Here is a 72,089-nt window from a genome sequence, read left to right as displayed (position 1 = left end):
CCCCAGACAAGATGAAGTAAGAAGGAGGCTCACTTCAGTATTATTCTTCCCCCAGAAAACATAGATTTAGTCTAATCTTGAGAAAACATCATGCAAATTCCTATTGAGGGACATTCTACAAAATACTTAAGCAGACTTCTCAAATGTGTGAGAGTCATGGAAAGCCCACAGACTGACACCATTGGCATAGAGGAAGGAGACAGGGTCATTAAATGCACTGCAGCATCATGGATGAGGTTCTAAACAGGAAAAACTTAGTGGAGAAACTGACAAAATCCAAATAAAATCTCTAGTTAAATTAGTATCAGGGCTTTTTTCAGAAAAAGGGAAATCTTTGACATCCTTGCTTTCAGATCTGTGTGTAAAATTAGCTTGAACTTCATTCCTTGGGTTACAAACCCTCGAGTTCAAATTTAGAAATAAAAAATAAGTCCTCCTAAGAAAGGAAAAAGTAGATCTAACACCACATCTCTTAATGAGATTCACATCTTAGATTCTAGAGTTAAAACCGCATAGCACAGGGAGATCATCTCAGTGCTTTGTGACCACCTAGAGGGGTGGGATAGGGAGGGTGGGAGGGAGGAAATGCAAGAGGGAGGAGATATGGGAATGTATGTATATGTATAGCTGATTCACTTTGTTATGCAGCAGAAACTAACACACCATTGTAAAGCAATTACACTCCAATAAAGGTATTTAAAAACAAAAAGTGATCACAACGTTGGCTCACAGACACTGAGAAATGCATCAGTGCCTGTTCCCCAAAGCAGGAGGCCCAGGGCAGGTTCTGTCCCCTGAACACCATCCCCGGGGCTGCCACAGACCACTATTATATCTAAATAGCATCTGAGCAACTTTGCTGTACAGCGGAAATTAAACACAGAATTATAAATCAACTATACTTAAACATAATTTTAAATATATATATATATGTTTACTATGGTTCATTGAAACCTAGACACCTGGAGGGAAAAATGAGTCTTAATATCTTGTTTCCAATGTTTTTCTCATTGGAGTCTCAGTTTCTTCATGTGTCAAACGAATGTTTTGGATTAGGTAAAATTTCAGCATTCTTAAAGGTCTGACATTCTTGATCCTCAGTAATTGATATTAGGGAATTTCAAGTGATTGCTTCATTAAAAATTTATTTTGGTAATAATTTCATGTCATGTGAAATTTCTTTCTACTGTCTTTATTGGAGTATAATTGCTTTACATTGTTTTGTTAGTTTCTGCTGTATAAAAAAGTGAATCAGCTATATGTATACATATATCCCCATATCCCCTCCCTCTTGCATCTCCCTCTCACCTTCCCTATCCTATCCCTCTAGGTGGTCACAAAGCACGGAGCTGATCTCCCTGTGCTATGCAGCTGCTTCCCACTAGCTATCTATTTTACATTTGGTAGTGTATATATGTCCATGTCACTCTATCACTTCGTCTCAGCTTACCCTTCCCCCACCCCATGTCCTCAAGTCCATTCTTTACATCTGAGTCTTTATTCCTACTCTGCCCCTAGGTTCTTCAGAACCATATTTTTATACATTCCATATATATTTGCTAGCATACGGTATTTGTTTTTCTTTTTCTGACTTACTTCACTCTGTATGACAGACTCTATGTCCATCTACCTGACTACAAATAACTCAGTTCTGTTTCTTTTTATGGCTGAGTAATATTCCATTGTATATATGTGTCACATCTTCTTTATCCATTCATCTGTCAATGGACACTTAGGTTTCTTCCATGTCATAACTATTGTAAATAGTACTGCAATGAACATTATAGTACATGACTCTCTTTGAATTGTGGTGTTCTTAGGGTATATGCCCAGTATATTGGGATTGCTAGATCATATGATAGGTCTATTTTTATTTTTTAAGGAACCTCCATACTGTCTTCCATAGTGGCTGTATCAATTTACATTCCCACTAACAATATAGAAGGGTTCCCATTTCTCCACACCCTCTCCAGCATTTATTTTTTATAAATTTTTTGATGATGGCCATTCTGACTGGTGTGAGATGATACATCACTGTAGTTTTGATTTACATTTCTCTAATGATTAGTGATGTTGAGCATCCTTTCATGTGTTTTTTGGCAATCTTCTTTGGAGAAATGTCTATTTAGTTCTTCTGCCCATATTTGGATTGGGTTGTTTTATTGATATTGAGCTCCATGACCTGCTTGTATATTTTGGCGATTAATGCTTTGTCAGTTGCTTCATTTGCAAATATATTCTCACATATTGAGGGTTGTCTTTTTGTCTATTTTAGGGTTTTTTTGCTATGCAAAAGCTTTTAAGTTTCATTAGGTCCCATTCATTTATTTTTGTTTTTATTTCCATTTCTCTAGGAGGTACATCAAAAAGGATCTTCATGTCATTAATGTCATAGAGTGTTCTGCCTCTGTTTTCCCCTAAGAGTTTTGTAGTGTCTGGCCTTACATTTAGGTCTCTAATCCAGTTTGAGTTTATTTTTGTGTATGGTGTTAGGGAGTGTTCTAATTTCATTCTTTTACATGTAGCTGTCCAGTTGTCCCAGCACCACTTATTGAAGAGGCTGTCTTTTCTCCATTGTATACTCATGTCTCCTTTATCAAAGATAAGGTGACCATATGAGCATGGGTTTATCTCTAGGCTTTCTATCCTGTTCCATTGATCTATATTTCTGTTTCTGTGCAAGTACCATACTGTCTTGATTACTGTAGCTTTGTAGTATAGTCTGAAGTCAGGGAGCCTTATTCCTCCAGGCAGTTTTACTTTCTCAGTGTTGCTTTGGTTATTCGGGGTCTTTGGTGTTTCCACACAAATTTTGAAATTTTTTTTTCTAGTTCTGTGAAAAATGCCACTGGTAGTTTGATAGGGATTGCATTCAATTTGTAGATTGTTTTGGGTAGTATAGTCATTTTCACAATGTTGATTCTTCCAATCCAAGAACATGGTATAGCTCTCCATCTGTTTGTATCATCTTTAATTTCTTTCATCAGTATCTTGTAGTTTTCTGCATACAGGTCTTTTGTTTCCTTAGGTAAATTTATTCCTATGTTTATTATTCTTTTTGTTGCAATGGTAAATGGGAGTGTTTCCTTAATTTCTCTTTCAGATTTTTGATCAGTAGTGCATAAGAATGCAAGACATTTCTGTGCATTAATATTGTATCCTGAAACTTTACCAAATTCATTGATTAGCTCTACTAGTTTTCTGGTAGAATCTTTAGGATTCTCTATGTATAGTATCATGCCATCTGCAAACAGTGACAGTTTTGCTTCTTTTCCGATTTGGATTCCTTTTATTTCTTTTCCTTCTCTGATTACAGCAGCTAAAACTTCCAAAACTATGTTGAATAATAGTGGTGAGAGTGGGTAACATTGTTTGCTCCTGATCTTAGTGAAAATGATTTCAGTTTTTCACCATAGAGAATGATGGTGGCTGTGGGTTTGTCAAATATGGCCTTTATTATGTTGAGGTAGGTTCCCTCTATGCCTACTTTCTGGAGAGTTTTTATCATAAGTGGGTGTTGAATTTTATCAAAAGCTTTTTCTGCCTCTATTGAGGTGATCATATGGTTTTTCTCCTTCAGTTTGTTAATATGGTGTATCACATTGATTGATTTGTGTATATTGAAGAATCCTTGCATTCCTGGGATAAACCCCACTTAATCATGGTGGATGATCCTTATAATGTGCTGCTGGATTCTGTTTGCTAGTATTTTGTCGAGGATTTTTGCATCTATGTTCATCAGTGATACTGGCCTATAGTTTCCTTTTTTTGGTGACATATTTATCTGATTTTGGTATCAGGGTGATGGTTGCCTCACAGAATGAGTTTGGGAGTGTTCCTCCCTCTGATTTATTTTGGAAGAGTTTGAGAAAGATAAGTCTTAGCTCTTCTCTAAATGTTTGATAGAATTCGCTGTTGAATCCATCTGGTCCTGGGCTTTTGTTTGTTGGAAGGTTTTTAATCACAGATTCAATTTCAGTGCTTGTGATTGGTCTGTTATATTTTCTATTTCTTCCTGGCTCAGCATCTGAAGGTTGTGCTTTTCTAAGAATTTGTCCATTTCTTCCAGGTTGTCCATTTTACTGGCATATAGTTGCTTGTAGTAATCTTTCATGATCCTTTGTATTTCTTCAGTGCCAGTTGTTACTTCTCCTTTTTCAGTTCTAATTCTGTTGACTTGAGTCTTCTCCCTGTTTTCTTGATTAGTCTGTCTAATGGTTTATCAATTTTGTTTATCTTCTCAAATAACCAGCTTTTAGTTTTATTGATCTTTAATATAATTTCCTTCATTTCTTTTCATTTATTTCTCATCTGATCTTTATGATTAATTTCCTTCTGCTAACTGTGGGGTGTTTTTGTTTTTCTTTCTCTAATTGTTTTAGGTATAAGGTTAGGTTGTTTATTTAAGATGTTTCTTGAGGTAGGATTGTATTGCTATAAACTTCCCTCTTAAAACCACTTTTGCTGCATCCCATAGTTTTTGGGTCATCATGTTTTCATTGTCATTTGTTTCTAGGTATTTTTTTATTTCCTCTTTGATTTCTTCAGTGATCTCTTGATTATTTAGTAGTGTATTGTTTAGCTTCCATGTGTTTGTAATTTTTAGAGATTTTTTTCCTGTAATTGGTATCTAGTCTCATAGTTTTGTGGTCAGAAAAGATACTTGATACAATTTCAATTTTCTTAAATTTACAAAAGCTTCATTTGTGACCCAACTTATGATCTATGCTAGAGATTGTTCCATGAGTACTTGAGAAGAAAGTGTATTCTGTTGTTTTTGGATGAAATGTCCTATGAATAACAATTAAATCATCTTGTTTAATGTGTCATTTAAAGCTTGTGTTTCCTTATTTGTTTTCATTTTGGATGATCTGTCCATTGGTGAAAGTCGGGTGTTAAACTCCCCTACTATGATTATGTTACTGTTGATTTCCCCTTTTATGGCTGTTAGCATTTGACTTATGTATTGATGTGTTCCTATGTTGGGTGCATAAATATTTACAATTGTTATATATTCTTCTTGGATTGATCCCTTGATCATTATGTAGTGTCCTTCCTTTTCTCTTGCAACATTCTTTATTTTAGTCTATTTTGTCTGATATGAGAATTGTTACTCCAGTTTTCTTTTGATATCCATTTGCATGGAATATCTTTTTCCATCCCCTCTCTTTCAGGCTCTATGTGTCCCTAGGTCTGAAGTGAGTCTCTTGTAGATAGCATATATATGGGTCTTGTTTTTGTATCCATTCAACTAGTCTGTGTCTTTTGGTTAGAGCATTTAATCCATTTACATTTAAGGTAATTATCAATATGTATGTTCCTATTACCATTTTCTTAATGGTTTGTGTTTGTTATTGTAGGTCTTTTCCTTCTCTTGTGTTTCCTGCCTAGAGAAGTTCCATCAGCATTTGTTGGAAAGTTGATTTTGTGATGTTGAATTCTCTTAGCTTTCGCTTGTCTGTGATGGTTTTAATTTCTCCTTCAAATCTGAATGAGATCCTTTCTGTGTAGAGTAATCTTCTTTGTGTTTTTTTCCCTTTCATCATTTTAAATACGCCCTGCCACTCCCTTCTGGCTTGCAGATATTTTGCTGAAAGATCAACTGTTAACCTTTGGAGATTCCCTTGTATTTTATTTGTTCTTTTGTTTTCTGCTTTTAATATATATTTTGGATTTAATTTTTGATATCTTGATTAATATGTGTCTTGGCATGTTTCTCCTTGGATTTATCCTGTATGGAACTCTCTGCTCTTCCTGGATTTGATTGACTATTTCCTTTCCCATATTAGGGAAGTTTTCAACTATAAGCTCTTCAAATATTTTCTTGGTCCCTTTCTTTTTCTCTTCTTCTTCTGGGACCCCTACAGTTCAAATGTTTGTGTGTTTAATGTTGTCCCAGAGGTCTCTGAGACTGCCCTCAATTCTTTTCATTCTTTTTTCTTTATTCTGCTCTGTGGTAGTTATTTCCACTATTTTATCTTCCAGGTCACTTATCCGTTCTTCTGTCTCAGTTATTCTGCTATTGTTTCCTTTTAGAGAATTTTTAATTGCATTTACTGTGTTGTTAATCATTGTTTGTTTGCTCTTTAGTTCTAGGTCCTTGTTAAACGTTTCTTTTATTTTCTCCATTCTATTTCCAATATTTTGGATCATCTTTACTATCGTTACTCTGAATTATTTTTCAGATAGACTGCCTATTTCCTCTTCATTTGTTTGGTCTGGTGGGTTTTTACCTGCTCCTTCACCTGCTGCATTTTTCTCTGTCCTCTCATTTTGGTTAACTTACTGTATCTGGGGTCTCCTTTGTGCAGGCTTCAGGTTTGCAGTTCCCATTGTTTTTGTTGTCTGCCCCCAGTGGGTAAGGTTGTTTCTGTGGGTTTTGTAGGCTTCCTATGCAGGGTACTAGTGCCTTTTTTTCTGGTGGACGAGGCTGGATCTTTTCTTTCTGGTGGGCAGGACTGCATCTGGTGGTGTGTTTCGGGGTGTCTGTGAACTTATTATGATTTTTGGCAGCCTCTCTGCTAATGGGTGGGGCTGTGTTCCTGTCTTGCTAGTTGTTTGGAATGGGGTGTCTAGCACTGGAACTTGCTGGTCATTGAGTGGAGCTGGGTCTTAGCTTTGAGATGGAGTTCTCAGGTAGAGCTCTTACTGATTGATATTACATGGAGCCAGGAGGTCTCTGGTGGTCCAATCTCCTGAACTCAGCTCTCCCACCTCAGAGGTCCAGGCCTGACACCCAGCCAGAGCACCAAGACCCTGTCAGCCACACGGCTGCAGCATCAGTCTGCCAATATTGTTGCTTTGTTTCTCTCTCAACAACCGAGCACAATAACATACACCCTCTTTCTCCTGAACTGGGGAAAGCTGAAGGAGAGCTGGTGGGAGCAGGAGGGCCACAGTCATAGTTGAGGCTTGACTCCAATTGTCATGTGAAATTTTATTTAAAACAATTATTTGGAATTTATATGATACATACAAGCAAGCATTTTTGATACCCTGTTCATACTAGAATAAGCATTCGAAGTAAAACGTTTTCTTCAGCTTTCAAAAAATTAATTAATTAATAAAATAGCATCTAAAGGGTTGCAGGTGAGCCCTCTTCCTCTCCCCCTTAACCCTGAACAAAACTAGTCTGGGGATACTTACCTGACTATGCTGTAATAGGTTAAAGGTAAACCCTAAGGATGATGTACAGTGGATGTAGAGCTCAGTGGCGTTGCATTTTTAAAGGCATAAAATGTTGTTTTACCCATCGATGTCCAAAAACCTCTAGGCAAGATCCTGCCTCAGTCCTGCCTACCATGTGAAGCCAGGCTGCACATCCATGGTTCAAGATCAGACTGCAGCTTTCTGTGCCTGAGGACCACTGCCTTGTGGCTGAGGGACCCTCATCCCCACACACCTGCCACTCACATTTGGACAAAGCAGCTATAAACTGCAGGACCTGCTGAAGCCAAAAGCACATGAGCCCTAAAGTTTCAAAGTCCTGATGAGCTGCAGTGACTTAAATCCACAGTGAAAGGGTAAAAGCGAGTCAGGGGCCCCCACACAGACCACTGTGCACAGCCAAGAGCAAATGTCCTTGGGGTCTCACCCAGCCGAAAGTAGCAATCAGCAACTGCTTCCCTTAAATTCTACTCAGGTTTTGTATTGGTCTAACAATGCAAACTGGGTAAAACAAGTTTAATAGAAAGAATTGCTAAATGCTGAATAATAACACAAAAGTGATGATAGGATATAAGGGAACCATGTGCCTCTAGGGCTGAAGGAGAGTAGACAGGTTGGACAAATCTAGGGGAGATGACACCCACCAAACCTTATTGGGGAAGGTGGGTTGAGCCCCTGGGAGCAGGAAGTGTACAGATTCACCCAGGCTGGATCTCATCTGCGAGTCACTGAGCAGTGGAAATGCAGCCCTCAGAGTGCAGCACCTGCTCTCAGGTCACCAGCAAGTGCTGATGTGGGCCTAGAGATGCAGGCTGAACAGGAAGCTGCAGCTGGGATGCAGCAATGCAGCCGGAGGCCTTCAGGACCCCAGTTTCCTTGTAGCGAGGCTGCAGGAAGGTTATCACCAGGCTAGGTCGAGGTTGTAAGGTTGCTGAGGGGCCGCACATTCTGGGCCTGCTGGCCTCTCCCCAACCCCCTACCTTGAACAGCAGGGTGCCCTTTGCTCCCACAAGTAACATTGTGCTCATCGTAAAGGAGAGATGCTTAAAGAGTTCTGTCTATGGTGGCAGGGTATATGTTAAAACATTAAATTTATAATGGTCAGATTCTTCTTCTAAAATTCATCCCCATGCCCCAGACCTTAAAACCACCCTGGCTTGTTAAGAAATAGAAATTGACAAACCTTGAAAACAAAACTGCCTTTCTTCCTCCAAAGCAGAAGAGGCAGAGGGGAAGAGGTAAATTCCTACTCCTAGAGTGAACTTTGGTGTGGCGGGGTGGAGAAGGGGGAGAAAGTAAAGGGCTGTCACTCTAATGAATGTTCCACCTGAAAAACCAGGAGTCAGGGAAAGGAGGTCCCAGTCCCAAACATTAGGAGGTAGGTGAGAGGCACTGAAATGTTTCCTTTAGTGGAAGGATTGCCTACAGGTATGTTTTCCTTAGAGTTTACAGGGACCCTAGTGTTGGGGACCACTAAACATTGAAAAGGGAAATGGGCATTTTAGTTGGTGTTTCCTCCATCATTTTCCCAATACCCCTTCTCTCAGAGGTAGCCCTTGACCTTACCTTCCCATCTCACCCCACTTTCATTCTTTGAGATTTCTGCTGTCCATAGTCTCTGTGTCTGTATGTTCTGTGTGGGCATCTTCAGGCCTCAAGGCATTACTTTTAGACAAGCTCGGATTATCACAGATAATTAGCCTTATTAGTAGTGAAAGCATTATGACTTGCTTCATGAATTTAACGTGGAAATTTGATTGCATTTATTTTATGTCTTCACTTAATTGCTTTAGCCTTCGTATAGGATGTATTAGCAGGAAGCCCAATACTTTAGTCTTGACACAGGTCCTATGGATTACCCAATGATCCTAAGAATTTATTCATTCTGAAGGTAGATGAAGGTCATCAAAACCCAGAAGGTAGGACTGTGTTTTGATGATTCCAAAACTATTGCTGCATGTAGATGCTTCTTAAAGATCGTTCCTTTGTGACTTATAATTTAGTACCACTGGGTACTTTTTCTTGTCCTGGCACCTGCCCAAGCATCACTGCTGCCCAACATTGGACCCCATGGCCTCTGCCATTCCCTCATCTCTCTACACAGATGTTCTTTGACAGTCTCCGTTCTCCTAAACTCTTCTCCAATATAAGTATCTCTCCATCACTGTTGGATCTGGAGGAGCTTCAGCATCTATATAAATCTAGACCAGCCCCCACCCCCATATGTTGAACACAAGTCTGCTAGCCTTGCTGTCTTGGTAAACACCTGTTTGAAGAAGTCCTAAGTTCACAAATCTCTGGGTTCCTAGTGCTCAGCTCTCCACACTCTGCTTTCCAAGGGCAGAAGCAGCTTTGCTAATCCTGCTGTATAAAATAGAGTCTTACTATACTTTAGACTGGGATAATAGAACTATCTTTGTCTTAATTTTTGCTGGAGAAAGGGCAGCTCTTCAAGGAATTCTTTTATGAAAGAGAATCTTCTCCATATTGTCCCTTTGTCTGAACTAGAAAATTATTTATATCAAAATAATAAAAAATAAACACACCACAGAAAACTAACAAAGACAACAGCAAGAAACCACTAAGAGAGGACTAGAACCCTGCTCAGAATACAACATCCATCCAGCTGAGGAGGTACACCTTGCTTTTGTTGTCGATTTCTTTCTTCTTTCTAGTGTGCATTATCCTCGTGACTGCACTCTTTACCCTTAAGGACTTTATTTATCTGTTCTTTCTACTTCTTTTACTCCCTCCTGTCCTCACTGAAGATGGAATTTATTTTTGTTCTTGGTATATTCATGGTTATATCCATTTCATGCAATTTTGGAGTGGCATGTTGATCTCTAAACCATCTTTCAGCTGTCTTCTGGGTCTCTATAAGTCTCACATTTAAACTCAATTAAAACTTATTTGACCCAGAGGTTGAGCATACCAACTGACCAGGGTTCTCACGTCAGACTCATGTCTCAATTCATGGGTACTGACCAGCCCATGGATGCTTGTGCTTGTGCTAGTTCAAGAGTTGCCCCATGGTCTGTTTAATTCTGACTGTAGTTGTGGGTTGCACTGCAGGCACTTTGTTCAGAAACACCCGTGAGCACATGGACATGGGTGTCCAGAATATCCTCCCCCTCCCTAGTTCATTCTCTACTCCCATTCTTTCTTCTTAATTCACAAAGTTACCCATGATATGTGTTTACTATGTCATTTAGACTATTCACTTCAACTATAAAGAACAAGTAAATCAAATGGGATGGATAAGACCCACTAAATATGGAACCTGTTGAGAGTAAGTGAGCAACTAGCTTGTGAAACATGTTAAAGGCAAATTGAGGAGTGCATGTGTGTGCTAAAAATACACAGGAAGGTGGATGAGGGGACCAATTAAGAAACACATATTCCTGAGGCACCAACTACTTATGGTAATCATTGCCTCCATAAATTGGCCACCCACAGTGATGCTCAGAATGGTCCCCAGTGCTCTCTCTACACAAAAACTTGCATGTGAAAGCCACAACTGCTCACCAGGTTTTGGTGAGTGACAGCTATGGTAACACTTTCTTGCTTCTGTACCCCTTTAACAGAGCAAGGATATATTGGGTCTGTTTGTTGGAACCCACTGTCCATGGGGAAGGCTGATACAGCAGAGATGAAAACAAGATATACACCATCGATGATTATACACACACAAAATGTTATCAGGTTACAGAAGGCATCTCTAAAATTATAGTTACTCTCTTGTTTATGTTTTATCCTGATTCAGTAAACCTGTGTTTAGAGACCTTTAATTTGGTCCTGGAACTTTTCTGCTGCAAATCTCCTGAAATGGTTTGTCTGGTGTTCACCTGGAGGTACCACAGCACCTTGCCCACTTCCACTGGAGCCTGTCCAGATCACTCAGAACTTTCCATCTTTGTTCTGTCTTCCTTATTAGCTAAAATCTGTTTCCTTCCCTTCAACCTTAAACCCATGCATCTTCCCCTGAATGACAGCCCACATTTCTTTCTCTCATGATATTTAGTAATGCTCTTTAGATGCTACAGACCTTTTACAACAGTTCATTCTGTAAACTGTACATCAGTATTTTACACACACACTCACACACACACACACTCCAGATTAATGGTATTGGTATAAGTCTGGAAACAATAAGAGTTGGGAATGTTTAAGCAACTGAAACATAATTTCACCAGGGCTTAACCACCTTTTTGCTTTTCCTTAGTGGTAAATGAGATTTTAGTAATTTAAACTTATTCAAGGGTAGATGCTTTAAAATGACTGCAATAATGACCATCTTGCAAACATAAATGCTTTGAATATAGCTTCAGTGTTTCAGCAATTGTAAACTCTATGTTCTGACACCTTCTGTCTTTTGCTCAATCATCACTACAAGACTGCAAACATCCCAGGGGTGTATCTACACAAAGTAAGTGTGTCTCTATTTCAATTTCCAATGTTTATCTGCTGCAAATAGGCAATTTAAGGAGAACTGCTTTGAGCCACTGAGATTCTGGATGAACACTTACAAAGACTGATCTGCAAGTCAGTTGCATGTCAATAACTTTAAATTGCCCTAAGCCATAGTTGCTAACAATTGCTTTATTATATCCTTCTGAGATACAACTTTATAATCCATATTCAGAAAAATAGAAAAGGCATTTTAGTTATTTTCAGTGAGAAACAGAAAACTTAATATTATATACACATATAAAATGACAAGAGTAAATCAATGAATTAAATAGAGAAATATTAAATCAAGAGACAAACTGAGCTTGGGACTTACCTGACGGTAAAGTGGTTAAGATTCCATGCTTCCAATGCAGGGGGCAGGTTCCATCCTTGGTCAGGGAACTAAGATCCTGCATGTTGAGCAGCACGACCAAAAAAAAAAAAAAAAAAAAAAGAGGGAGAGAGAGAGAGATGAACTGAGCTTATATTTTAATTTTATCATTTTCATTTTACCATGAGGACTGCAGTAATTATACATATTGGCAGTGAAGCTGCTACAGTTTGTGCTAGATTTGCTGAAAAAACGTGAGTCAAACATCTCTTATCTTCTGGAAACTACAACCAAAATTACTCTACCTGGCAAGGATCTCATTCAGATTTGGCAGAGAAATAAAAATCTTTACAGGCAAGCAAAAGCTAAGAGAATTCAGCTCCACAAAACCAGCTCTAAAACAAATGCTAAAGGAATTTCTCTAAGTGGGAAACACAAGAGAAGAAAAGGACCAACAAAAACAAACGCCTATGAGGACATATGTATATGTATAACTGATTCACTTTGCTATAAAGCAGAAACTGACACACCATTGTAAAGCAATTATATGATAATAAAGATGTTAAGAAAAAAACCCATAACAAGAAAATAGTAATAGAAACAATCATATTGATAATTACCTTAAATGTAAATGGATAAAATGCTCCAACCAAAAGACACAGGCTCACTGAATGGATACAAAAACAAGACCCATATATATGTTGTCTACAAGAGACCCACTTCAGACCTAGGAACACATACAGACTGAAAGTGAGGGGCTGGAAAAAGATATTCCATGCAAATGGAAATCAAAAGAAAGCTGGAGTAACAATACTCATATCAGATAAAATGGACTTTAAAATAAATAATGTTACAAGAGACAAGGAAGGACACTACATAATGATCAAGGGATCAACCCAAGAAGAAGGTATAACAATTATAAATATGTATGCACCCAACATAGAAGCATGTCAATACCTAGGACAACTGCTAACAGCTATAAAAGAGGAAATCAACAGTAACACATCAATAGTGGGGGACTTTAACACCTCATTTACACCAATGGACAGATCATCTAAACAGAAAGTTAATAAGAAAGCACAAGCTTTAAATGGGTCAATAAACCAGGTAGATTTAAATGATATTTATAAGACATTCCATCCAAAAACAGCAGATTACACTTTCTTCTCAAGTGCACATGGACTATTCTACAGGATAGATCACATCTTGGGTCACAAATAAAACCTCAGTAAGTTTAAGAAAATTGAAATCATATCAAGCATCTTTTCTGACCACAACACTGTGAGATTAGAAATCAATTACAGGGGAAAAGAAAACACAAACACATGGAGCCTAAACAATACGTTACTAAATAACCAAGATATCACTGAAGAAATCAAAGAAGAAGTCAAAAAGTACCTAGAGACAAATTACAATGAAAACAAAATGATCCAAAACCTATGGGATGCAGCAAAAGCAGTTTTAAGAAGGAAGTTTATAGCTATACAAGCCTACCTCAAGAAACAAGAAAAATCTCAAATAAACAACCTAATCTTACACCTAAGGGAACTAGAGATAAAAGAACAAACAAAACCCAAAGTTAGTAGAAGGAAAGAAGTCATAAAGGTCAGAAAAGAAATAGATGAAATAGAAACAAATAAAATAATAACAAAGAACAGAAAAACTAAAGCCTGGTTCTTTGAGAAGATAAACAAAACTGATAAACCATTAGCCAGACTCATCAAGAAAAAGAGGGAGAGGACCCAAATCAATAAAATTCGAAATGAAAAAGGAGAAGTTACAACAGACACCTCAGAAATACAAAGCATCCTAAGAGACTACTACAAGCAACTCTATGCCAATAAAATGGACAACCTGGAAGAAATGGACAAATTCTTAGAGAGGTATAACCTTCCAAGACTTAACCAGGAAGAAATAGAAAATATGAACAGACCAATCACAAGTAATGAAATTGAAACTGGGATTAAAAGTCTTCCAAAAAACAAAAGGCCAGGACCAAATGTCTTCACAGGTGAATCCTATCAAACATTTAGAGAAGAGCAAACACCCTTCCTTCTCAAACTTTTCCAAAATTTGCAGAGGAAGGAGCACTCCCAAACTCATTCTGTGAGGCCACCATCACCCTGATATCAAAACCAGAAAAAGACACTACAAAAAAAGAAAATTACAGACCATTATTACTGATGAATATGGATGCAAAAATCCTCAATAAAATGCTAGCAAACAGAATCCAACAACACATTAAAAGGATCATACACCATGATCAAGTGGGATTTATCTCAGGGATGCAAGGATTCTTCAATATATGCGAATCAATCAATGTGATACACCATATTGACAAATTGAAGAAAAAAAAACATATGATCATCTCATTAGATTCATAAAAAGCTTTTGACAAAATTCAACACCCATTTATGATAAAAGCTCTTCAGAAAGTGGGCATAGAGGGAAACTACCTCAACATAATAAAGGCCATATATGACAAACCCATAGCAAACATCATTCTTAATCATGAAAAACTGAAAGCATTTCCCCTAAGATGAGGAACAAGACAAGGATGTCCACTCTCACCACTATTATTCAACATAGTTTTGGAAGTCCTAGCCACGGCAATCAGAGAAGAAAAAGAAATAAAAGGAATACAAATTGGAACAGAGAAGTAAAACTGTCACTGTTTGCAGATGACATGATACTATGCATAGAGAATCCTAGAGATGCCACCAGAAAACTACAAGAGCTAATCAATGAATCTGGTAAAGATGAAGGATACAAAATTAATGCACAGACATCTCTCGCACTCTTATACATTAATGATGAAAAATCTGAAAGACAAATTAAGGAAACACTCCCATTTACCACTGCAACAAAAATAATAAAATACCTAGGAATAAACCTACCTAGGGAGACAAAAGACCTGTGTGCAGAAAACATAACACACTGTTGAAAGAAATTAAAGATGATACAAACAGATGGAGAGGTATACCATGTTCTTGGATTGGAAGAATCAATATTGTGAAAATGACTATACTATCCAAAGGAATCTACAGATTCAATGAAATCCCTATCAAATTACCAATGGCATTTTTCACAGAACTAGAACAAAAAATCTTAAAATTTGTAGGGAGACACAAAAGACTCCGAATAGCCAAAGCAATCTTGAGGTAACAAAACGGATCTGGAGGAATCAGACTCCCTGACTTCAGACTATACTACAAAGCTACATTAATCAAGACAATACAGTATTGGAACAAAATGAGAAATATAGATCAATGGAACAGGATAGAAAGCCCAGAGATAAATCCAAGTACCTATGGTCAACTAATCTATGACAAAGGAGGCAAGGTTTACAATGGAGAAAAGACAGTCTCCTCAATAAGTGGTGCTGGGAAAACTGGACAGCTACATGTAAAAGAATGAAATTAGAACACTCCCTAACACCATACACAAAAATAAACTCAAAATGGATTAGATACCTAAATGTAAGACTGGGCACTATAAAACTCATAAAGGAAAACATAGGAAGAACACTCTTTGACATAAATCACAGCAAGATATTTTTTGATACACCTCCTAGAGTAATGGAAATAAAAACAAAATAAACATATAGGACCTAATGAAACTTAAAAGCTTTTGCACAGCAAAGGAAACCATAAATAAGATGAAAAGACAACCCTCAGAATGGGAGAAAATATTTGCAGATGAATCATTGGACAAAGGATTAATCTCCAAAATATATAAACAGCCCATGCAGTTCAATATTAAAAATACAAACAACCCAATCCAAAAATGGGCAGAAGACCTAAATAGACCTTTCTCCAAAGAAGACATACAGATGGCCAAGAAGCACATGAAAAGCTGTTCAACATCACTAATTATTAGAGAAATGCAAATCAAAACTATAATGAGGTATTACCTCACACCAGTTAGAATGGGCATCTTCAGAAAATCTACAAACAACAAACGCTGGAGAGGGTGTAGAGAAAAGGGAACCCTCTTGCACTGTTGGTGGGAATGTAAATTGATACAGCCACTATGAAGTACAATATGGAGAGTCCTTAAAGAACTAAAAATAGAATTACCATATGACCCAGCAATCCCACTCCTGGGCATATACCCAGAGAAAACCATAATTCACAAAGACACATGCACCCCAATGTTCATTGCAGCACTACTTACAATAGCCAGGTCATGGAAGCAACCTAAATGCCCATTGACAGACGAATGGATAAGGAAGAGTGGTACATATATACAGTGGAATATTACTCAGCCATAAAAAGGAACAAAATTAGGTCATTTGTAGAGACGTGGATGGACATAGAGACCGTCATACAGAATGAAGTAAGTCAGAAAGAGAAAAACAAATATTGTATATTAATGCATATTTGTGGAACCTAGAAAAATGGTACAGATGAATCAGTTTGCAGGGCAGAAATAGAGGCACAGATGTAGAGAACAAACATATGGATACCAAAGGGAGAAATGGCGGGGGTAGGGTGCGGTTGTGATGAATTGGGTGATTGGGATTGACATATATATACTAATATATATTAGATGGATAACTAGTAAGAACATGCTGTATAGAAAGTAAATAAAATTCTAAAATTAAAAAAAAAGGAAAAAACATCTCTTATCTTCTGGCTGAAATAATATATTGCAGGACATACAGGAAAGACATAATGAGTCTAGTTCATTTATTCCAGCTGCACCTCTCTGAGAGACACTCCCTTCCTAAGAGAAGGAGAAATAATCCTTATAACCATGGAGCCTGCAGTCTGGCAGGCAATTTCTACAAAAAAACAAATCTTCGTCATATTTTTATTTTCCTAATAGTAAGAGTAAATGCATGTTCATTGTAAAAAGTCAAAATGTGCACTACAATATAGAGGAAAAAAGTAAGAATCTCCACAAACTGATCCTCCGAAGAAAACATTCATGTGATTGGTAAATAAATCATCAGATAAATACTGCTCTTGCTCATCAACCAAATATTAATTTTGTCCTTACTATGCATGTGCCAGACCCTGTGCTCTGGTTTTAATGATAAAATGATGGACAATGGCAGGTATGAGATCTTCCCCTCAAAATGTTTATAATCCAGTGAAGCTGCCAGATGCTATCACGTAATCACACACCGTTTTTTGTTTGTTTGGTTGGCTGTTTTTTTGTTTGGTTTGTTTTGTTTTGTTTCAGTTTTCTTTGAATTGAAGTATAGTTGATTTACAATGTCATGTTAGTTTCACATGTACAGCACAGTGATTCATATATATATATATGTGTGTTATTTTTCAGATTCTTTTCCCTTACAGGTTATTACAAAATATTGTGACAAGAGCTATAGCATGAAACTAGTCCTCTATGAAAATGATAAGGTGGAGCTGTGATGTAATCTGAGGAATAAGGCATTTCTTTATTTACTTACTCACATGTTGAAGATGGAAACTTGCCTGTACCCTGAAGGGTGAATGGGTAGATTCTGGACCTAGCGTTGGGAGCATAGTGGGGGAGACATGGCAGGTAGAACAGAGGGATTGGGTTGTGGAAGTGCAGACAGAAAGAGGAGCTCTATTTTGAGATGAATCTAGAAGGCTGGGTGGGAGCCAGATCACACAGGGAAGGGCAGATTATGACAAGTATTATCTTCATTATCTGAAAAAGGAGAAGGCATTGCAGCATTGTAATTGGGTACATGACAAGATCAGATATTTTTACACTTTGAGCATCTCCTGGTAAGAGTGGGGATGAAAGACATGGTGACAAGTTTCATTATTATGTATCATCTATTTGCAAATCACTATCATAGCAAAATACCATGTACCGAAAATTGCTTTTGTACTTAATAAAATATTGTAGATACTTTTCCTTATGAGAGCATATTGTTCTACACTCTTCAAGGCATCACATTATTCATTGTATCAATGTAGCATGCTTTTAATAAATCCATATTTTTACCTTTTTCAAAGTTTCAAATACTGTTAAGAGCAATATCCTTTAAGTTATATCTTTGAAATGTATGAAAATATTTACTTCTAAGAAGTGAATTTAAGGCTAAGTCCATTTTAGAAATTCACAAATAATGTCAAACTACCCATTAAAACACTGACAATTTACTCTCACCCCCAACAGTGAGAGAGAGCATCCTGTATTCTCATCGCCTTTACCAATGACATGTCATTTTCTTAGACCTACTAAGCTTCAGAATGTTGTTATCACTGGGACTACCTCTGCTTGACATTCTAAATGCCAACATTCCCTCTTCTGACTGACTCCAATTATTTTCTAATATCCAATTAAATATCTAATATTTTCTAATATCTAATTACTTTCTAATATTCACTTACTTTAATTACTATAATTATGTCCATTTTACAGGCAAGGAAACTGATTCACAAAGCAATTAAGAAACTTATCCAAAGTTTTACAACTAGTAAATATGCAGGTGGTTTTAACCACTATGCTTTATTAGTTTAAAAAAAAAAAGCTGTTTGATAAAATTCAAAATTGATTCATGATCAAGAAATTAAAACCTCTTCATATGCTACAGTAAACAATGGCTTATTAGTATAATAAATATTATATAACTCCTAACAATAATTAAAATCACACTTTATTGAGGGATTCCACAGTTGTTCCACTAAAATAAAAAACCAGAAATGTTTTGATAAGACTATTATATAATATTCTTAATGTTTTAGCCATTAAAATAAGGAGCCAAAAAAAATGACTATCATACAGAAGAAAATAAAGCAGTGATTTGTTAATTTGTTTAACAATAGTTAAGCCACTACTAAATGTGAGTTCTGGGCTCAGCAGTGGAGATTCAGTAAAGAAAAACAGATATGTGATTTACCCCTTCCTTGCTCTTAGAATCTCTTGGCAAATGTCAATAGTTAAACAGGACTAATATTAAAGCTTCCTTTGTACCATGTAAGGGAAAGTTCAAGGTTCAGTGTAAGAGTTAATACAGAGACAGAATCTATTCCTAGAGAGATAGGGAAGACCCTCCATGACAACTGAGGCTAGCAGGTGGAAAGCCAGACCAGCCATAAGCCAGACAGGACACAGGAATGGTCTTCCCAAGAGAGGCAATGGTATGTTGAGCTCCCACAACTGAAAGAACTTCAGGGTAGAACAGAACATTAGGTGGGGATAGTACATTGCCAGGTTATATTAAGTGAGTAGAGGATTCCTCCATAAGAAACTTGCAGTGAGTATGACTTTTTTTTTTTAACCTGAAGATAAGCAGAGAGAAACTGAAAGTTTTGAGGAAAGGGGTTACAATGTTAAGAGGGGCTGCATTCAAAAGAATCACTTTGACTACCTTATAGCTTATCTATGGTAAGGAGAAAGACCAGAGTTAACACTCTGGTGATGAAGGTTCTGCAATAGATAAGAGGAAGATTTTGGTAGCCCAGACTTGAGTTGTAGATAGAGATATAAAGAGAGAAAAAAAATCAGGTTTGAGAAATACTGAATTGGTATAATGGCAGAACTTGGTGATTGTTGATCTGTGGAAGAGGAGAGAAGGAGACAAAGAGTGGGGCGTCCATCGTAAAGGAAGTACTGAAGGCAAGGAGGGATGAGTAGGTTAATGGACTTACTGAATTTGAAACATGAATTATAACCGAGCATGACCCTATGGGGCCTCCCCCATATCCTCTGCTTTAGCTCCTCTCTGAAGCACCTAGATAATAGTATCTGATGCACATTTCTTGAGTTGTTTTGCAGATGCATAAACCCCCACCAAATGGAAGAAATTAACTAACTGATGACCATGAGCACTTAGACCCCAGGCCTATTGGAGCCTGAAGGTTGATAATGTGACACTGCCCTGTTGCCTCACCATCAACCAATCAGAGACATGTGCACAAGCTTATCACAACCTTCATCCCCCTCCCTCACCTGGCCTTTAGCAATGCTTCCCTGAAACCCGCTAGGGAATTCAGACCTTTTGAGCACTGGCTGCCCTGGACTCCTTGCTGGGCACCTGCAATAAATGCTGCACTTTTCCTTCACCACAACGTGGTGTCAGTAGATTGGTTTACTGCCTGTAGGTGAGAGGACCTAAGTTTGGTTCAGAATGAGGTATCTCAGGAGAGATGCCCAGGACGCAATTGGACTATAGGTCTAATCTCAGGGGATTTTGTCTTGGATATAAATTCATTATTCATCAGCATATTCATGAATGAATGCTCATACACAGAAATGAATGAGACACAAAGTGGGTTTTGACAAATTGAGAAAAGGACCAAGGAGAGAACCTGAGAAATATTCACCTTTAAGTTGAATGAATAGGAGCCTGAAACGCAGGCTGGAAAAAAAAAAAGAATCCAGAGAGATGGGGAAGACAAGGAGAGAGTAGAGTCACAAAAGACATGAAAAGGGTGCTTTCCAAGGAGGGTGCAGTCAGGAGCCTCACCTGTTGGTAAGACATCAGTGAAGAAGGGGCTGAAAATTATGCCTTGAAATTAAATACAAGTAAGTTGTTGTTGACCCTGGAGAGAACTATTTTAGTAGTTCAGAGGGAACAAGATAAAAACTTAATTTTGATGAATTATAAAAGTATGTGAGGAGCATGAAATTTTGCATGTAGAATAGAATTACCAAAACTCAGATTGCCAAGGAGTAGACAGATGTGGAATCATTGGAAGAAGATTTAGAGGAAATTTTGTTTAGGATGGGGAAAAACTGAGAATATTTATTGGTAATATTAAGGATCCAATAGAGATGGGCTATTGAAAATGCAGTGGAGAGTAGTGCTCTAGGAAGAAGACAGAGAACATAAGGGATGCAGCAAAGCATGCTAGAGCATTATCCAGGCTTCTCCCATAAGCAGCTAAGTAGAAACTGGAAGAAATATTGCATGTGGTGATGCTAATTGTGACTTTTATTCTGGAAATACTGGATTCAAGTTGCTGGTGAGACTTTCAGAGGAAGACATTTGGGAACATTTTAAGTCCAGAGCTCAAAATGGAAATGCGCATTCGGAAATTTTCAGAATGTTTATAGTAATTAAATCATAAGATTGGAGGAGGCTGCCTAATATCAAAGATACACACAACTACAAATTGGTTCAGAGCTGCCCGAAAAACTTATTTATTTTAACAGTTTTGCTGAGATATAATTGACTGTACATATTTAAAGTGTTCAATCATATATGTTTTAACATACATAACGCCCATGAAATGGTCATCACAATCAAGATGTGAACCTACCCAGCAACTACAGACCTGCTTTTTCTCACAATAGATTAGTTGACATTTTTAGTCTTATATCAATGGAATCATATAGTAGATAACTTTTCATCTTCTTCCAATGAGCACAATTATTTTGAGATTCATTCATGTTGTTGCATATATCAATAGTCCCTTTTTATTGCTGAGTAGTATTCCATTGTATGGTTATTTTTTAAATTGTTTATCCATTCACCTGTGGTATTTTTTTCTATTTTTTTCCTGACATCACTGAGATATAATTGATATATAACATTGAGTAAGTTTAAAATGTCTGATATGATGGTTTGATATATTGTATATATTTCAAAATGACCCCTTCACCTGCTGATGGACATTTGGGTTTTATTAGTTTGGGGACTATTACAAATAAAACTGCTATGAATATTCATGTACAAGTCATTTTAGGCACATATACTTTCTTTTTTCTCTTGGGTGAATACCCTGGAGTAGAGTGGCCAAATTACATGGGAATAGGAATTTAAAATAACACAACCCCTTTGGAAAACAGTTAGGCAGTACTATATAAAGTTAAACATATCTACCACATGATCTAGCGAAGCACTTTTAATACAGTCTTCCTAAAAGTGTACCAGAAAACAGAGACTGTGAGTTTAACAGTTGTGCCAGGTACCAGAGACTCTGCTGAGCTCTAATATGTGGGGCAGAGAGGGTTCGGTTCAAGCTGGAGAGTTAAAGTAAAATCTACTACTCAGTGAGAACTTCCTGTGTACCAGGATCTCATTCTTCTGCTGATTTACATCTTTATTCCATTCCATCCTCACAGAAAAGTGATTCTTATTATATTAAATGCAATTCTTATTATGATTTTCCATATTAGGAAATTGGTCAAGGTCACATGGCTAAGAATGTGATGAAGCCAGGGTTCAAACCCAGGCAGTCTGACCGGGGAGTCTAAGATCCTCAGCACCAGGCAATATGGGAAAGGAGGAAGAGAAATAATGGTTGAGTCTCCTGGGAGCCCACGTAGACTAGAGTGATGCCATATGTACAACTTATGGACGGTCACCCTACACAGTCAAGTTTTAAGACTTGCTACAATTATATAAAACATATTTCACAACTTAGACATTCTTTCAAAGAAATCCGGGTTTCATTTTAGAAAGAGAGAGAGACAGTCTTAAGTCTGACAAGCCCAGACTCCTTATCTCCTTGTACACAGCATCAGGGAACACAACAGAGAAAACAGTCCCTGACAACAAAGAGCCAGCCTAGTCATTTTTAATTTTATTTTATCTTCTGCTCAGTCAGTAAATGAATTCATTGTTTAGCTTCCTAGTTTGAAAACACTCCATTTTTTTACCCTTTCTTATTTATACAGAATATGATTTATATCCCAGTCTTATACAATGTTTGAACACTGTGGTGGTTTACCCTATGTGGACTGAACTGGAACTGCCCGAAACTCCTTCCCCTCCTGTTTCTAAGGTTCAAGTTTACAGAGCACCAGGCCCACTGTGCTCAGGCAGATTGTTTCAGATCTGCTGGTGAAACTGAGAAGGATCCTGCAGAGCCCTCCTGGGTACAAATCCTTTCCATGTCCCCTGTTTCTTGTTTGTAGGAAAAAGGCTTCAGTCTCCTAGACCTTCCCTGAGTTCCAAAGAGCAGACTTAAGCAGTTACTAATTAGGGAAGGGAGGGGATGCAGAAACAAAAGAAGAGCAGTCAAGAAACAATAATGCAGCTTTGGGGCAGGATCCTGGTCCCTCCTCAAGGGATATGCATAACAATATCTTTGAGCTCTTCTACAGGAACTAAGGCCCCCACCCAGGAGGAGGATGGTAACTTCAGGCTGAGCACAAGATTCCTGAAGCTCCACCTTGTTACCTCACCACTAACCAAGCAGAAGAAAGCCACACACCCTGCAGCCCTCACCCCAAATTTTGCTATAAAATCTTTTCCCCCCAAACTGTTGGGGAGTTCAGGGTTTTCGAGCATGAGCTGCCCTTTCTCCTTGCTTGGCCCTGCAATAAACCTTTCTCTACTCCAAAGTCCGACGTTTTGGTTTGTTTGGCCTCACTGTGCGTCGGGCACAAGAACTTGGATTTGACAACATTGGTTCTCTTTGCAGACCCACAGCATGGCCTGTGTCCCCTGTTTTGGCTTTTCTGTGACCCTGAACAGCTACTCCTGCAGGCCGTGCACATGGCTGAGACTGGCATTGATGGTGGCTGGTATGAGTCTGGTTTGTCCTCAAGTTTCCAGGCTGTGCTCACACTCCATCTCTGCACCTACCTTTTCTTCCTGACTGCTGGCCCCTGTGATTCCAGGCCTGTCACCACAGACAGAAACAGCAGCTTTTCACAGCCTTCTTTGCCTGCTCCCTACTGCATAATTGTAATGGTTAAACCCTGTAACAAAACTTTCGTGACATGTCACTCGTGGTGGTAGCTTCCCTGAGTGTCCCCTGACTGCTGCAGGGGCCACCAGATACAGTTCGGAGTTCCCTGTTAATTACTTAACTTTTTAAAGGGAGATGCATGTGTTTATTCGAAGTTTCCCCTTCTCTAAAAGAAGGTGTTTTAATATTATGTTTCTTCTGTGGGGAGGAAGTGTAGTAAATGCTGAGCTCCACAGACAGCACCTCAAGATCAGGGACAGGAGGGAGGGCTCAGCAAGGAAAGAGGACTAGTAAACCCAAGATTGGGAGGGAAATCAGGAGACGCAGTATCACAGAAGACAAGGAAGAAGCATTTCAAGTAGGAAAAACATATGGCTGCTTCTTTTCAAAGACAGTGTACCTACTGGTTTTCACTTTGATTTTACAGTTAAAGCTATAGCATAACATTTCTCCAAAAATGCAAAATATCTTCCTTGAACATAGTTTTAAATGGAATCAGCTGGGTTATATCAGAATTTCTTTAAATAATAGATTATTATTTCTTACAGATTATTTCCAATACCTTTAATTAAGAAAACTTCAATAAATAAACTTACATTCAAACTTACATTCTACATACTATTGTAATATTTTTTCTCAAAATACAATTTTAGAAGTGAATTTTTGTATTTTTGATATACATTGTAAAGTTTATCTCATAAAAATACATACAGCCCTTGTAAGTCACCAGTAACAGGGCTAGAAGAGACTTTTGGAATGGGGACCACTAGCTCCGTACACCATCCCCAGGCACTTTTGTCTAAATCAGGTGCCCAGAGTTCCAGCTTCAGGAGCCTGTGAAGGTGAGTGGGTCTGCTTCCCATGACTCCTTGGGGGCAATCAGCAGAATATAAGGTCATGGGGCCCATGGCCTGACTGTTTCCAGAGGGAGTTTTCCAGTCATGCTAAGCATAATCCTGAGCAGCCAAGGTCAAGGTTGATCCTGCCTGAGTTGGCCCATTCTCCCTTCAGAAAGAAAGTAAATGTGTCGAAAAACTTTCCCTACCTATTATGCTGGGAGAGGACAAGTTTATGGGGCCATAGATGTGATTTTTATCTTTCACTGACTTGGGGATTCACACCATTAAGGATATTCCAACTCGTCAGTTGTGATCTCAGGGAAGCCAGATAATGGTAAAAATTATAATAGCAAAAATGATAATTTGAGTCTCTTCAGAAGCCAGAATGAAGAGAATTCATGTCAACAATCAGAACACAAACCTAGTTTGTCTCCTACTCTGGAGACACATGGACACCTGAATTAATAATGATGATGGTGGTGATGACAACACAGTAGATGCAAATGCAACAAGCAAAATAAGACTTTCTGAGGCTTAACTTGTTCAAACTAAAAACAAAACAAAACGTTTTTAGATATATTTTAGGTAAATTAAAGGAGAGGACAATAATTTAAGCACTCAGCCCTTTTTCCCTTGGAAAATCAGTTGCTCAATTACATTTCCCAGGCCCCCTCACACTTAGAAGCTAGTAAGATGCAGTTCTATTGAGGAACAAGGAATTACAGCATCTAATGCATGGAGCTGTGGAAAGGGACCCCCTGAATGAAAGAGAGGGACGTGAGGCAGCAGCCCTGCCTTTGAATAAATCTGAGAGAATTTATTGGTCAGGGTGCATTAGCTAGTAGAATAAATAATTCCTAAATTACAATGTCAGAAAACAACAAAGTTTCCATTCTTTTTTATGTCACAGTGGGATGAACGTTGATGCCTACAAGAGTCTTCTTCACATAATGATCTACGGACCCGGAGTCCTTGTACCAGTGACGCGACCACCCTCTTGGCCTTAAATTACTTTGTTATTTTGAAGCCAGGTGGACAATGAGAGATGAGAAATTATGTGCAGAATCCTGGAGAATTTAGAGGCCAAGCCTGCAAATGGTAGCTGTTATCTCTGCTCCTATTCCATTGGCTTGAACTCAGTCTTATAGACCCACTTAACTCTTCCATTTTTGTGTTTCTCAGTATTTGTGAAAATATTGTCCTTTTTCAATTTTACCTTGGCTATTCTTGGGTTTTGCATTGCCACGTAGTTTTAATTAATTTTATATATGTTTTTATATGTTTAGATTGGGACAGTAGGGATTTACTATTTCCAACTGTAGGTGATTTTCCCTCACCAGTAAAGACTTATTTGGAGTGGTCTCCACATTGTAAGAGACAGTGTCTCTATCTAGTATTAATCAAACATTTCAACTCTATTATTCCCACCTTCAGTCTTAGGGTTAGCTTGGGGCTTACAGTACTTCTTAAAGCCAAAATCTAGGCTGTTGTTTCTACAAATATTCTGTCTTTCCTCTCCTCTTGAGACTCCAGCTCTACTTATGAGAGAATTTTTCACTGTGTTCCCTTTGTCTCTTGCATTTGTTTTCTTCCATTACTTTTCCACTTTGTGTTTCAGTTAGGATATATTTTTATGGATTCATTGAGGTATAGTTGAAAATTTTTAATTGTATATATTTAACGTGTACAAGCTGATGATTTGTTATATGTGTGCATTGTTAGATATTCACTATGATCAAGGTATTCAATGTATCCAACATGGCACATGGTTTCTTTTTTTCTTTCTTCTTTCTTTTGCTCTCTCTTTGTTTTTTCTTCTTTCTTTTTTTGTGGTGAGAACACTTAAGATCTATCTTCTCAGCAAATTTTAACTGCACAGAATAATATTAACTATAATCATACTGTTGTACATTAAATCTCCAGAACTTATTTATCTTACACAACTGAAATTTTGTACCCCTTGACCAATATCTACCCATTTCCTCTACACCTCAGGCCCTGGAAACCACTGTTGTAGTCTCTGCTTCTATGAGTTTGATTGTTTTTAGATCCCACATATATGTGAGATCATGCAGTATTTGTCTTCCTATATCTGACTTATTTCACTTATCACAATGGTCCTCTGAACATGACTCATCCATGTTGTTGCAAATGGTAGAATCTTCTTTTTCAAATTTGCAGTTTATATATGTATATAAAAGATAAAAAATACATATATAAAATGCAGATTTGAAAAAGAAGATTTATACATATTATTTATCCATTCATCCACTGATGTACATTTAGATTTTTGGCTATTTTGATAATACTGAAATGAACATGGGGTGCAGATATCTCTTTGATATCCTCAAAGGATATCCTTATATATCCTTCTGGATATATAACCAAAAGAAGAATTGCTGGATAATAAGGTAGTTCTATTTTTAATTTTTTGAGGACCCTCCTCACTGCTTTCCATATGGCTGTATCAATTTATATTCCCACCCACAATGTACAAGGGCTCCCTTTTCTCCACACCCTCATCAACACTTATCTCTTGTGTGTTTGATAGTAACCACCCTAACACGTGTGAATTATATCATTATAATGTCAATTTGCATTTCCCTGATGATGTGTGAAGTTGAGTACCTCTTCATGTACTTGTTGACCATTTGTATGTCTCATTGATTATCTTCTAATTTACTAACCTGATTGCATACTATGTCTGATTTACTTTTAGACCCACCTGATAAGTTTTCAGTATTAATTATGCATTTATTATTCTTGTATTTCAATTTGATTTTATAGATTCAAAATTATAACTGAAATTCCCTATTTCTAATTTTTCTCTCTCTTCTATTTTTTGAACATATTAGTCACAGTCATGTAAAAGTCTGTACCTGATAACACATCATCTAAGTTACCTTTAGATCTATTGCTCTTATTTGTTTTAGTTATTGAATTTTCTGTGGCTTGATGATACCTCTTGGTACACTTATTAATTCCCCACTGAGTTCTGAAAGTAACTTGCAGAAACACTGGATGTGCTTTCTCCAAGCAAAGAATGTTTACCTTTTTCCTTTGCTAGGGTAGATAGAACGGGGCCACATCACCTTAATCTAATGGGTAACTGTGCAGGCTTCATACTTGGAGCAATTTTGGTAAATCTCCATTCATCTCTAGTTTGTTCTTGCTCCTGAAATGTGATTTTCAATGGATTTCAATTGATAGCTTGTAGTTTTCACCGGGATCTTGGATTCTTCTTTATTTCATGCTAATTTTGACTAATTTTCCCCCAAAATAAGTTTATTGTCTGCCTGATATCACTTTTTTAAATCTGGTATCTTTAAAACCTAGCATTATTTTGTTTTAAATGTGTCTCTAAAGGTCCACAAGTTTGATATGTGTGAACCACTATTTTCTGGAAAATAATCTGAGAATCTTCTAGATTCCCATTCCTAATTAAATAGACTGTTTCCTGGCTCTAAGCATTGATATCACCTTGTGCTTTCTTTCTTTCTTTTCTCCTGGAATGTTTTCACTGTTCCTTAAATTCCATGTTTACTCCTTTCATAGGTTTATTTCTGCTTTTGCTGGAATAAATTCTTCATATTTTCAGAAAGTATATACAGGAATTTTAGTTTCTGTCTTTGTATGAAATGTATTGCTTGAAAATGTATTGGTTTCTTCACTTAATTTCAAATTTGATTGAATAAAGAAATCTATGTTCAGAATCATTTCTCTCAAGATGCAAAGTATATTGTTCCATTGTTTCATTACTGTGGTGTTGATGCTGATTAATCTGACAGCAATTTTCCTTGCCATTACTTGATATTTTTACATGCTATTCCCTGGAAGCTTTTCAGATTTCTATTTTGTTCTTGGTTTTGTGAGGTTTTACCAGGTTATCTTTAGATGTGTGTGTGTGTGTGTGTGTGTGTGTGTGTGTTTTGTGTATCTTGATGTGAGCTCCCTGGTAATGTGTGTGTTGTTTTATTGCAAAAATACATCTTCTACTAAAGCAGCATCCTCCATTTCTGTTTCTTTTTCCCCAGCTGTTAAATTATAACTTTGTGTTCTATATTTTGAAAAAAACAAAACAGTTAGACTTTCTCTTTTTTACTTGAGTGACTTTTTAAGGTAACCATATTTTAAATTTTATTTATTGTTTTCTTTGTTTCTTCTTCATACCAAGCTATTACCATATTTCACAGACAATATCATTGTGACATGTCCTGAGGACACAAGAACTTTCAATGTTTTCTTCTGTGACATATTCATTTTTCCTGAATCAGTTTTTTCTTCATTTTCATTTTAGTTTTCCTCAAATATCTGCTAATTTTTGATTGTCCATTCACATAGAAAAATAGAAGCTATTTTGAATAAAGTGGGTGGCATGAGTTTCCCTTGGATATGGTATGTTTTTTCCCATAAAACTAAGCTCTGAAGAGTAAGGATGCCAGTGGGTACTCTTCCCACAACCATCCATCTTCCCTTAAAGAAGACAAGCAGGGAGAGAGATGTAGGCTTCCCCACACCCCACTAAAGCCAATGTGGTAAGTTCTTTTCTTTTCTTGGAATGAAGAGAATCCAAGAAAGAATGATCTGTGTCACAGCCTGCATTTTTTTTCTTTTCTTTTATTATTTTTAAAATTTTACTTAATTTGGAAATGTTTAGTGATCTCAATATGCACAATCGTTCTGCTTCTCCCTCAATTGCCAACATCCCAGCTAGCCCTTCTCTCAAAGTGTTCTTTTTATTTCTTATTTTTATTTGTTTGTTTCCTTGAGAGAAAGAGAGAAGTAGTTCTGCCAAGAGGCAGCAAGGGCGAGGGGGAGAGCCAAATAGACCGGTTGTTAAAGAGGCTTCCTCCCAATTAATCACACAATTATTATCCATCCACGATGGTTTCCATACCTAAAAACTGGCCACCTGGAAATGATCAAGGCCTCCAAAATGAAAAAGAAATTCCTCCTTACCACTTCCAGAAATTACTGATGGGCTGAAAATATCTGTGCTCTTTATTATATACAAATACAACCTGTGGAAAAATGGATATCACTCAAATATGAACAAACAGAGGATATTTATTTAGAGATTTTTATAGCAAGGGGGATAAGCCACCATCTGCATTTGACAGGTACTTAAAGTCAGGCAGAGAGTGGGAAGATTTATAGTTTAAAAAAAGGGATGGGGGAAGCCTCCAGGTATGTTCTTTACACTCATCAGAAGTTGTTATACCTCAGTAAAACTGAAAAAAAAAATGACTATAAATAAGAAATGACTTACAAGAAAATCTGCATGAAACTTGATAAATAACTCAGAAAACCTAAATGAAATAGGTTATTTTTTCAGAAAATTTAAATCTATAAAGTTAATGCAAGAAATAGAAAACCAGGATATTATCAGAGAAGAATTTTTAAAAGCAATAAAATATCCATACCTGAAAAAAAATAAGGAACAAATATTAAGAACAAATACTTTTTAATAGACATATTTCACCATACTTTCAAAAATCAAGTAATCTCCATGGTATATAAACTCTTCCACATAGAAATATGGAAAGCTTTCCAATTTATTTTTTGAGACTGACATAACCTGAAAATACAATCAATCAAACAAGAATAACATCAAAAAAGAAAACTAGCTGTTAACCAATTATAATGATGAATAAAATGTTGACTACTAAATATAATATTAGCAATCAAATCTTACTGACCAAATAAAATACTTATTCCAAGAATGCAAGTGTATCCAAATTGAGGAAATCTGCTTCTGTATATCCTTACTATAACTCATTAAAGGAGGAAAACCATATGATTATCTTACTTGATGTTTAAAAAAAGCTTTTGATAATACCTGATTAAAAATATAGTGTGCCGGGCTTCCCTGGTGATGCAGTGGTTGAGAATCTGCCTGCCAATGCAGGGGACACGGGTTCAAGTCCTGGTCTGGGAGGATCCCACATGCCGTGGAGCAACTGGGCCTATGAGCCACAATTACTGAGCCTACGCGTCTGGAGCCTGCGCTCTGCAACAAGAGAGGCCGCAATAGTGAGAGACCCGTGCACCGCAATGAAGAGTGGCCTCCGCTTGCCACAACTAGAGAAAACCCTCACACAGAAACGAAGACCCAACACAGCCATAAATAAATAAATAAATAAATATATATATATATAGTGTGCCAACAGTAGAAATATATTCTTTAGCAGGAAAAAAGAAGCTGGCTTATATGAACACATAAAATCAATAACCTCTGTGTTACTAAAAATACTTTGACTAAAGTAAAAATAATTGGCAGATGGAAAAAGTGTATTTATGAGAAGGACAAATACAGAGAGAGCATCTCTAAATGAATGAGAAATGGGAAAACATGCCAATAGATATCTGGGAAAAAATTGTAAAAAAGCTATTAATTAAAACTCAGTAATAAGATCATAGAAAAATCATTTAACTTCACCAAGAGTCAGGAAGTTGCAGCCTTAAACAGGACACAATTTTCACTCCTCAGATTGATAAAATTTTAAAGATTGGAAACGTCCGGTTTTGAAAGAGTGGTGGGGAAAAGCATTTTCATTAATTGTTAGTGTAATTTCAATCTTACAACAGAATCTGGCAAAATTTATTGCTGATATGAGGAAGTTGGAAGTGAGCTAACAAGAAACAGGGCACCTTTGTGATTAATCTGGGAATACATTTGGCTTTATCTGGTTGATCCTGAGGTGGAAGCAGGGAGAAAATATGGGGCAGCTGTCAGTCACTGACCAAGTTCTGACCAGTTCCTTGTCAATCACTAGAGATTGTAGATTGACTTTCCAGGTGGTAGCTGCAATGTGTTGGTCAGAGTTCTATGTTGTATATGGTCTATACATTTCATAACCTGTCCCTCAAATTTCTTCAGCTTTTCATTTCTAGGAAATCCTCAATGTCTTTGATTTGAATATGGCACTCTCTTTTTTTCAGTGATGCTTTGGACTTATTAATGTTTGTACATTTTTATCATAACTTCAGTGACATTTCGGAATTATGATAGGAAAATATATTAGCTTATTTTATATTTTTAATTAAGGGCTAGATGAGAACATATTCTTGGTATTATGTGATCTAATTAGGAAGATATGAATATGTAGGTATTTATAAACAATATAAATTTATGTATATATATAATTTTAAAATGTTTAAGTTGACAAAACAGATCATATTTTGCATCATTATTTTCTCAGTCAATTCTAACTTTAAAATTCTCTATATTTTTTTCAAAATTTGCTTAATTTTCTTGGTATTTCTAAAGTTTAATATTTATACAAATGACTCTAATTTATTCAGAATTTATTTCATTTTGCCTTTTATGTTTATTTGTATGATCTTTGTTATATAGCTAGGATTATGATTTAATATCTGTGTAATGGTGCTGACATTGTTACAATATGGAGTGATTTGCAATATCCACTCCCTCACCCATAATTTTAAAATTCTAACATTAGATAGCATAAAAGGCAGTACCTTTCACTTCTTTACCTCTTTCCAAATTTTTCCAATTTAATATCAATGTTTTAAACATTATTTTTTTTTTCTGATAACTGTATTTTTTTAACATCTTTATTGGAGTGTAATTGCTTTACAATGGTGTGTTAGTTTCTGCTTTATAACAAAGTGAATCAGCTATACATATACATAGATCCCCATATCTCCTCCCTCTTGCATCTCCCTCCCACCCTCCCTATTCCACCCCTAGGTGGTCACAAAGCACCGAGCTGATCTCCCTGTGCTATGCGGCTGCTTCCCACTGAAAACTAAGTTCCTGGTTTACTTTCAAAATAATGTTTGTTTTTATTTTATTTTTTTCAGATGCATTTCTGAAAGCCATTTTATCAAGAATAAACTAATATTCTCTTTAAGTTTTAGGGGACGTCCTCTTTATCTTCCTCTATGGTGATTAGAAAATAACTGAAATGTTTACAATATTCAAATCTTCTTTACCATTACCAACACTTGTGTTTTCATTTTTTGAAGTCATATTTATTTCTATCCATAATGACCTTAATATTTTATAATATACTTAGAACCACAAGTTAAGTTTTCAATTGTGTCTTTGTTGATACAAAACCACTCACACAAAAAGGAACACTTTAGCCACCAAAAAGCTAAGACTAAAATGTTTTCAAAATGAAATACAACATCAATTGGCAAAGTTCATGGTGTACACAGTGAAAACATCCCTTCAAAGTCTGTTGGATGATCCACTGACTTCCTTCTTCAGAAAAAACCAAGGTTCTTGGATCCTTGTGGATCCTGTTAAATATATTCTAGGAAGACGTTTACAAAGGCACTTATAGATATAACTACACACTCAAATTTTTTAAAGAAATAGATACAAATAAACAAAAGTACAAAAATACAATGATACAAACAATCTAATTCCCTCTGTTAATCATGCCAACTCAATCCCTGAACTGTTTTTTCCATTTTACTGCTGCACTGTGTGTCAATGTATGAGCACATCATCACTTACGTAACCAGATCTCTCTTGATAACCAGTTGTGAGGATCATCCAGGAAAAGGCAGGCACTACTGGAGGACCCCCAAGGAGTAGACAGGACTTTCAGGGGAAATGCTTCCCTGTGCTCCCAGAGAGGCTCATTTATGAGGACACTTCTCTCAGATTCATCAAAGACACTTATACATGAACTTGGCTCAGAATTAGCTGAGCTTCCCTTTTTCCAATAAATAATGTGCATCCCAGGGGTAAGTGCCCCTCAGTACCTTGCCAAGTGTTTACCAGGGACAGATATAATTTGATTTAGAAAAATAAACTCATGTGACATTTCTTAAATCCAGAGTTGTAAAGTCTTTAGATAAAGTATTTGCCCGAGACATATATATGAAAGTGATGTGCTTGCTTCCAATTCTTCCAGATAAATATCTAGAAGTAGTATTGCTGGATCATATGGTAGTTGTGTTTTTAATTTTATGAGGAACCTCAATGCTGTTTTCCATAGTGGCTGTACCATTTATTAGCACTCTCATGTTCACGGAAGCACTATTCATAACAGGCAAAATGTGGAAACAATCTAAATGTTCATGGACATATGAATAAACAGAGGTTAGCCCCAAAGAAGTGGGCTAACTCTAAACAGCACTAGTTAAAGCATTCTTAAAACTTTACCACAATATCTGAAATTAATTTCATGAAAATAAAATGAGTCAGTTGAAGAATAAGATTGTTATCACAGATCACTTGACATTTCCTTTGATCCAACTAGCCCTGCTTAAAATCTTCTTTGATGCTTGAAATGCTCGTTTAACAATGGATGTAACATGCAAGGGAGCCCCTTCTGTTAAGACTACACCTAAAGGACACACGTCCTCATCAGTCTGTCAGGGCCCTCATTCTGATTAGAGTGTTAACTAGCTTGTTTGTGTCTCTCATTTTACAGTTCTGACTGGCTAGTCATTTTTATGTGAAATGGAGACCATTTACCTCGGCAAGAACTACATAATGAAAATAATGATGAATAGAAAACATGGCTCAAATAAGAAATACAGATAATACCAATATTGGTGAGGGTGGGAAGAGATTGGAATCCTCAAAGCACTGCTGATGGGAGTGTAAAATGTAGTAACCAGAATGGAAGTATGTTTGGCAATATCTACTGACATGGATATAAGTATACTGTATGACCCCAAATAAATGCATAAATGTGTTTAAAAACAAAAATAGCTATAGAGATAAACATGGTAACACATTTATAATAACTTTACATTTGAAAGTATGCAATATATATCAATATTAAAATAAATAAGTAAATTGTGATAGATTTAACAATGGGACTCCTTTAATTCAGCAATATTTGCTATGCCCACCAACATGTTAAAACTCACAAACATAAACTTGAGAAAAAGAAACTAGATGAAAAAAAGCACTTTCTGTATTATTCCCTGTGCACTTTCTTCTGTATCCAATAAAACTATGCTTAAACATGTTGAAATAAGCCATAGCTTCACAATTCCTAAAATAAGATTGATTCAACAATCAACTTAGAAGATAGAACTGAAGTATTTTTCTTGAAGCTGTAATTTTAAAGCAATTTACATAAACTTGAAAAATACTCAATTTTCCATTTTAAAGAAAGGGTGTTGGTGGCAAAGCCTGCGGAGTTGATCTAAGGAAATCCACCACAAGCTAAAGCTTGTCCTCCACCCACTGGCTTCACTGACTGCACCTGATGTTAACAGGCCCAGATGTACCTGGAACTGTGGGTACACCTCAGGTAGGTAAAGGATCGAGATTAAGAACAGCAAATCTTTTTTGTTCGTCTTTTATAAAAGACTGTATCCTTGCAATTTTCTGTACTGTATCCAAGTCTGATGCCTTATTAATTTTAAAATGTATATATGCATTAGTACTGAAGCATGGTTTTTTGAACAATCTGAAACTTTAACCTCCCCTACCCAAATTTCACCATTCATCAAGAGGTGTTAAAAGACCGACTTGATATAATTATGAAAATTAAATCAAGTAATAAATGCAAAGTGTCAAGCATAGTACCTGCTCTTCCACGGAGGGTAAATAGGTCCCCTTTCAAATCCATTACTGTGTAGAAGATGATTTATTCCTTCTTTGTTTGGAAGAGAAGCCCAGCTCTCAATGGGGCACATGGTGGCCTAGAACACAGACCATATTTTCTTTGTGCTCTTCCCTGTCAGATGAGTGTGGCTGTGTGCTACGGTGGTAGCCAATGAGATGTAGATGAGAATTAGTAGCAGCTTCCCCCCAAACCACCTGACCACGGAGCTGGCACACACCCTGTGCCCCTTTCCTCCTGCCCCAGCCTTTGAGGCTGCCAGGAATGTAGATGCGGAGAAGAAGGACCAGGGTCATTGGGGTAACAGGGCAGAGCAATGCAAGGAGCCTGAGAGCCTGGCGAACTTGAGGACCTCATCAGGGCGACTTCATGCCTGCAGACTCCCAGAACATTTCTGGATTGACCCTCCCAACCTCCATTACACCCTGTCTTCTGCTTAGAGAATTCGAAAAGCTAAACACTATCTTTTGCAGAATCCCTCATAGACAGAGTTTGGGCATCACTTCAGCCCAGACCCTGACGGCACTTGTGTGCTATTTGGAGACAGACACAGGTCTGCAGGCCACAAAGAAACAGCAGTGCCCTGCATTCCTGCAGCAGGTCCCAGGACTCTTTCTCCAGTTTCTGGAAGACCAGAAGCAATTGCGGGCATGGCTGATTTCTTGCTCGACTTCCCAAACCTTGGGTCATAGCTTTGGGTGGCCAGTCTCCAACCCCGTGTGCTCTGAGGCTGTTGTGCATCAGGGGGGCTTCTGGGGGCATCAGAGACAGGGCCGCCCCTGCTGGGCCACCTCCGAGTTGCTCCTGGCCTGGTAACAGTGCCTTCTGCCCTTCCAGTGACACAGTAATAAGCCAAACCCCTGAATAAGACCCTTTCCTGCTTTAAAATGCTTATCCTTCCCTGCTCTGAATTCCTGGCAAAGAGAGGATTTATGTTATGCATGTGTTAAGTAAAAGGTCATTTTAATTAGGCCACTGTTATTTGGGGCTTTCTGTCACTTGAAACCAATAGAATTCTAACTCATAAGTCACCAGATCACTAACCTGGAATCGATTTTTGCAAACCTGAAAGATGATTTTTCAAAGTAGACCCTTAATTTTCTACACATGGACTTTTTAATTAAATATATAGGTGGAAGTTTCATTCAGTAACCTCAGTGGAGCACGTGTGGGTTGGGCATTCTGTCTGATAGGGGCGCCAGGATTAAGAATAAAGCAACATAATCTATGTTGTATATAGTTTAACTATTGAATGACTTCATAGGCAACCTCGGAATGGCCCATACAAAAGCCTTTCTTTTTTGTTGATTTGAGCAACACAATTTGTTTTTATGTTCCTACAATCTCTAAAATGCTTAAATCAGAATAAATTCAGCGTTTTCAAACTTTAAAAGCATTTAAAAAATATTTTCCATTTGATTATTTTAATTTGTATCTCAATATTGCAATATTCCATTTTCTATATTTTTTCTATATTACTATATTTTTAAATGCATTTACATAGTTGCTTCACTCAGGGAACTAGGAGAATTATGCAATGTAGGGCTAGTTTAACATTTTGAACTTTGGATGTGCTGGTTTACTTCACTACTGCCTATAGACTGAACTCCCAAATTCTGCTAAACATCACAATGTGCTTGATGCAGGCAAAAGGTGAACCCAGGCAGAGCATGGAGAGAAGCAGAGTCGTTTGCACTGCCAACAGCCCATAGGGCATGGGCTCTACTGAGAACGGTGGAGTGAAGTCAGTCTCGTTCAGATGAACAATACACAGGTTGTTACTGCTGGAATCCAGGTGGTGTTGACTACAGAGGGCAAGGGTGTCATTGGGAGAGTGTGCTTTATAAAAATCTCTTTTAATTTTCTGTACGTCTGAATCTGCTGTTTAATATTCATTTCAAAAACTGGAGAATAAATGGAATTATATTTTCATTTTTATCAAGTTTCTTCAATACCCTGTAACTTAGAGCTGGTTTCATCATGTGAAAACTCCAGATGGGTGAATGGTAGAATAAGTTTAAACCTGTTGGATATTTGTCATTTACTCATTAAAGTAAGGATTCGCAGAGGGAAAATGTATGCCATTTGGGGAATAGTTCAATAAAAGTAAATCATCAAATAAAATATGACAATAACAATTCTGCAGTGGAAATTTTAACCCATGAAACAGACTGCTCATTAGTCTCTTCAAGGGAGAATAAGCTTAAACAGTGTTTCATACAAGATAAATCACTAAATATTTGCTCAATTGAATTTGTCTATGCTACAAATTAGGGGGAAATCGCTCGATAAAATGTGTGGTTTTTCTTTTCAAATCAATAATTATATGCAGAGTGAAGCCTGCAGGTTTTCTCCCGTTTTTGCTCCCCTGTGTATCTCCCTCCTTACTCGGGTTCTAGGACTAGGAGAGAATGTTGAGGTCATATTGTCAAAGCCCTCATCCAGTAGCTCAGTTCCACACACAGGTTTCTGAATAGCTGGTTGAACAAACTCAAGCGTGGAGTATGCACATGGCATTTTCATGGTGGTCCATTCTTCTATTTGTTATGCTGTTCCCTAGAGATTAGTTGTCTTTTGAATTTTATAAGTTCTTCAATTTTTTCAGATGATAAAAGTAAACATATGCAATATGAAATTATAATGAAGTGATTTGCCATTATTAAATACCTTCATCAATGATAGCTGTAATTGTAGTTAAACATGTTAAAGGACCTATTGATGCCATTGGCTAATAAATATTTTATCATTTACCCCACTTCTACCCTGTGAGAAAGTGTCAGTTCATCCAGTTACCCAACTAAGTAGTATCAGGAATGAGATTTAAACCCAACTTTAACTGGCACCTTTATTTATATTTTTTTCATTGTGAAAAGTATAGTTTCCTCTACCAATTAAATTTCCACATAAATATATTAAGGATGATATATTAATATACCTAAAGCACATTATGTAATTACACCTATAGATCAAAAAAATGTTTTTAAAACATCAAAAATAATAATGTATTAAAAATAAAACAATAAAATGGGAATAAGTGTCATGGAGTATTGTTATTTTAATATGCTGTTTAATTTTATTTACTGTTTTATTGAGACTTTGTACATAAATATTCATAAAGGAGATTATTATGTAGTTTTTGTTTTTGTAATATCTTTGAACTTGGTATCAAGTTTATAGTAGCACAGAAACATTTTAGAAACTCCTTTTTCTACATTCTGAGGAATTTTTTTTTTTTTTTTTTTTTTGCGGTATGCGGGCCTCTCACTGTTGTGGCCTCTCCCGATATGGAGCGCAGGCTCAGCGGCCATGGCTCACAGGCCCAGCCGCTCCGAGGCACGTGGGATCCTCCCACGAACCCGTGTCCCCTGCACCGGCAGGCGGACTCTCAACCACTGCGCCACCAGGGAAGCCCCTGAGGAATTTTTATAGTGTTAGAATCTGTTCTTTCTAATCTTTGAAAATTATTTTTTGAAATTATCTGAGCATATTGTTATTTATGGAATGATTTTTAATAAATTATTTTATGTGTTCTATGACAATTCGATTGCTTAGATTTTCAGTCTCTGTAAGGTCAAACTATAATATACAATGTGGCAAATCATTCATTTTATCCATTTCAAGTTTATTAGCCTAGAATAGAGCAAAGTAGTCTGTAACACCCCTGGAACATTTGGCTGTTTCCACATTTAATTTCTTATTTTGTATGTTCACTATTCTCCTCCCCCTTTTTCTTTATTCAGTTAGCTGACAAAATAACTATTTAGTTAACTTCCTCAAATAAATTGCTCTTGAAATAAGTCTATTAGCTATACGTTTTTCCCATTTTCTTATTTATTTCTCTGTTTTCTTTATTGCTTACTTTTGTTTCCCTTGTTGTTCTGTCTGAATTGGACTATTAAATTTATTTATTTATTTTGCTCTTTCTTGCTTATTAATTTGGCTTTTTCATCTGAGAACTGAATTATCTGTGCCTTATATATTAGAATATAAATATTATGTAGTACCCCTGTATAAGAGGAAGAGGTTTATAATTGTCTATGTACTGAGCAATTTACATTTTTGTGATTCCTTTTTCTCAAACAATGTTTGAGAAAGATCAGGAAAACATCCTAGATGGTAGGATGTTGCCTAGATTTCCTTTTCTATCCAATTTTACTATAATGTGATGTGTAGTGGTTTGCTCGAGAATTTTTCCACATATCTTTGGTCTATTTTTTCATTATTCCAAGGACACATGAGTTCAGTATGAACCCCTAATGTATTTTCCAACCAGGTCAACTTGGTAAGAATGACATTTTCTCAGAAAGCTTTTTTTCTGTAGCTGTATTTGACTTTTGGGTGGATATATTTTGTACTTTGACTTTGGTAAATGTGTTTGAGATGTATAATTTGTAAACCCTATTGTTTTCATTTTTCTTCTTTAAAGGAAAAGGATATCATTTCCAGATAAAATTGCCTTTGAAAGGACACTGCTTTTTATAACAATTATGAAAAGGAATAGCCCTCCCATGTAAAAGAGAATGAGGGAGAAGAAGTGGAACAGGAAGGGTAAAAGGTCAACAGAGGGAAGAGGGGGTGAGGGGAGGAAAAGCAGCAGTGATGTGCTGGAAGGTGGGCTGGAGACAGGAGGGAAAGGCAGCTGGGAGAGCATGTGTTTCTTCTGCATTCAAAAGAAAATGCACTATTGTGAATTTTGATGCTGTTAAAGCTTATCAACAAAACTTTCTTAATTGGCACAAAATAACAGCAACAAATACAGAAACCTATAAACTCCCAGGGAAGATGTTAGGCCTGAAGCTTTCTGACAAGATAATTTCCTAGTTGATTACATTTGACAGATATTATAGGCTAAGAGAAAGTTAAAGACACATTGAATTGAAAAGTCATGTGAGTTAGCCACTTTGACAGCCTTTGACCTGATCTCATAAAATGATGAAAAAAGGAAGAGATTGACAGTATCATTTCAGTCTTGAGAAATGTGTGTGTCCTGGAAGGTCTACTGCAGAAGGGAACAATTTGCATGTAAACAGTGTTCACGATGAGAATTTTATTAACTTGCATTTGCAAAAGTCAAATATGTCTTTCAATCAACAGTTACCAGGTTAGAAGCGGTCCAGCTTACCACCACTTTCAGCTCTACTAACTTCACAAAGAATAATTAGAAGTACATAAATTTCATGAAATACTAGATTTACATACACCACACACTTCAGTTATACCTACTTTAGTGGAAATACCAAATGTGATCCTGAGATTCTCTTAGTGCCGCCACCTCTCAGCTGACTGCCCGCCTCAGCCCTTCTCCTCTGCTCTGTCCCTCACCTGAAAGAGTCTACGCCACCCTACGGCGTGGGAGGAAACCGCTGCACACATTCAGGGTCCGCCTGTCCCACCACTTCTATATTTAGGTGAAACACCCCATCACCAGGTGGGGAGTCGAGGAGGAGGGCATGGCTTCTTGAGAAACTGCCAAGCAGGTCAAGGTCAAACGTTCCATTCTGTAAAGGCAGAAAAGTCAATTCCAATGGGGCCAATATTGACCAGTGCAAATATGGGAGAGAACATGTCAAGTGGATTAATCTCTTCTCCTTCCTCCTCTTGAAGGACTTTTCTCAGGCGTGGTTCCTGTGCGCAGTCAACGTGGAGATGTCCTGCATGGTTGAGGGCGTGCCCTAGAGGAACGGTGAGCTCTGTGTCCTATAGTTGAGCAGGGGACACCCTGTAATATGTAACCTTGCATTGCCTTTCCCTCTGTTTCACGCACTGGGGTCACCTCTAGATAAATCCACAGTTTTTTATTTGTTTTGTTTTTTGACATCTTTATTGGAGTATAATTGCTTTACAATGGTGTGTTAGTAAAGCCATAGTTTTTTTTGTTTTTTTGTTTTTTTTGCAGTACGTGGGCCTCTCACTGTTGTGGCCTCTCCTGTTGCAGAGCACAGGCTCTAGGCGCGCAGGCTCAGCGGCCATGGCTCACGGGCCCAGCCGCTCCGTGGCATGTGGGATCTTCCCAGACAGGGGCACGAACTGGTGTCCCCTGCATCGGCAGGCAGACTCTCAACCACTGCGCCACCAGGGAAGCCCAAAGCCATAGTTTTTAATCCTTACCTTGGTCTCAGTTTTCTATGGGACCTAGGCTAAGACAACTACCAATTGAATAGGACATAATGATTTAAGAGTTAATGATTTGTGTCTCTATTACTCTGACCTTCCATGCATAATGAGAAATGCAGGGAAATGTAAACTGGAGTTAGAACAAAGAAGATTCCTGTGAGTCTTGGATTATTGTGATTAGATTATAATGATTTATAGGCTTGAGAGTATCTATAAAATAATAGAAGGATTATATTTGGAGGGAGCAGACCACAAATTTGAGACTGGAAAATAAAAAATAATTTCCAAACAATATTTTCCACAATGGCCAGCTTACAATATTAGATGCCCAAAAAGCCAATCAATGTAATATATAATATGTTTTATTCCCCTTAAGTCATACTGTATCTTTTTTCTTTAATTTAAAATCAGGGCCTTTATTCTCAGAGTTAGGGCTAAAGATCGGGACAGTTCCCAGTTCCTTTTATCAATTTAGCACTTTAATTTTGCCTGGTGTTCAAAGGTAGTTTCTACTATAACCTAAACAATACTTTGGATTTGAATTTACTATGTATAATTTACAGGACAACGGTCATGGAATGGTATTGGCTTGGCCAAAAAGTTCGTTCGGATTTTTCCATAAGATGTTACGGAAAAACCCGAATGAATTTTTGGCAATAAAAGGATAGATCTGGATTACTTTAGTTAACTCTTCTCCAGCCATATGCTTATTGCAATGAATTCAGCATTCTTTGTATAAGGCATAAAAAAATACTAAAAAAAAAATACTAGCAACAAAATGTCAATGAATGTAGTTAGCAAGAAAAGGCACCAAAAACCTGTTTTTATTCACTCAACCCTGTGTCCAGTGAAAGATAGCACCAGGATCAGGGATACCTTTTAGGTATAAAAGTGGCTCATGCTAAAGACCATAAACAATTCTGAACAAAGGCTCAATATATAATTATTTACCTTTCCTCTAATATCCAGAAATGGTCTGAGGAATAGTGACCCAATCATTGAAATTACATGATAAAAATATATTTACGGCCATAAAAATTTTCAGTTCAATGTTAATGAAAATACTGTTTTGTAATGTGATTTTTATAACATTTATAAAATCTTTTTAAATGAAATATCTATAAAATAAAATTTATAAAATAAAATCTGATTTGTAACATGGACATTCACATCTCTTGTAAAAATATGAAAAATGTATATCAAAAAGTTAGCAGGAGTGGCAGAAATACATATCTTTTTTATCTTTTGTTCATACCTGTAGTTTCTAAATTTTGTAGAGCAAACCTATTTCCCTCACGTTCTGAAGTATTGCATGTCGTGCTCCCTTTGCTCAACACCAGTTGTGGCATTGAGGTCCTCAGTAACAATCAGATCTTCAGTGGGGTGTGCAGAATAAACCTTAGAAGATCAGAAAAATGAAACAGTGTATTCAAACATTCCCATACAAATCAGCAGGGGAATGAAAGTGTGTAGAAAAATCATATATGGCTTGCCAAGGAGCTAGTATAAAAATTGACTAAAAAGAAAATTGCTGTGTGAACCATACAGCTTTATATCATTCATTTCCTTTATTCCTTCCAAAGCTTTTTTCTCCCTTCTGATGGCCAGATAGATAAAAGTCCTAAAAGTATGAATATGGAGAAAGAAATATAAAATCATAATTATGAGAGGAGATAAATGTTCTAAAATTCCACATATCATAAACCTTAATAACCTCAAAGACCCTAGAAAATCAATACAATAGTGTTCTCATGGCTAGGGCTCCACCATGTTTTGTCCCTGAGTAAGGCTTTTAGTAATTTTAGAATAAATTCCAAAAAGTTTAGTATGCCAAAATAATTAAAAATAATGTAAAGTAATTCATCGTCCTTAAAGAGGATCTTTTCACACAATAGTGCTCTGTGTCCCATAAAGCTTCATATTTCAAATATGGCAGCCAAGTCCATCAGGATCAAAGGGCCGATATGAAGAGTCAGCATAGCCTACTTTGGAGTGGGACTTTTGTAAAGCTAGGCAAAACAAAACACAAAGATTATCATTGAAAAGAGAATATGGAGTACAATGACTCTGGGTTTGGAAGAGAGGGAAGGGAAAACAGAATTGTTTAGAATAATCTCTCAGTTGGAAGAGGGTGAGGAAAATTTGACCTAGTTCCTGACGCTGAGTGTGGGTGGAAGAGATGGGATTTAGGTAAGTGGTATAAAAGAAAACTATAATAATCCTTTACTAAGACACTATGTAGAATCCAAGGGAATATTTGAGAGGAGAGACTAAGAAAAGTAAAAGTCAGGAGAGGTAAAAAAATGCCTAGTCCCTGAAGATTTGTAAATAACCTTTAAAGAGTATGATCTCCCTAGGAGGGGTCACTATTCTTTTCGGGGGTTCAGGACAAAATTTCGAACAATTGTTTACAATGTTAAAGTATTCTACCAAACTATAAAACAAATACAAAAAAGTGCACACATAGTAAATGTTTTTCTCTGAATTTTCACAAAGTAAATGCACCCATGTGACCAGATAAAGGAATAGAAATTAGCAGTACCCCAGAAAGCCTCCTGGTACCTGCCTCCTTCCATTTCCTCAGGTCCATGATCCTGCCTTGTTTTCATGAATCAGATTTGCCTATTTTGGTTCTATATATAAATGGAAAAACACAGTATGGGGACTCTGGCTGTGTGACTGAATTCTTTTGCTTATCATGAAGTTTGTGAGATTTATTCATATTGTCTCATAGAGCAGTAGATTGGATTTTCTTGTTGATACAGAGTATTCAACTGTATGCATATTCTACAGTTTATCCATTCTGCTGTCATGGCACATTTGAATTTTTATTCCCAGTTTTCAGCCAATATGAATAGAGCTACTACAAACGTTTTTGTACAGACACATTTTTGTAGCTGTTCTGTTAGGTATGTAGCTAGGATACATATTTTCAGCTTTAGTAGAAACTGTCAAGTATTTTTCCAAAACATCTGTGCCTATTTACACTCCTACCAGCAGTATGCAAGAGTTCCAATTGCTTCACCAGCCATGGTAAGGCCAGTGTGTCTCATTTAGCCATTCAAATGGGTGTGTAGTGATATCACCTTGTGGTTTTAATTAGCATCTTCCTGATGTCTAATGAGCTGAGCACCTCTCAAATGATTTGGGTTATTTGTTCACCCTCTTTAGTCAAGGGAGTGCTTAAATTGTTTTGCCCTTTGGTTTATCAGATTGTCTGTCAGTCTCTGACTTGTAGAAGTTATCATATAAAAGTGAACTGTCCTTATTTGAACTCATACTTCAATATTTAGGAACTCTATGCTTTGTCGTAATGATAGTGAACAGAAGGCCTTAATTCATGGAGTCTGATTGGCCTATTTTCCCCCTTATGTTTGTTTGTTTGTCTGTTTGTTTAGGTCTTTTTAAAAGAAATGCTTTCATAACTCAATATAAGGAAAACAACTTCCTGTGTTTTCTTATTAATGCTTTATTTTACTTTCCCATTTAAATCTATATCCATGGAATTGATATTTGAATATAGTATGAGATAAGATATATTCATTTTCTCCCGTGTGAATATCCAGTTGATCCAGGATTATTTAATGAAAGAACATGCCGTGTCATTCTAATCATAGATTAGGTGACCACATATGTGTGGGTCTATGTCTAGACCCTCTCTTCTGTCTCCTTGGTCTATTTCCCTATGCCTACATCAATACAACCCTAATGTACTTTTGTAATTTTATATTGCCTTAAGATCTAGTAATAAAATATTTTAATAATAATACTGAATCAGTCAAGAGTCATCAATGGATGCAAAAATCAGTAAGTGAAAGTTTGAGGAGTAAGAGGGAATTTATAGCCTCAAAGTATTTCCTCCAAAAGATACTTAGTAATTACAGAAGGAAAAGCAGTGCTATCTTTACAGTTGAGACACTGGGAAGGCACCACCTTAACCAAGTAATCCAAGTTAACATTACCAGGAACTGGATGAATCAACATTACCTGACTCCCGATACGATGCGCAGAGAAAAACACGTTCTGTCAAAAATGCATAACCAGGGTTTAAATGTGAGAAAACACTGGACAAACTCAAACGGAGAGAGACTCTATGAATAAACTGTCCTCTTCAAAACTGCCCATGTCACCAAAGACAAACTAGACCGAGGAACTGTTCCTAATCAAAGGAGAGGCAACAACTAAAAGTAACACATAACCCAGAATTTCCTTTTGCCATAAAGCAACTCTCCCCAACTTTTTGGCATCAGGGACCAGTTTTGGGGCAGGGGGCAAGGTTCAGGTGGTAATGCCAACACGATGGGGAGCAATGGGGAGAGGGAGATGAAGCTTCGTTCAGCCACCTGCCACTCACCTCCTGCTCTGGGACCCATTTCCTAACAGGCCGAAAGGGGGCCTGTTAGGCCGGTACTGGTCTGCAGTCAGGGGGCTGGGAATCACTGCCATAAAGAACATAATAGGAAATTGGTGAAATATAAATTAAACATTCAGATTACAAAATAGTGCTGAATAAACATTAACTTCTTGATTTTGATCCTTAAACCATGGGTATTTATGAAAATATTTTTTTAGCAGTATTTAGCAGTAAAGGGGCACATGTTTGCAATGCCTGAAAAACAAGATACCAGTATATAACATGGACAAAGGGATCAAGCAACTAACATGTTGAAGTTTGGAGAATTCAGGTGAAGGGTATTTGGGAAGTCTTTGTACTAGTCTTGCAAATGTTCAGTAAGTCTGAATTTATATCAAAATCAAAAGTAAAAAAAAAGTTTCTTTTTCATGACCCTTTTTCTGATTGAGGCACCCAATGTTCCCATTATCACCAATAAATTGTTCAAGATACAATCAATATAATCCACATAACTAGTCTTTTAACAGTTTTATATTTTCAAGAATTAAACCTTTAATTTATTCAACATGAAGTTGGTACTACAGAGGTTTCCAGAAATTTGTATTTTTATTACGGCCTCAAAGAGACAGTAGGCAAGATTTGAGATCAGAAAACTTAGCCAAAGACAGAGCCAGCCAAGCGCTCTCAGTAACCATTCCCCACAAAAGAGCTTGACAGCCAGTAAGAAGACTGGAGTTCAGGCTCAGACACTAACAGATACTTAGGAGCAATTTATGGACAACTAACTGACATATTTGGGTCTGGGTCACACTGTGTATAAACCAAGGACATTGGACTCATCAAATTCTAAAACATGTTCTCTTTTTCTACAACTATTTGTCAGATGAGGGGAATATATGATGAAAAATTGACAAAGCTTTTGAGCCTGGGTAACACATATGCTATTTCTCAAATATTAGAATGTTAAGAAGTAGAAAGGTTTTGGAAAGCAAGATGGCAGTTTTAAAATTTAGATGACAGTAAGAGTTCAGTGTAAAAATATATTCAACATCCAGTTAAAGATATATTTAAAATACATAAAAATATAAATAAAGGGTCTGAGAGAGAGACCTAAGAGTTTTTCAGACATAAAATACTAATCATAACTAATGTTCTGATTTCTGTGTCTCCACTAACTCAACTCTATGAAACTCTATGGTCTTAACTACCCATTGCAGTTTTGTTTTCTCAGTATGTTGGGAATCTCTAAGGTGCTAAACTACAGTGATTCTGTTGTTTGTTACAAGAGCCTGAAGGTGTTATTGACCATTTCAAGTCATGATCATGGAAAATAGGTAATTATTTCAAAGAGCATATTTTTGAAAATTGCTTATTCAAATTCTGGGCTAAATATTTTTTCTACCTGTATCTAAGCTAATATTTCAAAGATGCATTACCCTAACATATCTTCCATGTTTTGTTTCCTTTGTGGTTTTCCATCATTTCAAATAAAATTGCCCTTTGATTTCAAAGATGAAAACATTTTCTGCATGATGAAATTTCAGTGTTGCTTGGAAAAGGGTTTAAAATGAGAACACTATGTTTTATGAAATTATTCAGATTGAAATGCTTCTAATCTAGTAAAATTATTTTTTGATTTATGGCAGACTAAATCTCATTCAGTGATCATTGAAATCCAATGGAGAATCAGGGTTAGATAAAGGATCTGATGTGAAAAGACAGTCCTGTAAGGGTGCCAGTTTTGAGAATATTTTGTTAAGATTGGTATCATGGAAAGGAGAAATCTGAGTGTGGATCGTTTCTTAGTTTCTTTAGTAAACTCTCTTGATTGCTAAAAACAAAGTGTGTCAAGAATTGTAAGCCTGAGATTTTATTCAATTTGCAAGCTAAAAAGTTAGCAAGCCTCAGTTTCATGGATTCTGGCAGAAGACACGAGACCCCTTGGTTTTAGACACAGGACATTGTTACTCATGACAATACAGGATATCAGCATTTCACATGTAGTGATCAGATCTCCAGTTCTCACAGGGTGACAGCAGAGGAGCCAGGTGACATCTGTACTGGACATTCACTGCATCGCATGAGTGGAACCACGAACTTAGGGAACTCAAGTTTTTGATAAACCTGACTGACCTTTGTTCTAGAGATGACACTATCTCTACCTATCAACTCTACAAACATCATGAAAAGAGTCCAAAATAAAGACAGTATAAATTGAGATACCTGGGGTGAAATGTCCCCCAACACAGCAATATGAGATGACCCAGAAAGAAACACCTTATTTATTGGTTACTATTTTCTTCAGAAATTCTAAGTTGAGAAAAACTCTCTTTACACAATATATTTCCCCCATGATTTCTGAATCCATTTATTTCATTGCCTATTATGAAATCAGACTCCAAGAGGCTAAGATCATACAGAAGTAAAGATCCAAGATGGATCACAATCCAAGCTCTGTCTCAGAGTACATTCTCTTACCCTCGAGCTACATGCCCCAACTGGAGTCCACTGCAGCCAGAATTGATCTATTTCTTAGTAAATGGCCTCACCATCCTCTTGGTCACCATGCCTGAATCTTGGGTGGTATCCTAGATACATAGTTCCTTTTCCTCTTATTCTATAAGTGAAAATGTCCATAAACCTCTTTCCCATGCTAATGCTACCGTCTTGGTTCAGACCCACCTTCTGTGTCAAATGGACTTCTGTAAATAAATCTTATTGGGGATGCTATCTTGCTTTAAACCATTTTCAATATTCTTTTCAGAATTGTATTTCTAAGAGAAAAACAAACCAGGCTATGTCCCTACGGAAATTGTTCCATGTTGCCATTTACCTTAGGATAACTTCAACTTATTTATGGCATAAAGGCCCTCTGTGATGTCACACTTACTTCATTCACCTTCACAGTGTCTCTGCTTTCCTGCACCCCCTCCTCGTTCCAGCCATTCTTGCTTTCTTGCAGTTACTCAAAGATGCCATGCTGATTTATACCCACACAGCTGGGAACATGTTGCTCCTTTTGTCAGAAATTACCTTCTATTGTCTCTCAAGTAAAATCTTCGTTCCTTTTCAATGCTCAGTTCGGTGGTTGCCTCCATTGGAAAGACTCCTCTGCTTGATTCAAAGAGAGTTCATCCCCTTTTTCTCATTGATGCCATAACTGCATCTTCTACATAAATCTAGCATGAGTTATTATACTATTGTGAAGCCATACATATGTCTAAGGATCTAATAAAGGTTATAGACTCTGAATTCCACCTAAACACTTATATACAAAGATTTGTACACTCATTAGGGGCTTGAAGCTCAGAGCCTCCAAATTAAGGATACCTAACATCCAATGGATCTCATGCTCTCTCTGCAGCTGAGAATTTGCATGCCAATCATGAAATTGCTTGAGAGCTCCTTAATGGTAGGAGGTGGAGACCTACTTTAGATATTTTAATAGTTGTAACGTGGCAGAATATCTAGCATGCTGTATGTGCTCAATAGACGTATTTTAAATTAAGAATGGAATGGATAGCATGAAGAACCACCCGGCCCTCGAGGACCTGGCTTTCCTTCATATAGTCAATGGCATCATCAGAGATTCTTAAGGGTAATAGTGCTCAAACATTTTTGATGATATCAGAAGTTTTAGTAACTACACAAAGACTTTTTGGATTCTCAAACAAGACCTGTTCCTTAGATCACATTCAAAGTTGTTCTATTGGTGAATATTTTTAGGAGCTAACAGTTATCAAATTTTATTATAAGCCAAACACTCTGATAAGTGCTTTACATATATACGTCATTCGATCAACAAGAAAATGATATTAAATAGCTATTGTTTTTAATTTCATTTTTAAAAAGAGGAAACCTGGCTAACAAGTGACAGAGTTAAGATTTGAAATTAGAAAGTATAATCAGAGAGCCTGCTCTCGAATATATTATAATTGTCTCACCCAACTTTATTATTTCTACAAAACTGAATTCCTTTGTCTTCAAATTAATAATAATAATAAATTATACTACCAAATTAAAAGCAAAACCAATCCTTAAGATCCAACTTGAAGTATTTCTAAGATTATGTATATATTAGGCTGCAAAATGATCTGGAAAACGAATTCTATACTGAAAGATATTTTTCTATAAGCTACTTTGTTTCCAAATTTTAAAATGGTACTTAAACGAGTCCCTGCTTATTCAATTATATATTGACAGATTGATACTTAAAAATGTTATTGTGTGACTGGAGCTAGATTCACATAATTCTGACAGTGTTTTCTCTAAACCATCTGTTTTAGGGAAGCATTAAAATATAATTTATGTAATTTGTAGAAAGCATACTTTCACAACACATCATAATTAAGTAGCTACAGGTATTCATATGTCAAAACAGAAAGGTGTGTTTTTTGTTTGGTTTTTGTTGTTGATTTATTTGTTATGGTGGCTGAAGCTGAATCTATTCACAGTAGCACATGACTCCTTGTGTATTTATTGTACCAAGAGTTACTAGCTGAGGGTGGCCCCCTTTATGTATGCAATTCAATCATTTTTCAGAAAACCATGTTATTTGTCACAGATGAGAACTTTTGGTAGCTTTTACTTGCTGTAAGTGGTATAGCAAATTAAATATTTATATGTACAACTACTTTAAAATGTTTTAAAATAGTACTTTCTGATCAAAAAAGGTAATTTTAAAAAATAAAGAAAAATATAAATAAGAAATATACTTCTGATAATTCCTACACTCAAAATTATCATTGCAAACATCTTAGTGCATTCTGTTTCTTTACATGCATATACACACATACAGTCACTCACAAAATTAGAGAGGTTTTGTAGTATGTATTTTTACTTATCAGTTTAAGAACGTATTTATTATCCAATTAATAATTACTTCATTAACTACTTTGTTAACCATTTAAAAATATGATAATTAATGTCTTCATAGTATTATATTGTGTGTTTACTTTAAAATTAATTTAAACACACTCTAAATATATGGAATTGTTTGTTTTTAAGATTTTCCTATTAGTAAAATGTTAAATTAAAAATATATTAATTATAGGGCTTTCCTGGTGGCACAGTGGTTGAGAGTCTGCCTTCTGATGCAGGGGACACGGGTTCGTGCCCCGGTCCGAGAGGATCCCGCATGTCGTGGAGCGGCTGGGCCCATGAGCCATGGCCGCTGGGCCTGCGCATCCAGAGCCTGTGCTCCACAACGGGAGAGGCCACAACAGTGAGAGGCCCGTGTACCGCAAAAAAAAAAAACAAAAACAAAAATTATATATATATATATATATATATATATATATATAATATTGAGATCAGACTGTATGCAAATGCTATCTCAGGCTTACACTAGGATGAAATTTCTATCTTATATGAACACGAACTATTTCACTTAATGTATCCGGAATCTCACTTGTTGGAGAAAAACCTATATAATTTTCTTGATAAGATTCTTGACGATAATGCCAGTAGTTAGATTCTTTTCTATAACACCAGGAGCAGCAATATAAAATCCAGACTCTCTAATAAAGAAAAACTTCTCTGGTCTCTGAAAATGAAATTCCATAAAATTTCGCAATGTATTTATAACCCTTTCTAGGGATTTATTGTATAGTTTAAAGTACTTCATTCAGTCTGAGGTTTAGGTGGTAGACTGAATGAGTTTCTAACTTATTCACACTTATCTTAAGTTGAGCAAACACACCTTTAAAACCAAAGTATTTGTCATCCAACATTAACAAACATTCATTGACTATTATACTGGTCTTTCCGCTGCCAGAGCAGGGCACACAGATTCCCATTAGACAGGGTCCCTGCCTTCAAAGGGGTTTTAGTGGTTATAATACATGGTAGTGGTAAGAAGCTAAGGAAAAATACCCACGAGACTATACAGAATAGAATGGGAATGAATTTCACAAGTGAGACATAAAAAATACATGATGGGAACTAAAAGGAGGAAAGATAGTATTTACCTCCAGGGATCAGAAAAGATTTTATAAAGGGTCGATAAAGGTGGTAGGCTCATGGGAAGAATTTACTCCCCAACAAAGTTTTTCCACCAAAATGGGCTAAAACTTAGAATTCCTTTGTTAAAGTTACTTCCTTGATTTTAGAATAACTGAAGAATTATATCATGAAAACATGAAACACTCTAACACTGAAATATGGTATTCGGTCAAGTTTTCATCGTAAACCATGCTGTGGGCTGAGAATAGCACAAATGAGACTAAGAATGTAGGGTTTATAGTTGATGCTTCAAATTCCCATTCAGTGGATACATCACAGTCTTACATTTATGTTTTCGAAAACTGGACCAACAGATGCATCGAGCTAGGAGCACTTCAGGGCACAGGAGGGGTAGAGTAGCAGTGCAGTCCTCACCAGGAAACTTTTGTGACAGAAGTAATCTCCTTAGGTGTCCCCTCTTTCCAAACCACAGAGCCCTGAGAGATGGGGTACACATTCCCCAGTTTTATGGACTCCTATCTGATGCTTGTCTCATGTTAATCGGCAGCATTTCACACCTCTATGGACTGTTGCAGTTACTTAAGGAAGCTTCCTGAAACGAGTACATAAAGACCCTGAAAAGATACACAGGCTGTGATAGCTTCTATCCTCAAATCATGGAGCACGGTGTGTTTTCACTCATGTTTCTTTTCTTTAACCTCGTTATGACTACAGAATCAATCACTTGAGAAGTTTATGTAATGGTTGGGCCTTAACCCACACCCTCTGAGTCCGAATATTTAAGGCTATATTGTCCAGCTTCTACTCTGAGATGTTGTATAAGATGATCAAATTTTATATTTTACATTTCAGTGGCTCCTGTTCAGTCCTTCTTCTCCTCAGCTGATCTGGTTTAGAAAGCCAAAAATAAACCAAAAACAGTGCACTATTTTTTACTTCCCTTAACTAAACTATATAGACATATCTCTGACAGTTTATAAAACCAGCAATTGAAGATGTATTAAAAAAACCTCAGTTAATGGGATTTATATATTATTTAAATCCATTTTGTTCACAATGTAGCATATCATTATTTTAAATCAACTAAAATTACCTTAAATCATCACATGATAAGAATTACAGGATATTTTGCGACAACATATTTTGGGATAGCAAGATTTAAGTAAGTTGAGGTAAGTAATAATTTTTAAATTAATTTTTATTGGAGTATAGTTGCTTTACAATGCCATATTAGTTTCTACTTACAGCAAAATGAATCAGCTATCATATACATATATCCTCTCTTTTTTGTTGGATTTATTTCCCATTTAGGTCACCACAGTGCATTAAGTAGAATTTCCGGTGCTGTACAGCATGTTCTCATTAGTTATCTATTTTATACATAAGTAAGTAATAATTACTGGTCATTTTGCTTTTAATACTTTGTTGCTATTAAAAATAAGAAATATTTCCATGAATCTACTTGAAGATAATCTTTGATAGTTGCAATTAATTCCTTAAGTGTAATTGCCCTATTAAATATATGAATAAGTCAGAGAATTTTAAGTTGATTTGTCAAATAACCTCTGCAAACGCTATAGCAATTTACACTAAAAATAATATCCTACTATGTGCCATTCTTCACATGAATTAATGATGAGTTTTTTTTAAATAAGCTGAGATATTATTAACTTTATATTGGATAATTAACTTAAAATCTTATTGTTTTAGTGAATTTAGTAAAATTTGCTAACAAAATTGGGTATTTTTCGTAGGATGGGTAATTTGGGGGTGAATTTGCATTTGTGTCCATTGACTGCTTTTACGGTAGTGTTCATCTTTTCCTTATTGATCTGTAACACACCCAGATGCAATATATACGGTAATCAACTGTCTGTCATAGATGTTCAATTATTTTTCCATATGTTCGTCCACACAGTTCTGCATATGTGCATATTTAAACAACAAAATTTCAGAAAATTGTTTTGCCTTTGAGTCAGTTTGAGTAACTTTGCTTTGAAGAGAAATTGTGCCTTAAAGAGTTTACCTAGTTTTAACTCGATTCTCTTTTTCTTTAACATTTGTACAGAAAAAAAGTGTCAAATTTCCACATCAGACCCTGAGGTTTCTTTTGGAGCTGTCACTGTAATGACACCACCAGATGTTTTCAGCGTGTTCATAGCCCCTTCCTTTGTTGGTCTTTTATTTTCAGGCCAGCACTGCCACGGAAATGCTTGTTTCTTCCATGTGCTGAATAGAAAAATAAGGTGAATATGGACATTTCACTGAAAATACTCAGGTTCTTTAGTTTTTTCACAACTGAAAAGGCACCTCTGTAAGGCAGCCCCTGCATCACATCATGGCATTTGGCCTGATATGGGGACTTAAACATGCCTGTGACAAACCAGCAATCACTATGACTAACCCAAAGGGACTCTCACTTTAAATGTCACTATGCTCTGCCTTTTAGTTTACAGGCGTCTCAAGTCTTTGAACCAGTAAGAACCCAGGTGCTCTCACCTGGGTCTGCAGCATGAGAACTAGGACAGGCACACAGCAGGACACCGTTCTCATCTTCCTCCCAGCACCTGGGACTGTTCTCAAGAGATGCAAAGAGGTCATCTGTGACGGCACAGAGTGCATTTACAACAACTGATGCCAGAATTCCATGAATAAAGCCCTGTTTTGGAAGGAGTATGGCTTGCTGCAGTTTTAGACTTGGAATCATTCTTCTTAATGGAATTGACTCACACTGAAAAAGATGTTTTTAGAAACACCAGGTTCTGATTAGAACAACACAGCACACTGACTCAACTCCCTCTGTCCTTACATGGCTTCTGCTTCATTTGTCCTGTTAATTATGTTATTTTTCCTTCTTTCTTTCTTTTTATGGAGTGAAAAAATTCATAAGTGTACCTGATGCTAGTTATTGCTTTTAAAGATGTAGAAATGTTACTCATGTTGAAATTTAGGAATTAATCAAATTTTAAAATTAATTATTTATATAAATAGTTTTTGGAAATCATTCAGTAGGTATGTAATGTAGAATATATCATCTTTTCTTGTCATCCTATAATTTGTTAGACTGATTTTCATAATGTCTAAATTAAGATTTTATTTTTCCCCCAAAATATCTACAATTAAACCATACAGGTCTTAGAGGATAAAAAGCAAGCATGGTCAGAGTTTTTGAGACCCAGGCAGTAGGGAGAGCCCTGGGTTGCCAAAGTGGGGTCCAGCTGGAGGTCCAGTCCTGTGCCCAAATGCCACACAACCTGAGTCCTGCACCTTAGGACCCCAGGAAACAGAACGGAAGGAATGACCTGAACACTCTTTAACATTTCAAAAATGGAGATGATAGTTTTAGGAAAAGGGGGAGCTTTGCCAAGTTATGCAGAGAATCACCTAGTGTCATGAGGTTGTTTAATTGCTTCTCTCTAATGGAGATAGCAAAGGTAACACAGAAAGGATCAATTTCATGATTCCACTAGCCGTATTTCAGCAGAAGTGCTGAAATACATAATGTTCAACCTCATGATTCCATCATTTTTCTGTAATCATTTGCATACAGTTCCTTCAATCTGGACAGCCTCCCTCTGGGAAAAGAGGCTGGACATCCCACCTACACACTAGACCTAAGGTTTTCTTGATCTGCTCCTTTTAATCAAATGTTGCCTCTTTTGTCACTTTTCAACTTCATTTTCATTTTTTGAAAAGAAACTTTAATAAGTAAATCAAGTTTTTATCCACCAGAAATAACTACATGACAGATTTTAACCAGCTTTCAAATAAAGGGTTGACAAGGGGAGTTCCCACTCTATCCACGCTATGGCAAGTCAATGGTACATTTGGAAACAATGGGTCCTTTTCAAATCTCCATTACCCAGACCCAGCACCAAACACCCTCAGAGGACACAATCTTGGTTTATCCTAAGTAGGTAGGGATAAGACTCAAAGGACAAGGTCAGTTTACCTAAATCCACATTGAGTGTCTGTGCCCAACTGTTTTGGAGTCATTTATGAAAGGAAGCAGGAGTTTTAACAGTTACGTCCTGCATCACCAATACATGGCACTGCGGGAAGATGTCTGAAGTGTACCACATGCCTTACTCCAAAATAGACATAGGACGTTCTCCCCAGGACTATGGGCTTCCAGGGGAAAGGTGGGTGTGTTCCCCCATCTGCTCTTTCCCTTTTATGGGGCCATGCTCTCCAGGGAGCACTTGGCACCCCCTGGTCCTCTTGAAAAGGTGGCTTCTTTTCTGAAATGTCTGTGTGAGTCACTTGGACCCATTTTATACCAGATCTGGGTGAGAAATTCTGCAGTTTGCCTTGGTGGTGTGCTGACACATTTGGGTGGTAAGCCCTGAAGTACAGTTTGATTGTGGAGGAAAGAATCAAAACAGGCATTTGTCTACCTTCTCCAAAACCAGGATCACCTCCAAAACCAGGATCACTCCCAAAAATGAATTTCCCTGTGGTGAGTACAGTTTACAAGTGTCTGCCCCAGAATTTGGAAACAAAACCCCATTTAAGTATGAAATATATATATATATATATATATATATATATATATATATATATATCCATTTTTAGGCATTCTTAGGTCTCTTGACAATGTTGTTCTCTCTCCATCTACCTCACTTCATCAACCTGAGCAAGAACAAAATGCTGAGGAATAGGATTTTTTTCAAGTCTTTGGCTATAATTCAGGGTTTTTAAAGCACATTTGGAAATAGCCCAAATATACATAGTAAAAATAAATAAATAAAAACTAAACATCATCATTCAGACTACCCCCCTGCCAAATCCCTGAGGTTTATTAACCAATGTTTACAGAGAAAAAAATTATATAAATAAGTGTGCATCACAGATATCCTAGGTAAAAATTCAGAAACTAGTAAGCTGAAAATCGAGGCAACTTTATATTTAAAATTTTTATGAGAAATTAAACTTGAAGTACTTCATTTGGTCAAGACCACAGGGAAGAGGACAAGAGCCCAACAAGCCTAGAGCAAGAATGAATGTGTTCATCCCTCTGGGGATGATACAGGGGATGTTTATAATTCAACGACAGCAGTAATGTGAAGGTGTATGGCCCATTAGTATTAGTATTGGTATATGCCATTAGTATTAGTATATTCTCATTAGTATTTTTAAGCTTAAATTGTGCCATGAACTTAAATAATTTTGTCACTCAATTCCTATGAGTTGGAGGCAAACACAATGACCTAACTTTATTTTAAATTAAGTGAGAAGTATTGCAAGAAAAATTTCCAAAGCTGAGTGATCCAGTATAAGGTTTCCAGCCAGGATCACTTAGTGTGGCTTCACTAATCATCTTTTAGGGGGAAGAAGACTCTATTCACCCATTTTTTCACCTTTGATTCTATCTTCAGACCTTGATGAGATCTAAAATTGAAGTCAAAAGGGAGGGATGTTGAGAAACATCTCTCTTAAGATAAGCAGTACCTTCTAGCTCTTATCAGAGAATTCAGAATAGATAGAAACAAACCCAAAACAAGGAAGATCACATAGTAAGTCTCTCACCATGTTTTTGACTGGTTTATCCACTCAAATCCTCTCTCTAAAGGGATGGGATATAAGATACTTAATTTTGTGTGGGAGGAGGGGATGGGTCTGTTTTTCTTAGAACCAATCAAGAGGAGACAGAGGAATCTGAATGACACTTCATCAGAATTGGGATAACAATAATCAGACATACAGATGAAGAAACTAGTCTGGACACCTGGAACTCAATGCAGAGAGAATTAAAGAAAAGCATAGGAAACTTTAAAAATATTTACGAAATTTTGACCATTTATTTGAATAATTATTTCATGTGCAATGAATAAGACATTGATTCTCCTGACTCGTGTCATTAGTAAGAAACTTGATCTCACCCCTCAACCCATCTGCTAGAACAGCCATAAGGAAAAGGGGCAGTTTGGGTCAGCACACTGGAGAGTACAGAATAGGGGGGCGAGGAGAGGAAGGTTTGTGAAAGAAGAGCAAGCAATGAAGGCAGTATCAAAGACCTTCGCAGGGCTGGATTTTCCTGAAGAGAAATGTAAAACCAGAGGGCATTTAGATGGCATTGCACTTGAGGCTCTTTGTCACATGTCCCTGCAGTAAGTTGAAGGGACAACATCAAGCAGAGGCTCTGAGCAGTAATCTTGAGCTGCTCTTCTATTTGTTGTGTGAGAGGGAAAGAACCAAAAGTTCTTCACTTTTGCACAAAAGGGGGCTGAACACTTGGCTTGGGAGATAGCCAGGGTGGGGATTAGTGGTAGGGACAAAGTGACCTGGACCACAAGTCATCAGAGCCAAATCTAGAAGGAAGTCATCACTGGAATCCGGGCAGCTGTCAGCACCCTGGCAAGGCAGCAAGAGGAGCGGCACTGTTCACCTCTGGGGAGGAAAGCGCCGCCTACCCTTGGAGTATGTCACATGGCAATAGAATCCATCTCCTGGAAAAATGCTGAAAAAACTGAAACAACCAAGAGAAACTCTTGGTTAACCAAAGTCATTGATATCTATGGGATGGGATGCTAGACAGATATTAAAAGCATGGGGCTGGAGATAACGTGTTGACAAATAAAACGACAGCTACCAGATTTCATTCACAGCTAAATATATATGTGTGTGCAAATGAAGATAAGCAAAGGAATGCACCATGATATTTATAAAGCTCACTGTTGGGAGGTGGAATTAGAGGTTTTTCTTGGGGGTTTGGTGGTCTTTTTCATGTGTTTTGCACAAAGCACGCATATTAGTCAGGCTACGTTATGCTGTGGCATAAAATAGCCATGAATCTAAGTGGCTGAACGCGAAGATAGCTTATTCTGTCTTCCGCTCCCCTTGCAGGACAAGTGGGCAGCAGGCCTCTGGCCCTCACAGAGGCTCATTTCCGTGATTTCTGAGACAGGACTGCTGAGATGACGCAATGTGAGCTTTTTCAGGATCTGTCTCCCATTTCACTAGTCAGGGTCAGCGATAGCCCCCATGAATCAGCAGATCCCCTGGGACTGAGCAGAGAACTAGCTAGCAGAGACCAACACAAACTACCACTTCACCATCTATTTCTTGTTAGATAAAAGGAAAATTTTATAAATTTTTTAAATATTAGGTTTGTAAGAAGAATTTTCCCAGCTGAGTTCTCACTGATGCCAAAAAAATTGGGAAAAAATAAAATAAAATGTTAAAACACCTTCAAATCTTCTGTAAGTAAAAACAGAAAATCAGAAGTACAATTTGGAGTATTTTAGAACCTTACTCAGGTCTTTTTTCTCCTATTCCACGAGCTACATTTAATTTCATTTTTAATTGTTTTCATTGCAATTGTACAGGTTTTGTCTTCGTAAATACATTCTTAATTTAAATCATGTTCTCTAGTCTCAGTAGTTGGATGTCACCTTTTTGCACATCATTTTAAGTTACTTTAATTTTGCTCTGCCTTCTTAGATGAATTTTCAGGGTTTAAGTCTTTTCCACATCAGATACCTCTATGAGGTCCCCAGTGAGGATTTTCATCTTGTTCTGATGTTTCTGCTTCCATGTAGCCATCTTCACTCACCAGAAAGCTTTCAATCTTTCCTACCCTCTGATTTGCATTTGTGGGACTATATTTTCTTTATACCTAAAATTATTCTTCCTTGGATTTTTGGTCTAATTCCAAGGGGCTATGCCTTCTAGTCTATTAAGGGAGTAAATAGCTTGCTGAAATTATTTTATGATGCCTGAGATTAAATTATTTTCACAGGTAGTCTTTTCTTCAATAATGAGAAATCACTGTCTTTTGTCTATTCTTCAGTATTTTGTTTCATGAATCTCAATATTATTTTTTATCTGGTTATACTTACCAGGAATAGATATCCAGACACCAGATTTCCTCAGAATATGTGCATTTCCCTCAGCTCTGTCCACTGTCCACTGACGCTGTGGGTAGAGCTCCTTTTAGAGGAGAACCCGGTTTATACACATGATTCTTGTCCGTTGATGGATTCAGTAGATGTTGCTGTAGTTGGTTCCATCCCCTAAACTAGAGCTGTGGTCTCCCTCACACCAACTGAGCCATAACAATACACAACAGGGAGTCAAGCTGTTCCATCCTGTTCCAGCTGCTGGGCAAGTGTCCTTCCTTGTGGATGTTCCTCCCTTGCCACCCCCTCTGTGTCTGCAGTGATGCCCTTCCCCTACCTGTGCTCTCTGCTCCCTAAGGGCTAAGAAGAAATCCCAGGGTCAGGGGCACTCCAAAACGCCCAGAATACAGCACCCACGTCAATAGACAGCTTTGCGGGCCACCTCTAATTATGTCATCCTCCCTTCTCTCTGTTAGTGGAACTTCTCTGATAATTTTTTTAAAGGACATTTGCTCTTTTTGTGACTTTGAGTTAATTTAAATACTTAAGCTTTTCCCCAGTCTTGGGTAAAATGATCTGATTCCATCACATCAACTTTAGTTTTAATCTAAGATTTGTGCAACACATTTTTTTCCTAAAATAAGTTTAATTATTTTTGACTGCACTATTTTTGCTTTAATAAAAATATGTAAAAGAAATGCTTATTTTTAAGTTAATTTCAAAAGTTGGCTTTCTGTTTTGCTAGTGATGAATTATGAGACATTTTAATAGTTTTATATATTATATATTTTATGCATATATATATGTCCCATGTTATTTATCATCATTTCATTTATTACTTTATTTATCAAGGACAAAATATAGCCACATAGCCATCTTAGTATATAGTTGGCACAAAATGTTCTATTTCTTTAATGAAAATTATATTATTCCCATGGGGTTGAAGTGCTTCAGGAGCTCCTTCTGACTCATGCTGAAAGAAAACCAAACACTGATAGATGGATAAAATGCTGACAAGAAGCGGGGAAAGGGCTTCCCTGGTGGCACAGTTGTTGAGAGTCCACCTGCCGATGCAGGGGACATGGGTTCGTGCCCCGGTCCAGGAACATCCCACATGCCGCGGAGTGGCTGGGCCCGTGAGCCATGGCCGCTGAGCCTGCGCGTCCGGAGCCTGTGCTGTCCGAAACGGGAGAGGCCACAACAGTGAGAGGCCCATGTACCGCAAAAAAAAAAAAAAAAAAAAAAAGCAGGGAGAAAAATGTTGCTTTTATTAAAATAGAGTTGGCAGGTGTAAATGAAATCTAAGTGATTAGGAGTCTGTATATCAGAGTTTTCATCCTTCTTTGCCATAAATGTATGAGCTCAGAAACGTCATTTTTTCATTATCAGTTCCATGTGGAGTCACTTTCATCACTTCACAACTGTATCAACTGTTGTAAAGAGTCACCATGACAGCCATGTTGGCTGCTACACAAGCAGAAACAGTGCCTCAAGTTAGGTCACTAAGGTGGTACATGGAGAGCACCACAGACAAGGCTGACAAGGATAGGACACCACACTGTGGGGCTCGCCCTGCTGCTGCCTCCAGCTCAGCTTCCACTGCTGTTTCAGGAGGCTCACTCTCCCTGAAATCACACCCCAAACACCATGAGGAAGAGGGTTCTGAGCTGTGCACATCCAAGTGTCACTAGTCCTAATGCGAAGTCCCTGTATGCGGCCCTGGTGACTGAGTAACCAGCTGCAAGGGAGGCTGGGAGACAAAGGACTTATTTCCCACCAAGATTCAGGAGGAGAAGTATGATGAGCATCAGAGAAAAGAACAAAGTTTCACATGTGAGGAGAAGCAACCAGAATTATCCCATGAGTCCATCAAAGACTGGTCCTGGTTTGTTGGTCTGGCAGCTAGAAATGTGACCACCTTTGTCCCCACTGGAAGGGGACGTGCATGAGTGGAGCCTCCTGTAGACTTCTTCCCCTGAGCCCAAGGAGCTGCAGCTTCCCACGGGCTCCAAGGATTCCACGTGCTGGCAGGCAGACTTACCAGAAATTGAGGCACATGGTTCAGACTGTCTGTTGCCAAACATTCTACTTATTCAAGGTGACTATCACATCTACACCATCAGAAAATCTGGACAGATTAAAAAACTTATTAAAAAGTATATTAAGAAAGTACTATTAACACAAATAGTTCAACTCTCCATCTTTCCATCTTTCTAGTTTCCAATCATTACCTACTTCTGAGTATTATAATGGAAAGAAAACTCAGGAGATAGAAGACTGAAGGATGTATAAGATTTATACGGACAAGAGGATTCCACTACCTCCACCAGGTCTTTATGAAAAATCATGTATAAAGAAAAAATCTGATCTGGCAGGTAAGGACACATGCTCTAGTTCTACACTGTACTTCTCATGACCATGAATGCAACTTTTATTCTGGCATCTTTTTGGATCAATCTGTGTGTTCCTGCTTTTGTTCTCTAAACTCTCAGATACTACTTAAATAATTCAAGGCAATATAAAAATTCTCAAGTGGTTTAATAGGAATTGGTTGTTAAAATAATTATAACTATAAATAACACAATGTAAATATCAGTAATATTATAGTATAATATAAATAGGATTCTTTACCATTTTTCTTAATTAAGGAATATAACATACATATAAGAAATTATATATAAATTGCCTGTAAATTTGGAAAAGAGAGTTTGATTTCCACTGTAGTTGTTTTATGTTGAAATGGGGACAGTTTCCATTCTGACACTTAAGGATTGAACCTCCTATTGTAAGTTCTCTCTGCCCTCCATGCCTCCACTCCCACAAGGCTTATCAAATTCAGGCTCTAGGCCGCCAGTAGTCTGCAAATACATTCGTGGAAAATGAATATTTTACTTTGCACTGAAAGTATTTTCAACTCATGTTGCAATATCAGTTGTCTTACAAAGATCAGTTCAAATTCAAAATATCTTTTCTTAATAAACTGCAAATATAAGTATTTTCACTTACACAGATTTCAGAACATGGGTTACACAGTTTCAGAACATGGGTTTATGAAGAGAAAGATATGAAAAATACCTCCAGTAATAAATTAAAAAATCCTCAACAGACTAGATAATCTGTAACCAGGCTTTTATTTCCATAATTCTAAACCTATACTGTGGAAGCTCTTTTAAATTAGTGTATATAGAAATTGTTTGCATTCTGAATATTCTCTGTGCACTAAAAAATCATTATTCTCCAACCAGGCACTTCAGTGCTTTGCTGAGTCAGAGAAAGGGATTCTGCATGACATGATGTGATTTTCCCAAGTCAACTGGGAATGCGTGACCCCTAAGGTAAGGAGTTACCTCAATATCTGGTTGTTTCCACAACAACAGAACATTTGCTTTACTGGTTTAAGGTCAAAACTCTACTCAGTTTAGCAACTACCCCTTTATGTGAATTAATTTTGTTCTCCCTGTATGGAATAAAATGCCATATATTCAGGACTGAATGAAGAAAAAGAGTCGATATTTCCTAATGGTATAAATTCATGAGTTCAGTATAGAGATCCAGAGTATCACCTTTCTCCCCATCAAAACTTCTGGCTTTATTATAGCTGCCTAAAAATTCTTTTAACAGGGTAAAGCTTCTCATCCCGTCATAAAAATTAAATGGATAAGTCCTGGAGCAGTAAGGCATTAGCAAAGTAATTCATGTTAAGGTGCATGTGACTGACATAAATTCCCTCTTCCTACCTTCAAACTGATTCAGAGATAGTAGAACATCATGAGATCACTTGACACCATCATGAAACTATGTATGAAAAGTATGAAAGTAACGCATATAGATGGGTGTGGGAGGGAGGCAGGTGTTGATTGTTTTCAGTGCTTATGTCTCAGTTTTCCTTAGAGTGAATCTGATTGTGAAGACATTGTCCAATCAAGAAGAAAGGACTTTCTACATATATAAAAACTTCATATATAAAATATTTTAAAAATTTGGTTTTTATAATTCAGCATAGAGAAAATTTAACTTTCAATACTTATTATTCAAATTTATGTAAGATCTACAGTTATAAGATACTTAGCAACGGGTAATGGCAGTATTTAAATTTATTAAAAATCCATAGTTATAGGGAATTAATAGATGCTGAAATCTGAACAGAATTTAAAGGAATTATGAGAAGCTAATTAGGAGAAGAACGCAAACTAGAAGTCAAGACCCCCTAATCTCAAGGCAGAGGCCTTGCCTTTGTTACCTGATACTGCTCATTCTCACCAGACAGCACAGTCATGCTTCTCCACTGAAACAAATGGACTGATTCAGTGAATGAAAAGTCTGTGGAGTTAGAACAGTTTTCATGTAACCATGATACAAGAACTCGTGATCAGAGACACTGCTAAAATAAATACATACTACCCGCTGGACAGGATGCATGTCTGCCTTAGTTAAATCTGCTGGAATAAATGCTTATCCAACAAAACAAATTGATTAGTACATTGGAAAATTTGCTTCCCCAGGGTAATTGTTACCAGGAATGCCAGTTCAGAAACACTCAGAAAAGACAAGCATCGGTTGTTGAATGCAGTGCAGCTAGCAGCTAATAGCACATGTTTAAATGTGAGCCTGTTAAGAGCAGAATAGATTGGGCACCAAGTCACTCCCATGTATCAATGACTTCAACTGTTATACCTGACACATTCACTTCCCAGCACACCTAAGAGGGCAGGTAAAACTGTTAGGAAAAAGCAGCATCAGCACCATCTTTGGGGAAACACTCACTTGCAACGGTTGTTAGCTCACAGTTTAATGTTCCAAGAATTCCAAGCACCTCAAGAAGAACATTAATCATTAGGGAAAAGAGATAGAGTCATCTTTTGCTATTCCAGACATTTCTATTCATTTCATACTCTGTCATTAGATGACTTGTTCCATCTCAGTTTTGCTTAATGTACTTGCTTTGTAACCGAAAATACAATCATTCTTCGTATCTCTGTAATTTTTTCTTACTTTTTCTGTTTTTGGACTTCTCTTTCTCTTCTATTTTTTAAAAAATCTCATTTCTTACCAACTTTATCTAATAATTTTTCATTTTCTTTCAGATATTCAATCAATGCATTCTCTATGCTCTGTCTTCCAATTAAGGCAGATTTTATAACTGCAAGATCAAATAATCAAATATAATAATAAACATGCCTCCAGAAAAGCCAGAGGTTTGAAACTTAACATGTGGAGGCTTTGGGGAACCCTAATGATGGAGAGAATTTTTCACAAGGCTCCAGTGTGTCTGTTTCTACACGGATATAATGTATTTTAAATTCCACACGTTCCCTCTCTCTGCAGTGTCTCCTCTGATGTGAATCAATACCATATACAACAGGAGTGGCTTTCTGGGCTTTTTACTTGATTCTCATTTATTTAAACTCTTCTTCCCCTGTCTCTGAGCAAAATTATATTTTCCTTTTCTTTAGTCTTATAAATTTGAAATTTTGCCAGAAGCTGTGGACAATTTTTCATTCTTTATGCTCTGCTTGCCTTGGCCTTTCACATTGAAAGCTCAGTGTGCCTCTCTCTATGGTGTCATTAGATCATTATTATTATTATTTCCATCATTTTTTTTTCCTTCTTCTCTAGACTGCTTATGGACAAATACTTTATTTTCTAGCTTTTATACTCAATATGTGTGTCCATATGCCCATCTCCTGATTGTTTTTCTGTGTTTCATATTGTAGGGAGGGGCAAAATTTGCCACCCCAAAATATCTCTTTGACCTGTGGATTATTTCAAGCAGAAAACAACCAAGCCCCAAAAGACTCAGGAAGAACCTTTGACCTTCCCTTTAACTGCCTAAAAAATGATGATAGAAGACCTGGTCCAAGAAGGGAGTTGTCATCATAGATCACCACGTGAATCACCTTTCTCCCCCTTGAAGTCCTACTACCACTACCCCCTAACATCTTTTTTTATTTTTACCTGAATGTGATATTTAAGGTGAAGGCTTCAGCCATTGTGGCAAATTACTGTTTTTCTGGGTCTCTCCCATGTATACATGTTATTAAACTTTTGTTTTATTATCTCCTGTTAATCTATCTCATGTCAATTTAATTCTTAGACCAGCCAGAAGAACCTGGAAGGGTAGAGAAAAATTTCTTCCTTCCTGACAGTAGCATTTTTTAAATCAGTTCTCCTATTTGACCCATTTAATTTCTTTAAAAATATACTGGCATCAATATTTTTAATTTACAAGAATATTTTTCAAGTTCTCTATTCCAATTTCATTTTATCATATTCTTTTGCTAAGGAGACATAATATTTCAGAATCCATCTGAGAGTACTGAATAGAAAATTATTTCAATTGTTTGTTTCCTGAAGTATCTATTTCTTCTGAGGTTAGTTTTTCTGTTCATTCATTTGTATTGACTCTTTCATGCTCCAAATTTTCTTGCTATCTACTAATCCTACCTTCCAAATCAGTGATTGAATCCACAGTGTGGTCAGTTCTGAATCTTTTCCTTGGCTGTTGCAGGCTACAGGATCAGTCCTCTCACTAGTCCAAGGCCTGTTTAGCATGATCCCCAGATCTGTCAAGGTCACTAGTCACACTCTACCTTTCAGTACTGAGAACAGAAAGCATAACAGAATGAACTATATTTATCTAGTGAGGATAGGGTTGGTAAATGTTCTGTTGACTTCTCTGGGTAATTTAATGTACCTGAAATCATTACAGCTACTGTCTCCAATGGTCCAGGTTCAGGCCTGACCTGAACCATATGTAATAACCTTCAGCATATCTTAAGACCAGCATATTTACAAAACGGGTCCAGTCTAGAAGGAGACAGTGAAATATCCTGAAGGTCAAACATGAACTCATTCAAAATATCATCCATAAATGATCATCCTCTGATGAGAATTTTGAGGTTGGAAGTTTGTACCTCCATCTGACCTGCATAGGTTGCCTTTATCCTTCTTATATATCATTTTCAGTGACTTTATTTGGTCTCCTTTAAGTGAGAGAACTCTTGTGTCCAGTATTTTGATTAATCTGAACCTACTTAATATAGTGATGGAGCCAAGCCTCCATCCCAGGTGGGACATCTGGAACTGTAGACCCCACAGATGCCCTAAGCATCTTTGCATATATGCTATTGGAAAGCTGCAGAAAGGCTTCACCCATTCATCAGTATATCTTTTTTCATGGACAATAATTCTAAGAATAGCTCAGCTATGTCTTTTTTTTTTTTGTCTTATTCTTGATCTTTGTAACATCTGGATTTGCCCCAGGCTCTATTCTTTTCTAAAGACTCCAAACTCATATTAGAAGCTTGCTGCAAATAATGGCTTAATTTATTTTGAAATCAGTGTGCTCAGCTTTTTCCTGAGGCCGAATAACTATAGGCAATAAATCTTTATAAACAAGTGGAGATGTGGGGCATATAGGCTCAGATGCTTTAAAGATAATCATTTCATTAATTTCATGATGATCTTCCAAGGCCAGTCCCTGTGTCTGTAGACTGGGAATTTGTAATTTCTCTGAGTCTCATGGAGGAGATCAACACTGTACAGCAGCCCACTCATATTCAGTGTTCAGGTTTGGATTTGCTCTTTTCTGGTTTTCCTATCAATTAGATAGTATCTTCCTTTCTTATTAAAATACCCCAAAATGCTTAGTTTGGTGGTTGCATCCATTCTTACCTTCCAATATTTGTATAATGATCATGAAAACTATTTTTCCTGCTTTCTAAACTCTGTGGAAAGTAAGCAATCTGCTATCTTGAACGGTAAACAAGTTTAGAAAATGTTAAACTTTTATTCTCTCTATAGAAGTAATTCACTGTTGCTTTATCTACTTGTTAGTAGCATGATTATTAAATTGAGGTAACATTTGATTTGTGGGGAGTGGATCAAGGTGCATCCTACATGCAAAGGTGCAGGGTGAAAAGGGAATTCAGTGTGCTAGGAAAAAGCTCTGAGCCACAGATAGGCAGGGTTTCCGGTAACGATGAAGGAGACCAAGAGTGAGTGGTTATAAATGGGAGACATGACAAGAGAAGACAGGTTCCCCAGAAGTGAGAAAAGGCAGAAAACCATGTTATTTAAAAAATAAAGTAGCATCTTCTTATTCAACCATCAAATCATTCTTTTACTCTCGCTGTGAATTTTGGCATTGGTTCAGTTTTATCTACAGGTCAACTCCACACAATTGTGCTGTGACCTCACCACACACAAGCACAACCCAGTCTACACTGGCCTCACATTTCCTTCACCTCCTCCACCCGGTGACATTCACTCCCACTTTAATTCAGCATCACACTTCTTGGGGCTCACCCTTGACATTGGTATAAACCACAGCAATTCCATCACTAAAGTACAAAATACTGTTCTTTGTACACAATCTTATAATATGTCACAATAAGTTGACTTTTCAGCTTGAAGGAACTTCTAAAATCATTATGAAAAATAAACAAAATGCCATATTTACTGTTTCAAGTAAAATGCCTGATATACCACAGGCTTTCAATGTTAATTCCTTTCTCTCTTTACCCAAGATAAATTCAATGATCAATTATTTTTTTCCCCAGTCCAATTTTCACTCAGCCTGGTATTGATAACTACATATCTGAAGAAAACCATAAAACAAATGTATTCATTTAGAAGAGATCCACTCTTCAAAAATTTTATGCAGGGGTTGAAAACATATCTAATTATTTGCAAACATGTACTGAATATAAAACATGTACAGAAAAGTGTACAACTGTAATTGTACAGCTCAGTGATTTAGCCAAAGGAAGCTCCCCCATGTAAGCAACACCCAGGTTAAGTAATAAAATGTTACCAGCACAGCAGAAGTCCCAAGGTACCTTTGTCCACTACCACCACCTTTCTTCCTCCCAGACACAACAATTCCCTTGGATTTCTAAAATTACTGATTAGTTTTATTAGTACTTGAAATTTATATGAAAGGACTCATACAGTATACATTTGGTTGTATTCTGCACGTGACTTTTGATGTGGCTTAGATCCTCACTGGACAGCTAAGTTGCAAAGGACTGCATTGCAAATAGTGGTAACAGGAGCTGAGATCTCTTAGAGGCTCCGCATCAGCATCAGCTGCATCTCATTGGTGAAAATAGGGCCAGGGTCAACCCAGACTCAAGGGCGATGGCATCAGATTTTACCTAACAATGGGAAGCTTGGCCAAAATTTTCCCATCAATTTTATTCCACCACAGAGACCATGTAATTGGGCTGGACTTAGTATGTATTAAATGAATCCTTTTAAAATATATGTATTAATATAAAAATAAATACACATCTCAGTCTAGATACATTTTTACCCATGCTCATTTTTCAAGGTCTGGGTTATTGCCCCATTCTCTGGGAACCACACTATTTTTATCCCACCATTAGAAATCATGACTTTCACTTCATATTAATTGCATTATAACATTTTTCATGCCCAGAATCATACTTGAGATTTGTATTCAATTCTTTTCTTCATGACATAGTAAGCAAGTTGAGAAAAGAGTAATATTTCATTCATAATTATTTCCAAGCAACTATAACCATATCTATATTATTAGCTCTTAATGAATAATTTTTGAATACTTGATAATGCTAAATTACAACATGAATTAAATATGGGATTAAAAATTTAACAATAGAAGCTTTGGGATGGGTAGAATTAATTTTAATATTTAACAGCATGTATTATTATATATTTTTTATTCTACTTGTTGTGGAAAATTTGGAAATTATAAACAAAAAAGAAGAAAAAAATCCATAGTCTTATCATTCAGTTAATCACAATTAAATTCTGATGGATTTCTTGCACTCTATTTTTATCAGCACTTCCATTTTATGAAGAACACACATGACATATCTGCATTCCAAATTTTGTTATTACTTCTCACATTTGAAATTAACAAATAAAACTCATACATTTCACCAATAACAACTGAGAAAACTAAAAGCTACAATAACTAATATTTTGTGGCCAGAGTGAACCTTTAGTTTCATCTCTGGTGCTCATTCTATTTTTAGAAAATGATTAAATTTTGATGTCTCTTTTTCCCAAAAGCAATTTAGATATTTTCCATGTACTATGGAAAACTTTTCCATTAGAAAATTATAAAAAGGAACCTCAAATAACACAATTTTCTCAAATTATAAAATTAATTAAAATTCTCATATAATTTTCTTAAAACTAGTTTGTATTATATAAAAATAATTTACTGTTTTATATAATGTTGTGAACAATATTGCTTAGTTAAAACTGCCTGTTCACCAAAGGTTTTTGTTTGTTTCTTTGGATAGATTTTGTGAAAAGGAATGACTGCACAGAGCCTATATTAATAGTATGTGAATTAAAAGGGAGGGTGGATGTTAATATGTATTTACAAATAGATATTTCCCTATGGTACCATTCTACCAGTCAACTTTCAGTGATATATCTTCTAAAGTTCTTTGCTTTGCGGTGCATTTATTTCAATGTGCATATGTTGTTTTTCATAATTGCTTACAATTTGCTTCTAAATTAATAGTCAAGATTCATCTTAACATTTTGACATCAAACACAATAAGCCATAGCTTAGAAGTCAGCAGCCAGAAAAATTATTAGGTACCTAGAAATGCTAAATAATGTTGATGATCCCACAGTATCTTAGGTGAAATGACTCATAACTGATTTGATCATGAAAAAGTCAAATCACAATAAGAGAAGGAACAATTCTGAATGATGTTACCTTATCCCAAAATCCCACCCAGTGGCTTAATTTAGACTTTCTTAATGATGAACCCTTCAGTAAAAAAGATCTACGTTTGAATGTGATCCAATTTGTCAGTCTTTCCCATTATAGTTAATGCCTTTTGTATCCTTTGAAGAAAGTGAATCACAATGCACACCTGGGAGATAAGAGACATGTGCTTTGGACTTTTACAGGTGCTTCAGGTGTGGAGTATAAATTACAGATGCTTCTGAACTTCTTGTAAACTCCTTGAACTGAAGTCATTGCTGTCAAAACTCTCTACACCCAATTAAAAAGTTTCTGGATCCTTTGCGGTGTTTCATTGGTCTAATATCTATTTTGGTGAAAATATCACACTGTTTTATTTATTGTAGCTAAATAATGAGTGTTGATTTTATATTAATGAAAGTCCTCCCAGGCATCGTTTGTCATGATCGTCTTCGTTGTTCTTGTCCCTTTGTAATTCTATATAACTTTTAAAAGCATCTTGTGAATTTCCACAGTACAACCTGTTAGACATTTTGATTGCAATTATAGTGAATTTTAGATCAATAAGAAAACAATTCAAATATTTAAAATATGGATATTTACAATTAATAAACATCTTATATCCTTCTATTTCTTTAGGCATTTAAATATTTCTAATAGTAATGTTTTATTATTTTCTCTATAAAGTGTTTTGCTGGACTAATTCCTAGCCAGTTTATTTTTTGATGTCCTGGTATATAATTTTCTATTTGCTATCCTATTTCAGAAATGACTTATTTTTGCTAATAGTGGACAGGTAGTTGGGAGGGAATCACCCTAATAATCCAGTGAGGGACTGATATGATTCCTCTGTGGGTTGCTCAGATTTGTCCTTTGAATAGTCCTTTGGGTCCCCAAGTGGAATCCTGAGAGGTTCATCGGGGCCTCTCATCTTTGGCAAGTCCTGAACTCCACCCCCATAAGCCTGCCAAAAGTTCTGTCTTCTTTATCACCTCAAATGCCAATTAAACTTGGGAAATCAATAAGCACTTTAAAAGGGAAAAACAGCTGGAACAACAGACACCCCTCACTACTTCCTCTTCCATATGTTCAGATGATTGGCCCACAAATTCTCACTGATTGCTTACCAGCCAAGGCAATCATATAGTTATACTTACATTTTGCCGTTTTTCACCACGTGTTTGAAAAAAATTAAGTAATTTAAGAGAATCAATATTTCACTTTGCTAATTCTGTTTGCATTTCATTATATTAACTTATTTCTTATCACCACCCTTTATCTTCTCTCTGATTATATATTTTAAGGAATTTCTTTATGTCTTCATAACAAACATCATAATCATCTTCTGTTATGACCTTCATGTAGAAAGTACAAGATATCTTTCCAGAGAGAAAGTCTTACAGTTGTTATTGAATGTGAAGAATAAGGATCGCATCAGCGCCAGATGAGTGTCATATTATGGGATCTGACCTACCTGGCGTCTCTTTCAGCTTCTTCAGAAGGTCCAGGTTTCCACGGCAGAGATTAACTTTTAGATTCTCAAAGAAAACATGTGATATGAGTGTGGGTGTCATATTTGACTATTAATATGCATATTTGACTATCATGGTTTCTAACATAACTAAAAAAACATACTTTAGAAAATGTTAGAATTTACTTTTAAAACTTATTTGGATGAGCTGGTTAAAAACAATACTCATATCTTACCTCCAAGAATTCAGATTTAGTAATGTAACTGGGCTCATATATCCCTCATATATATGCATTGATATTTGCTATAACTGGGCTTGTATGTTGCATGTTTTGCCAGTAAATTAGATGATTCTGATATTTGCTCTAAAGATCACAATTTTAAAACATTGCTTTAAAGTGAAAATAAATCATAATACCTCTCTGGGTGTTAAAAGAAAATGCTTGCAAACTTTGCATATTCAGCAGTGATTCAGATGTGTTACAAACAATTCTAAACTTTTCCTTCATTCAGTAGAACTCATCACTGTTGTCAAATTCTTTCCACCCAACTGAGCATTTTTAATAATGATAATGAAGATATCAAATATGCCATTTATAAAGTGAATAACCAACACATTTCTCTGGCACCAACATTCTTTTTAAGCCATAAGAGAAAAAGCAGTAGTGTTTGCATTTATTAATAATTCA

The sequence above is a fragment of the Phocoena sinus genome, chromosome 9 (assembly GCF_008692025.1).
Source record: "Phocoena sinus isolate mPhoSin1 chromosome 9, mPhoSin1.pri, whole genome shotgun sequence".
Lineage (NCBI taxonomy): Eukaryota > Metazoa > Chordata > Mammalia > Artiodactyla > Phocoenidae > Phocoena > Phocoena sinus.
The sequence above is the reverse complement of the archived record's forward strand: the minus strand, read 5'-3'. Positions refer to the sequence as shown.